Here is a 72,089-nt window from a genome sequence, read left to right on the forward strand (position 1 = left end):
TTCCTTCAGTTTTGGACCGATTCCTTATGATTGAAACGGTCTTTAACATGTGGTTGTTGAACAAATGATGATCCTCTTGGAGCTGCATAATTTTGGTGAGGTGGTTCAGAATATGATGGAAAGTGTGCCCTTGATTTATACTTGTTCCATGATTGATCTAAATAATAGTCAGCATGGGGGGTATCCATGACATCAGCATTGGTCGCCCAAAAGGAGGATATGGAGTTTGTTTGCTCAACTTCTTCCTTCGCCAATCCCGGTCTTCAAATTTATGCCTTGGGGGTGACTTCGATGCTTTTGTTTCACTTGGCCGATAAGAACTATTTGCCTCACTTATATTCTGATATTTTTCTAATAACTGCGCGAAAGTGACTTTCGGCCTTTTACCTTTGTGCTTACCATTGCCTTTGCTTTGTTTAGTTGTGCGTGCATCGTTCTTTGAATTTTCTCGTTGGCCCCCAGTGCTAGATGTCGCTATTGTAGCTATGATGGAATTACCATCTTCAAGATTGTTGTTGATGCACTTTATAACCATATCCTTGCTCGAAGACTTGACCCCGTCATCATCGGTGTGTACTTGTTGACCTTTAGATGAATCGGCTTGAGATAGCCGAGTCAACATTTTATCACCATCAAGACCAATCTGACATGACTAGCCATATGCTTGTGCCTCAAAAAACTCCAATCATCCTATGTTGTCCGATTGTGCGGCTTGATGAATCACGTTGTTGTCTTTCATATTCTCTTCAAACAAACATTGTATTTGTTCTTGTCCTGATGGTTCGACATCATGATCAATTATAATAGGATTTCTCAATGATGCACCAACGATGTGATTACCCATGCCTGGACTGAAGGTACATTGTCCGCCCATTAACTGATACTGTGATACTGGTTCTAAAACAAAATAACCGAGTAGTGCTGGCTTAGCGTTATCTGACTCGGCTATGCATTGATTTTCATCCTGTTTTCCCGATGCTCTTGAATTGGCTATATCGAAGGACTTTGGACCTGGCTTTATGTTTCCATAACCAAAACAATTATAGAATATACGTCTCATTTGAGACGAAATGTTAGCCAGGCATGAAACAAGCAACGCTACCCATATGAACATAATTTTAAGTCGGCATAATGGGAAAAGCTTTGGTTGCAGTGAGTTATCACTACTAGTCTCTATGAATGATACCATGTGTTGACTATCATGATTAGTGACAAGATCATTCCTAACAAATAGATTACTCATTTCGATTGGTGTTTCAAAAGTAATTAGAATCTTACTAATAGGTGCATCAACAATATGATTTTGACCGAATCGAAAGTTGAATAAACTATCTGCTAGGTTTACCTTTGTGAAGATGTTGGAAGGAAGAGATGGTTGCACCACTGGAACAATACCTTGCTCCACTTCTGAATAATTCTCCAATGCCTCGTCCTCTTTTTCTGGATCTCGTGGTTCATCACTTGGATTATCTGAGTAGATTTCACTCCGATTGCGTGAGTATATTTCAGTCGGATTGCCCGAGTGGATTTCACTCGGATGCTCTTTGTCAGTTGAACTTTGCTCGGCTGCATTTTCTAGTTCTTGATGTTCATCATTAACGAACTGTGTTCGGCCATATTACTTTGTTCTTGATGCTCATCAATATTTTTGGCACGAAACTCATAGGGTAGCATGTAAGCTCCCTTACATCTAGAAAAATCAAGGACATCCAATTTGTTGCATTTGTCGTTCCTTTGCTCAGCGAAGCTTGCATCTTCTATTTTGGTACACTTGGTAATAAATGGCTTGATGCACTCGGCACTAGCTATCTCAGTGCTCAATCTGGTTTCAAACGAATCCACTTTATTACCCGAGTGAATCTTTTTTTGCTGATTTGCTTGCAAAGCTAGTGTTGAAGGGCCAACATGGTTGCCACATGGAGAAAAGCACTTGATGTACTCTTGCAAATCTTCCTCTCCACACTTCTTCTTGAGTGCTTCATAAGCCTGTCAATATTCTGCTGGTAATTCCTCAAGGGTAGGTATAGTAAATTCTTTAACGCTATTCCCTGTGAGCTCTGGCTTGTTCTTGTCCACTTGGGCCACATATTTTTCTTTAAACTCAGCCCTTCTTGGATCGGCTTGCCCCCCAATACTTTTACGATCTTTCGCCAATGAAATGATGTTTCCGAAATTTTGCGATTGTATAGGGGGTGTATAACATGCTGCAATGATAGGTGAAGACATGTGCACTGTTGTTGAATATTTTCTCACGCCAATTTGATCAATCGGCAACACTTCGCCTCCTTTCAAAACCCTAACTCTTATTGCCTCATAATCAGGAACCAATCCCTTTTCATGTTGCTCAAGGAAAATAGCACTAATCTTCTTATTTTGGGCTAAACTTTTTAATGCAGCCAGAGCCACGCCATCTCCTGCAATATTAGGCACATATGCTCCTGCTGAGTCTCCATTCACTTGGCCAAGGTTATCCGAGTCATGAATATTTTTAGTTTCATATGCCACTGATAATTAATATCACAAGGTGTAGTATATGATGTTTGAGGATGACCGTCCAAATAGCTAATGGAAGCATGGCCGATTCCCCATCCATCGACATGTTTGGGGATGAACCCGCATATTGCGAGTCCGCTGCCGATGGATAAAACTGTGAGACGCCCTCCTGTACATGAGGTGTCTTATATTTATCACTTGAACAAATCATGTTGTTCACCGGCATATTGAAAGGTGTTGCCGATGCACGAAAGTTCAGGACCATAAGTTGCATGTCGCAATTCTGTAAATCCCAAGTTTCTCCGACGGAATAACCAGTCGGCCTTTGCTCGTTACGGCTAGCCGACATGACATGTCCATTGAAAGATCTAGCAACATCAACATAATGGCTATTTGCATCTACGTAAGGATATTGATGATACATGTTACCGTTGTAGGTTGCATCCGCTTGATGACGCTCTCCTCATAGCAAGAACAGGCTGGAGACTGTTCAAAGCTTGATCCCCAGCGGAGTCGCCAAAAAGTGTGTTGAAACACGAACACGTCACGTGTACCCTCAACATCGAGGGTGATGCACCGCATCTCACGTTGAAGGAGACCCGACCGACAACGCGATACGCAAGAGAGGTGGCAGGTCCTTTTGCAGACCCGAAACCCCACACGCCTGGGAGGGACCCCGTCAGGGAGTGCGGCGGCTATGGGTTGCCCTAGGTCGATTCGCTTGCCCCTAGAACCTCATGGATCGCTTCCCTCCAACGTGAAGAATGAATGAAGAATGAGAAAGAAAGATACAAGGATAGGGAATAAAGATAGATGAACACAAAAGTGTAATAGATTGATTGGTTCGATTGGTGTTGTTCAATTGGCCGTCACCCCTTAGGTATATAAGAGGCGGCTGGACTTCCCGTGCAAGGAAAAGGTTTGGATTCACGTCCAAAACCCTAGTCAAATTCGGATTGGTTTTATCTGAACTTTCCAAAACTGTTCGGTTTAAACTGGCTGCACCTTGCGGGTCTTTTTTATGGTGGTAAACGACCTCGGATTGAAACGAGTCCAAAAGCAATCTTGACCTTTTTGACAAGACGATAAACTCTCATGTTGAACGTTTTTTCATCATAGGTCATCTCGAGGGTCAAATCGCTTGCGCAAGACAGCTAATTATTCACGCAGCTCATCAGACATACCCACGTATGTGTCTGGTTCCGGGCGTCATATTTTGCTCACTGGAGGGTCACGCTGTGCAGGCTCTAACTTTTGCATACGACCTCGGATTGGGACGACCTTTATATCATAATCGATCGGTTCGACGAGATGCACAACTTCCGTGTAGAACACTTTTCCATCCAAGATCATCTGAATAAACTTTTGAGCCCATCTTCAACTTCTCGTCTGATTGACTATCACAGCCTCCACCCCGGCAAGCTTTCCATCCGGGTAAATTTTCCACACCGGCAAGGTTTCTACCCGGCAAGCTTTCACACCGGCAAGGTTTCACCCCGGCAAGGTTTCTACCCCGGCAAGGGTTCCTCCCCGACAAGGTTTCTCCCTCAGCAAGATTTCACACCGACAAGCTTCCACACCAGCGAGCTTTCTGCGCTGGCAAGCTTTCCACGCCGGAAAGCCTTCACACCGGCAAGCTTTCATACCGGCAAGGTTTCACCCCGGCAAGGTTTTCACCCCAGCATGCTACTTTATGATCGTGCCACTTTTGAGCGTCAACACCAGGGCCAATTTCGCATATTTCTGTGGGTTCCAAACTATTTTTAATACCGAAATGTCGAGCCAGATTTAAAGTACTTTGAAGATATATTTAAATTAGGTTAATGCCCAGTGAAATAGGAATCTGAAAATGTGAAAAAATTCTGAAATTATAAAGTAATTGCTAATTTGTCATCTTTTTTTCGAAAAGGAGGGACTTCCCGGCCTCTGCATCAGATCGATGCATACGGCCACAATAAATTAATAAAAAGGTTCAACAAGGTCTTAATGTCTTAAAACAAATAAAAAACGGCCAGCTCACACAGAGCCACAAAGCCAAGAACAAACTGCCCCAAAAGCCACAACCGGCAGGCATAGCCAAAGCTAGGTAAACTAATCGCCTATCCTATTACATGACCGCCAACTAAACCGGTTGAAGATATCCCGCGCTACCATCTCCCACCGGACAGATCCAGTAACCAAACGCTCCCTGGCCTCCTTCCGAGTGAGTAAGGACCACATACGGGTCGGGGCAGTAGCCCAGAATAAAACCTGCAAAAAAATGAATAGTTGATTTCCTGTTAAAAACCAAATCATTCTGCAGCACCAAAGAGGAGTAATGTTAAAGGCAATTTGCACGGTGCGCCTTCCAAAATGACGAGTCAATTGGTCTCACTATGACCTGGGAGAAAGTCTTGGACTGCAGATACTTACTATGGAGAATCTGCGCCCACGTTGCCTCAGTCTCAACTGACAACTTATACAACCACTTACTGAAAAGACATCTGTTCTTGACTTCAAGATTATCAATACCAAGGCCCCCCTAGTCCTTTGGTCGACAGATGATATCCCATTTGGCGAGTCAGTATTTTCTCCTAAGATCATCAATCTGCCAGAAGAATCAGGATCTATAGAAGTCCAGGCTTTTCCTAACCCCAACTGGGACTTCAAAGAAGGATAAGAGAAACATAGGCATACTCGTATGCACCGAATTAATAAGAATTAATCGGCCTCCATATGACATGAGTTTCCGTTTCTAGCAACTCAGTTTCTTCTCAAATTGATCCTCAATGCACTTCCACTCGCTGTTTGTAAGCTTATGATGGTGAATGGGTATACGGAGGTACGTAAAAGGTAAAGCCCCCAACTGACAACCAAACAATTGCCTATAAGCCTCTTGTTCGTCCTTGGCTCTACCAAAGCAGAACAACTCGCTTTTATGAATGTTAATCTTCAATCCGGTCAATTGTTCAAATAAGCATAACACTAACTTCATATTTCTCGCTTTTGCCAAGTCGTGCTCCATAAAGATGATTGTATCATCAGCGTACTGCAGGATGGACACACCACCATCAACTAGATAAGGCACCAAGCCACCCACCTGACAGGCCTCCTTTTCCCTACCTATCAGGATCGCCAAACATATCAACCACAATGTTGAACAAGATAGGAGACATGGGATCACCTTGTCTCAGGCCCTTGTGTGTTTGGAAATAATGACCTATATTGTCATTCACTTTAATTCCAAGACTCCCTTTTTGTGTGATAGATTCTACCTGGCTTCGCCAAGCTTCATCAAAACCCTTCATGCGTACGGCCAATTTGTCACCTATTTTTATATTTACAACCCATTTCATATTACTTTCAAGATTTACAGGCGTCTTGAAAGAGTTGCAGCCCATCAGGGTGTAGAAAAATAAGTACGCCTGGATTGGGTATTCTTCAAAAAAATAAACTAGGCTCACTTTCACAAAGAAAAAATAGCTGGGCTGGTCACATGGTGAACATAAAATATAAGCCTGGGCTAGACGGGCCACATGCCAGTTCAAACCCTGCTCCATCTCAACAATAACAAAAAAATACTGCTCGAGCAGCTACGTCCCAGGTGTCAGCCGATCTTGTGTTGTTCTCTTGTCTATTGACTATATGCGCTCACAATGTCGTGGGTCCCAGATGTCAGGAAAATGATATGAGGAAGCATTTTTTCCATACGCTGACATGGTGGACCCCTACTGTCATCCTCTCCACGTACTTCTGCCGATTCATGTTGTTTGTTGACCATGTTGACAATGCGAGAGGGCGGCGCCGCGACGAGTGCACCAAAGCACTGGGAGGTGTCAACGTTAACGATTTAGAAGACGGTGGGGCGGCGATGCGTGCGCTGAGGCGCAGCCAGCCGTGGGAGGTAGAAGCAGGCGGCCCCGTTGGCGCTGGTTTGGTTTTGGCTGCTGGAGGAAGATAGGACTGAAGAAACACGACAGACTGTAAAAGCAGCAGGAATACTTAACAACCTTAACTGAAACCAGCAGGGGCACTTAACAACCAAAGCTAAAAGCAATATGAGTACTTATATAGGTTCAACCGTAGAAAGCACGCCTCGAACAGTGCTACTTTGCCTACAGTTAATCAAGGGTGAGGCCGCCAAGCCCCAGAACAAGGCCCAGGCGCCACCCCGCGCATCCACAACCTTCTGAAAGCGGGTTCATCTCGCAATGTGGTCAATAAACAGGATATTCGCTTTAGAGCCATGGAAAAGCATGAACATAATCTTCTGTCCTATTCTCCAAGATGGACGGGCCTTCATTATTTCAGACCACCCATGAATAAGTATCTTTTCACCTCCAAGGGGAATGGAGTAGGTCGACATAAGCATCATGTTGTGACCAAGCGCAAGTCTGACCCGACAATTGTCAGGCATATGTATAGGAACAATAGAACTGTGCAGTTTCTGTTTCAAGAAGATCACAACTGTAAAACTGTGTATTTTAACATAAAAGGATGCTAGCCGACCTGCCTCCACGGAGCTCCCTCGATTTGATGCACTTCTGGCCATTCGATCATAGTCAATCTGGTCTTTTGGCTCTTCGCAGACGTCAGATCTTTACCTACAGTCAATCTGATTTTCACCCGTTGTTAGTTCTCCATGGCCTATGACTGGTGGGCTCGTTGCTCACGTCTATTGGCCGGGTGAGACATTTTGACGTGCGAGCCAATCCTCCCCTCACACGCGGCACACGGTGTGTGGCACCGCACAAACCCTACCCCCGATCCATAGGTTTTTCACCCTATCCTCCCCTTTCCTCCCCTTCCCTTCGTCAACACAGCAGCCACACCTCCTCTCCCGTGCTTGCCGCCGCCACAGCCTCGCTGTGCCCGCCACTAGATCTGCGCCCTCGAGGGTGACGGGAGCTGAAGACGATGAGCAACGGCGCGTGGGGTTCGTGTAGGTCCTCGGCTCGTCCGTACCTCACCAGTCCGCCGAGCAAGCAAGGCCGCGGGAGACGAGCGCACGAAGGTCAGCGGCAAGTGCTCCAGAGAGGAGAGAAGGCGGCACTCTAGGTGGCGGCGGTGGGCTAGCAAAATCAAGTGGTGGCTGAGGTACACGAGAGCGAGGTGGTGCTGGAACGCATGGGGGAGGTGGTGCTGGAACGCATGGGGGCCAGCAGCAAGTCGCCGCAAGTGCACAACCACTCCGACGAGGTGGTGGTGGCCTACTTGCCCATGGTGAGCCATTGTTCTTTTCTTTGCTCCTCTCTTCTCATGAAAAGGTTTGATGGACGCCGAAGCCGTCTGCTCCATCCGCCAGGATGCTCATAAAGGTAGTTACAGTGAGATTGATGTTCATATTAGCTTCAATGTTGTGACATTTTTATTAGATCTGAGTTGTAATCCACTATTTTTTTAGATTTTACATTTTACTAGCAATGGGTTTCCTGCTTTACTAGTTGTGACATTTTTCATGCCTTTTCTTTTAATATAGTATAGCGTCCATGCTTATGGGTTCAATTGGACAAGCTTTTGTCACCTTCCATCCTGTTTTAAGCTCTGTTGATGAATGCTTTCTACCATGTTAGTGGGAGGTGGAGGAGGCCAACGACTAGGAGAAGGAGCATGGATCATAATCGATGTTATGGATAAAACTGCTAACAAATTGTTGCATCATCATGGACAAGGTGTCAATACTACTAGGTAGGCATAGTGAGTATTCCACTTATTATGTCCACCTTGACACGTTTCATGGATTGTATGAATTATTTTAAATATGTAAACCTACTTTGGTGTATGTCAGTTTTAGGATGGCAACTCGCCTTTTTTTTCATGCCTTCTTAACAGTTTTGGTTCTCATGGGGTTTGAGATGTGTAGATCGAGTTCAACGGATCAGTTGCAGGTGAGTATGTAGTATCCTTATCTATTTCATATGCTTGACTCCACTTTCATTTTCCTATGATGTATACATTGGGCTCAGGGCTTTGGCCTGTTCCATCCGAGGTGTATCATGCTTTATCTGAAACTCAAGTATACATTTGGTGTTGTTGGGGCTTCTTTGATTGAGATGCGAAAGAGGGCATATGTGATTTTTTTAGGCCATCTGTCCAGGTAGTGACATTCTAATATGCAAGGAATGTGTTTATTTGATTTTTTTATTCTGACATACACTAAAGTAATCATGACCATCGGTAAAAGGAAGACAGTCAAAACATGATTATATTTTGTCTTGGTATACCTCATTTAGTTGTCATTTGTATATTTCAAGGAAATTATTCAATTCTTAGTTATCTTTCCATTGCTATTTTCCCTACTATGCTTATCGGATGGGTAGATAATCTTATAAGGGGATGCAATGGATTTTTGTATTTTGGATTCTCTGGACTGAATAGGTTATATTTTTAACCCATAAAAATTAATTTGACTCCAATATGATCAACTGTGACTCGGAATATTTTTCCCAATAGTATCGGACAATATTGTAGGCACCCACCCTCCAAAGTATACATTTGCATTATCTTATTTGATTATTGGACTAACTATCAACAATCATGTATATAGACTTCCCGGAGAAATAAACCAAGATGGGCATTATCTGGTACAGCACAAGGAACCTGCCCTCCTGCTTAGGTTCTGTAGCCATGGCCCTCGAGTTAGCGGAGAATGGTTATGATGAAGACTCTGATTCCAGTTCTCAGGTTTCTCTTGTTCTCCTTCTTCAAATTACATTATCCTCTTTATGATTTAGCTATTCATGTTATCTCAAGAGAGTGCATGCTTTAGATTTAGCAGCCATACATACTGAAAGGGACAGCTTTGGACTCCCTTGCCTTGATTTTCAAAAGTATAATTACCCCATGTAAAGACTACATCCATTTTGGTATATATGTGATACTGCAGGTGTAAATTCAGAAAATAGACCTTATGGTCTACCTTCAGTGTTTGCATACTGCATAAATCTGGAGTATCCTTGTGGTCATGTGAGCTTGCTATTATACCTTGCATTTGCATTAAAATGGAGAATTCTGTAGCTAAGATCCTGGTATTTGTTCTTTCTTACATGGGATCTCTATCTTAGCTTGCAACCAATGTCAATTATACTTACTGAAAGATGTTAGGTTTACAAATCTATTTAATGACCAATGGCAAAGCTTTGCCGGAATTATGTTAATCTAAAAGGTGTATCTACATTTTTAAAGTTGTGATTTTGGCCAATTAACACTCCTATTAATCTTTGGTTTCTGTCTTTGCTACAGATCCTATGTGCCTGCTTTATAATTCGGCTGCTGTGAGACAGGCCTTGTCGCCACCTCACTTGTCATCGCAATCGTCCCTACCTCACTTCCCTCTGCCCTCGAGGCAAGGGTATGTACCTTACTTAATTCTTCAATGGAAATTCTTTGAATTGATATACAAGCATTTAAAACACTTCATCTATTGGGGAGTTGCTATATTTTCCTATTTTATTGTACCCTGGCAAGGTCATAATCCTGTTGCATAAAGAATGTCTCCATGTTCTAATATTGCATGGTTTGTTTAAACTGTTGTCTGCTCTGCATCAGAAAGAACAAAAAATTCGAGATTGTTTCTTTGTTCTGTATGTTTCCTAAAATCTATTGTTCAGGTTGTTTTTTTTTTGTTTTTCTGCAGTCCCTCGATTGCATGCATTCTGTAAGACAATAAGTTTTGGGAACCAGCACAACCCTCTAGGGGTGGCTTATCTCATTATATATAATGGTTGTGTTACAATACGTACATAGGTACAGAAGTTATACATAGTCTAACACCCTCCCTCAATCTTAGCCACTTTCTAAAGAACTGAGAAGGGTAAGATTGCGCCTACAAGCCTCAAATTGTGGCAGTGGTAAAGGCTTAGTGAAGATATCTGCAAGTTGATCCTTAGACGAGATAAACTTGATCTGAAGTTGCTTCTGTGATACACGTTCCCGTACAAAGTGATAGTCAACTTCAATGTGTTTCGTTCGGGCATGAAATACTGGATTTGCAGAAAGGTATGTAGCACCGATGTTATCACACCAAAGAATAGGAGGCTGTGGTTGAGACAAACCCAACTCCTGAAGCAAAGACTGCACCCAAATAATCTCTGCAGTAGCATTAGCCACAGCCTTGTACTCAGCTTCAGTACTGCTACGTGACACAGTAGCCTGTTTCCAAGCACTCCAGGCGATCAAATTAGAGCCAAAGAATACTGCATAACCCCCCGTGGAACGCCTGTCATCTGGGCTACCAGCCCAATCTGCATCAGAGAAGGCCGAAAGGACCCGAGAGGAAGTCGGCCGAATATGCATACCAAAAGTCAGGGTGAACTGAACATAACGAAGAATGCGTTTAACAGCAGCCCAATGAGTATCTCTGGGAGCCTGAAGATACTGACAAACCCTGTTAACAGCATAAGAGATATCTGGTCTCGTGATCGTCAAGTACTGAAGTCCACCAACAATGCTTCTGTACTCTGTGGCATCCGCAGGAGACAAAAGCTCACCATCAACAGCTGTTATCTTGTCGGTAGACGACATGGGTGTGGTGGTCGGTTTGCACTTCAGCATGCCGGCTTTTTGTAACAACTCCAAGGAGTACTTCTTCTGCGTAAGGACAAGACCAGTAGCACGAGAAGTGACCTCAACTCCAAGAAAGTAGTGAAGCTTCCCAAGATCTTTGACCGCAAAATCAGCACCAAGAGAGCAGACAAGAGCATCAGCAGCATACTGAGAAGAGCTGACAAGGATAATATCATCGACATATACCAAAAGATACATAGTGACTTCTGGCTTCTGTAGAAGAAATAATGAAGTGTCGGCAGTGGACGGCACAAACCCATGAGCACGAAGGGCAGAGGCAAGGCGGGCATGCTAGGCACGAGGAGCTTGCTTCAAACCATATAGTGCTTTGGAAAGACGACAGATATAGTCAGGACGATCAGGATCAGAGAAACCAGGCGGCTGTTTCATATAAACCTCTTCCTCCAAAAATCCATGTAGAAAAGCATTCTGCACATCAAGTTGACGAAGGGACCAACCACGAGAAACAGCAATGGAGAGAAGAAGCCGAATAGTGGTAGGCTTGACGACAGGACTGAAGGTGTCCTCATAGTCAAGACCATGACGCTGCCGAAAACCGCGAGCAACAAGTCGCGCTTTGTAACGCTCAATAGATCCATCCGAATGCTTCTTCACTTTGAATACCCATTTTGAGTCAATAACATTTACCCGTGGTGGTGGAGGAACGAGAGTCCATGTCTTGTTACGAAGGAGAGCATGAAACTCCTGCTCCATAGCCTCTCGCCAATGTGGAATGCGCAGGGCAGCCTGATATGAGCGAGGCTCAGAAGATGGATCCGCAACAGCAGCAGCCAAACAAGCAGCCAACCAAGCAACCGTACCATCCGTACGTTCCTTAGGTTTGAAAATACCACGGCGACTGCGTGTATGTGGTCGAGACACAGGAACCACCGAGGTCGATGGAGCAGCCTGCAACGGGCTGGAGGACGGTGACGTTGACGAGTTAGCCGGTGACGAGGAGCCAGGCACGGTAGCCTCGGACTCAGTCGGCGAAGAAGGCCGGCCCACCGGCGAAACCGGCAGAGCAGACGAAGCAGCTGGCGACTCCGGCATCCCAGACCGGGCCGATGGCGAGCTCGGCATAGTGGGCCGTGGCGCGGCCGGTGTCGCGGGCCGATCCGCTGATGAAGGCGACGTGAGGACCCGAGCCGCGGGCGAAGACGGCGTGACGGGCCGAGCCACGGGCGACTCGGCGGCCGCTGGCGAAAAAGGCCGAGCCGCTGGAGACTCGGCGATCACTGGCGTAGCAGACCGAACAGTGGAGATGCTCGGCGCGACGGGCTCGTCGGGTGACCATGCATGGGCACGCGAATCGATGCCATGCAACAGAGGGCGATCGACATGCCCACCAGAAGACGACGATGATGATGGTGAATCCTCCAACAGCTCCAAACGAGCTCCACGTCCGGTTCCTGCACCATGGTTAGGTAACAGCAAAGGAGAGTATGCAACATCATCAAATTGGTCAGAAGCAACAGAGGATGAATGCAGGGATGGTGGTTCGACAGTGGACACAGGAAGGTTGGCAAAGGGAAAAACATGCTCATCAAACACGACGTCCCGAGATATATAGACACGATTAGTGGGAACATGAAGACATTTGTAACCTTTATGAAGAGAGCTATAGCCAAGGAAAACACACTTCTTAGAACGACACTCAAGCTTGCGCTTGTTATATGGACGAAGATGCGGCCAGCAAGCACACCCAAATACCTTGAGAAAGGTATAATCAGGTTGTTCATTAAGGAGAACCTCAATGGGAGTCTTCATGTTTAAAACACGAGTAGGAGTACGATTGATGAGAAAGCATGCAGTGGTGAAAGCATCACTCCAAAACCGAAACGGAACAGATGCATGGGCCAAAAGAGTAAGACCAGCTTCAACAATATGACGATGCTTACGTTCGACTGAACCATTCTGCTGATGTGTATGTGGACATGCTAAACGATGAGCTATCCCAAGCGACTGAAAGAAGGAGTTGAGGTTGCGATACTCGCCCCCCCAGTCCGACTGGACATGAACAATTTTGTGCTTGAGAAGACGTTCAACATGTTTTTGAAACTGAACAAAAATATCAAACACATCAGATTTACGTTTAATAAGGTAAAGCCAGGTAAAGCGACTATAAGCATCAACGAAACTGATATAGTAATTATGACCACTGACAAAAGTCTGAGCAGGACCCCATACATCTGAAAACACAAGTTCTAACGGATGTTTCACCTCACGACTGGACTCCGAAAAAGGAAGTTGATGACTCTTCCCCTGGTGACAAGCATCACACACTGCTACATCTTTATTACTAGACAAACTAGGAAGCTCATGACGACACAAAATATGACGGACAATAGGTGTGGCCGGGTGACCAAGACGAGCATGCCACTGTGACGGAGAGACCCGAACTCCACTGAAAACGCGAGCGACACCAGGATGCTCCAGACGGTAGAGGCCCTGGCACAACCGCCCACTAAGAAGAATGTCCCTCGTGCCCCGATCCTTAATAAAAAGATCAAAAGGGTGAAATTCACAAAGCACATTATTATCACGTGTGAGTTTAGGAACTGAAAGAAGATTGCGGGTCACAGATGGAACGCGAAGAACATTGCGAAGCTGAAGACTCCTATTGGCATGTCTAGTGAGAAGAGATGCTTGACCAATATGAGAGATGTGCATACCTGCTCCATTGGCGGTGTGGATCTTGTCGGAGCCATGATAGAGTTCACGAGTGTGAAGCTTCCCCAGCTCGCTGGTCAGATGCTCTGTCGCCCCAGAGTCCATGTACCAGTGTGGATCGATGGAGTAGGACTGAGTGTGTCCCTGGTGCTTCTGCGGCGCGGGACGATCAGCCATGGCGACCTGACGGGCATTGTTGCGTGTATCTTTGCCGTCATTGCGAAGACCAAGGAAGCTTCGCTGGAAGCGCTTATGACACTTGGAGGCCCAGTGCCCATCGCGGCCACAAAGCTGACACACACGTGGACCGCCAGCCCCCGATAAGGTCGCAGTAGGTGGGGGGGCCGAGGCGGGCGACGGTGGCAGCCCCAAGGGAGACCGGGGTGATGAAGAAGAGCGGCCACCCTTGGTGGCGACGTTGGCCGAGAGAGAGCCAGTGCCCCTGGTGCGGCGAGTCTCGACCCGTTGCTCAGTGAGAAGAAGCCGAGAGAAAACCTCGTGTGCCAACATGGGTGTCGAGTTACCCCGCTCGTTGATGATCTCGACTAAGGCATCATACTCCTCATCAAGACCATTGACAATAAACGAGTTGAACTCGGAGTCGGTGAGGGGCTGTCCAATGGAGGCCAATGTGTCGGCAAGGCCCTTGACCTTGTTGTAGAACTCAGTGGCCGTGGAGTCAAGCTTCTGACACTCTCCAAGCTGACGACGGAGTGCAGTGACACGAGCCTGGGACTGCGCTGCAAAGGTGCGCTCAAGGATGGTCCAGGCCTCATGAGACGTCTTCGCGAAGACAACAAGGCCGGCAACTGCCGGCGAGAGCGACCCCTGGATGGAGGAGAGGTTCGCCTGGTCCTGCCCCGTCCAGACGCGATGGGCCGGATTGTAGACCGGACCGTGCACGCTGTCTACCAGCGCGGGTGGGCAGGGAAGCGATCTGTCGACGTAGCCTAGCAGGTAGTGACTCCCCAAGAGCGGGAGAACCTGCGCACGCCAGAAGATGTAGTTGTCTGCGGAGAGCTTGATGGTGATGAGATGACCGAAGTGAAACGGCGGCGGCGAAGACGATCCCATCGAGGAGGCTGCCTGGGGTGCAAACACCATGGAGGCAGCCGGAGGCACCGAAGCCGATGCGGGAGGAGGCGGGACCGCAGCCAGGGCGGGCGCCGCAAAGCTCGCGGCCGGTGCGGATGCCGCAAGGCCCGCGGCCGGGGCGGACGCCGCCAACCCCGCCAGCGGGGCGGTGTGATCCGCTCGCGGCAGGAGCGGCGGGACGACGCCTGCGGAATCCGCAGCGGACGGCGGCGCCGCGGTGTGGACCACGAGGTCACGCCCGAGCGAGGGCGCCGGCGGCGTGGAGAAGACGGAGCCGATGCTCCTTGTCCCGATCGGAGCCGGAACGGAGACGGCATCGAGCGAGAGGTTGAGCAGAGCCGCAAGAGAGGCCGGGAGGAAGCCCGCAGCAGTGGAACCGGTGGTGGCGGCGCTCGACATGGCGGCGGCGCGATCGGTGGCGCGGCGGCGGCGGTGAAGGCGGCGGCGGCTGCGGCGGCGGTGCGGGTATTAGGGTTTAGAAGCGGAAGCGATCGTAACCTAGCGTGATACCATGTAAGACAATAAGTTTTGGGAATCAGCACAACCCTCTAGGGGTGGCTTATCTCATTATATATAATGGTTGTGTTACAATACGTACATAGGTACAAAAGTTATACATAGTCTAACACATTCTTGCCTATTGGATGTTGGTCAATTTGGTCTTCTGCTTCGTTTCAGCCGCTGGATCTTTGCTGTTCCTTTTCACTGCACGGTAAGCTCGCATTGACCAATGACTGGTGGGCTCTCGCAGTGTACTGGTTGGCTGGGTCAACCGTTACAAGGTGCGTGTACGCCCTCTCCCTGCATGCCGCGTGCGTGTCGCGTCATTTGCAGGAGAGCCTGCGGCAGCCGCGCATGGTTTCCTTTCTTGCGTGCGCGCCTGTTTCTTTCGCTGAAGGTGGGCTCTGTTTTGGTCTGGTCCCATTTGTTTGTCATTCATGCGTGGTGCGTTGCGTCTCGTCTGCATCTGGAGAGAGAGGCAGGGCTGACCAATGCATGTGCGCGTGAGGCCTGGCAGATGCATCGTGTGCGACTTGTGCGTGCCTCACCTTCGTCTGCAGTTGCAGAGAGGATGGGCTGGCAAAATATCTCGCGAGCCTGGCCGCCTCCAATTTCTCTTCCCGCTCTCTAATCTCTCTTGATCTACTACCGCCGCCACCACCGCCTCCTCTTGGTTTCTGATACTTCCACTCCGACGAAGATCACCGTGCCGCTGGTTCTTAGATCCCGGGAGAAGGGGAACAGTAGCCGCGCCAGGCGGCATGCCTCGTCCGAGCCGCATGGTGGCCAACACATCGGCGGTTTCATGGCCGATTCTGGGCGGCACCTCGTCAGTGTCGTGGATGGCTTCGGCAGCGCCTTGGCATTCCAGAGGGGCGAAGTGGGACGGCCAGCATGCGTGGGGCACAAAGGTCACGAGTAGGAGGGAGATGCGCTGGAGGTGATGGAGGAGGAAGTCGGAGGCGGCATCAGCGTCCATGGCGACGCCACCCCGGGAACCCTCCTACACACCTTGGCATGGCTCGTCCGTGCCACATGGTGGCCGAGATGCTGGTACCTCCTCTCTCTGGCTTCTCTCTTATTTGCCCCTTTGTCTCGGGGATGAGGGCGTCGGTGCATCATCATGAGTGGATCAAGAGCAGACCGTAGCAGCAAGAGCAAGGATCTGGTGGTGGTTCATGGTTTGTCTTTACCTCCTCTCTCTCTATATACTTGATTCTTTTTGTCCATCAAGAACCATGAAATTGTAAGTTAATATTCTTCTTAATATTTTTGCAGATATTGTACTGCATTACTAAATGTTCTAGGGTTGGAGAGAGCTTAGGTAAGTGCTCAGGTTCTATGTGGATAACAATAACAAAAAAATAGAAATCCAAATCTCTAAAAAACTGACGGAATCATGTATATATATATTTTCTAGAATGTACTCTTTCTGATTCCTATTGTAAGATGTTTCGTTTGTATGCTATTTTTTTCCTTTTGTAATTTGTTTTCTTTCTTTGGTGCTGCTTGAAGTGATATTTTGATATTCAGTTTTTTTTTTTGAAATTACAAGTCAGACGCTTTATTTTTTAGTATACATATTAACTGATGCACAACTGAATGCCATTTTATCCTGTTTGGCATAATGATGGTAGTGATTTGAAGCCAACCCAGAACTATTAGTGATTCTGACAAGTGGTGCTCTAATATTCAGTTGTTTTCTGAAATTAAATTTAGTTAGTTTTGAGTTTGAGTAAAAAAATAGTACAAAAAAGTGGTGTTCTAATATATTTTTGTGTTAGGAAATTAGAAGTTATTTCTTTTTAGTTGAAGCCCATCCAAGTAGCATTTTATTGTTTCTGTAGGTCTACCCAGTAATGTGAGTCAGTGTATTGATTTGCCAATTCTTAATCAGTATATAAAAATTCTTGAGCTGATGTGATGCCTGCAATGCTTTTTTGTCTCCGCTATTTTCTTCCTTTAGTGTACAAACTGTTTTATTCCGAGTTTCTGGCTTCTGTGTGCATAGTAGGTTCAGAATCAATTTCTAAAAACACAAACTTTGCCATGTTTTCTCGCCATCATCCACCTCCTGGTCCTTGTTCGTAACCCCACTGTACTTCCAGAGAAATACAACTTATTTATTAGGTTTCTCAGTATCTCAAATATGTAGTATAGCTGCTAATGCTTCTTCGTTTTGTTGTATCATTTCTGCATATGTAATTTTAATTGTCTGAGAGGGGGAAGAGGAGAAACGGCTGCGTCGGACGGTGCTCGTCATGATGTGCCTGTGAGTACCCTCCCCCTACCTTAGTTGTTGTTCTCCTTGTTTACCCCATGATGGCTGCTCCGCGCGGATCTGCGCCTCCGTCCATCGCAGGGATAGGAGGGCTAGAGCAGTCACCGTCGAGCAGGGAGGCAGCTGGAGTTGTCCGTTATTGAGGAAAGAATGGCAGCTCGAGGAGACTTGAGGCAGCGGTGGCGGGGAGTGTGTGTGTGTGTGTGTGTGTGTGTGTGTGTGTGTGTGTGTGTGTGTGTGTGTGTGTTCAGAACAGATGTGTTTTCAGAACTTATTACTTTTGATACACTGCCCCTTTATGTTGAGCAGATGCGGATCATATTTAGAGAGATTAAGATACTCAAGACCAAGGTTTGCTCCACATAAAATTTTATTTCTCTAATGAGATTTCTTGAACTTGTAGAAAGATGAGCACAACAATTCCCTTCACAAGTGTCTTTTTGTGCCAATGTTTTGCAGGAATGCATACTGAAGGCTGCCAATGATACCCTCAACAAAGGGTACTATACTCTAACCCAGATTCATTTTAAAGAAACAACACTATTTGAGATGTTACCTTTTGATTTTAGGATAGCAGAACAGTTTAAGCATTTAGACTTGACCAAAGCATGGTAGAAAGTAAATCATCCATAGGAGTGGTAGAAAATCTTATTGCCAGTCTTCTATATTTTATAGCCATGGACGTGCCAGTAAAAGGTAGTTTTGCATATGATTCAGGGATGCAAGTGGGTCAGGGCATCCACCCACCATAGCAACATTTTTAAAGTAGGCCAGCATTATTATTAATGTCTAAATATGTTTCCAATCATTCTATATATTATTTGAAGGTATGCTCATGATGAGGTTTCTTCATTCTATCTTCTGTAGCAATAGTTTCCCTCTTTTGTTCTTCCAAAAACAAGCAACTATGTTTGGGCATAATCTGTATACAGTCAAATCACACCTTAATTTTGCGTGTCTCAGATTTGAGTCTAACCTGCAACATATCCAGTGAGTCTAATTGTATTGTTTTTTCTAATTTCATCTGTTGACTACTTTGACGCTTCAGAGTTTATCCCATGAGTGCATCTGCAACAATTTGGTATCTGGTTTTTATTTCATTTCCTTACAATTCACAGTAAGCCTTCTTGAATAAATCATGGTGTGACCTAATATTGTGGTCGCTGGTCAATTATAGCGGCACAATTCAAGGATGAGACGCAAACTTGGTTTCAAGCTTGACAAGCTTGTGATGCTCATGCATAGCAGATGTTTGTATTGTAATCAAGTTATGTTATGCGTCCAGTCGGTAGCCACTCCTAAATTATCAAATTATGCTACGTGTTTACAATTGTTGATTATTACGGTCTTTAGTTGTCACTTACTGAACTTGGAGTCTTTCTAAAATTTGCTTATAGCTGCGGCTATTAAATTTTAATGCAATCTTATAATGTTCCGTACTCTTAGTTTTCCGGAATGCTTTTAAAGATGTGAGAGTGCAACTTGATATAATTTGAAGTTAATTGTACATTACTATTTTTTTTGCAGCCCTAACAAATAAATGGAAGAATCTATTGGGTGCTACTCTCACTGCTTAGCAAAGAGAATGAAGGGTCAACATTTACGGTCATGCTGCCCACGCTTCGGAAAAAAAGGCAAAAATGTTTTACGGCTCAAGCATGGGAAGTATAGACCAAAGAATGTGGTTTACAGTTTCCCTATTTTGTTGGATCAACTAATGTGTTGATTTGTTACTTCATGTCAGTGATGTTTGTAATCAAGAATCAGGAAAGCATACCAGTATATTGCAATTCCAAAACTTAGAAATATGAGAAGGATGCCCAAACCTACAGATTTGTAATTAACATTTTGCACTACATGTTGCCACTGGGTCATTTTTCCATCTGATGTTCTTATACAAATATGTTGTTTTCTCAATCTCAGATCTCTCAGCGTAATAACCATATTTTCAACTAAAAAATGCTTTCCTAACTGGTCTATACATGTTATACAAATATGTTTTTTTTCAAGCTCAAATTTCTCAGCTTGATAAACATATTTTCAATATAGCATGTTTTGATACATGGGCTTTCTACTACAATATGTCTTTGCAAAATGAAACTATTTTCATCGACAACATGTCTGGGTCTCTGCGCCATTTGGCACAACGGGTCAACTAGTAAGCAATAGTTTATGAACAACATATATAACAGAAAACAGCTCGTACCATAAGTTTCTCGACACAGTTGGACCTGTTCAACTAGTGCAGCAGTGGCACACATATCCCACGTGGCCTTCCACCATTGAAACGCCCCACAAGGACCTCAAGACGATCAATAAAGTGTAGGAACTTGTGGATGTCGTCCCAGTCAACTTCAGTGCCATCAATAACAGCCGAGTTATTACAGAATAACAAACGAGCAGCCTGCTTAACTCTGAAAAAACCTACACATGCCACCACTTATAAGAAAATATTAGTTAGAAGTAGCATCTTCGTGAGAGATTCATTGCTACTTCTAAAGTTAAATAGTGATTAGTTAGACAGAATAGGTGGATTAAGAAGTAATCGAGGAAACAAGCAAGAACCAGATACAAAACTAACATGGATGAACAATTGGAACGATGTTGGGGTGGAAGATCGCAGTGAAGATGAGACCAGGTTCTGGTATTTCCATCAACATTCATGCGCCAACTTTCAGTCCGTAACACTTGAGAAAGTTTATCCAAGTTCGGCATAAAAAAAGCACCGATCTTCTTGGTTCATGAACCCAACTCAGAACTTATATCCATGGCTTGTCTTCACTGTGACCATTAAAATAGCATATTCAGTTATGGCAAGGCCGAGCATCTTGAGTACATGTGTTCTTGCAGAGCAAATAATGCACTACAGGAAAAATAATATGAGAACACAATGTATTCCCTATCAAAATTAGAAATAACTTCCTCCTTCACGTCAGTGTTGACCATCGTACTAGTAGTACCTTTTATCCAAATATAGCAATCCAAATTTCCAAATTAGTCGACAACATGTTCATAAAAACCCCACCCTCCCGGATAGAAAGGAGGATTCTAGGAACATACTATGCACGTTTTAAAATCATGTGTTAGGATGAGAAGGAACAAGTGTTGCGTCTCGCCGAGGGCGCAGAAACCTGTAGGGTCCTCGCACTTTGGGCACTGCAAATGAAACACACTAGATTCAGTAGGAAGAAAAATGCATCAACGGCGGCGGCTGCCATCCTAGGATTACTAAGAATTCGTACCTGGTTCTCCATGAGAAAACACTATGCAATCACCGAGAGGGGGTTTTCTCTGAACAAGCAGATGAGGGAGAAGGGGATTCTGGCCTAGTGAAATATTGCAGCTTCGTCCGTCCAGCTTACTGCTAAAGCTAAAAAGGGGGGGGGGGTTGTGATTTGATGGCTCATTGGGCATTACTGCGGCGCTATGACCGGGGTGTGTCTACCGTGCAGTTGTGCACTCTAATTTGTGCATATGGCACATGGACCCCGTTGCCGGTTGCCCCACATATCAGCGAAAGGAAGTAGAAAGACAGGAGTAACTAGTTACACATAAATATATTTTTGACAGAGAGATACTCCCTCTGTAAAGAAATATACAAATCTTTTATATCACAACTTTATACATAAGAAAAATCAAGGGGAATATATATAACATATACAATTATAAAAAACAGAGTTGTTTTTAACACAGTATAGACGAGTTGGTGATGATGGTGTGCCTGCCATCCTGCAATATAGGCCGTCCGATTTATATCTGATGGATAGGAAGGAAACTATGGAAATTTTGCAAAAAAAGGTACCCATACACCTCTCCACATTTGCAAATAAGGCCTTCCCTTGTCAATCCTTTTCTCTCACGAGATAAAATACTCATAAAAATGCATCTTGATGTTACGTGCAACGCACGAGCATTATGGGGGTTCAACCTTTTTTATGGGGGTTCAATTGAGAATATAATACTCAGACAGGCTCACGGTTCTGGACTTTGGGCCGTAGGCCCACCCTGCATGTTTGGGGGCCCATGTGTTCTACCTTAGCGCTTTTTATATTGCAAGCCATCGATGCAATGCTGGTTTTAGATGTTGTCGCAAGGCGAATACACAAAATTGAATAAAGCACGACAACTGTTGGAATGACATTGAACGACGGTTCCTAACCACCAATGAGAGTTGCAATTCTATCAACGATATACCATGTGATAAATAATACATTTGTACTACTTATACACACATGACACTTGTTTCTCCATGCCAGATTATTACATCAAAATCTCTCGGAGGATAGATCAGTTCGGCAGTTGCGTGCTGCTACTGAAGAATTTCAAAGTTGATTTGGACCAGCTCTCCTTGCCGAGAAAGTTCGATTTTGACATCACCCCCTACCGCAAGATATGATTTAGATTTGAACCTTGACCATCCTTCAGCATCAATCATCATGCGACCATCCTTTGTACTTACGGTATATTGAGCAGGTTCATTCACACCAAGGCTGCACATGGTAAGAGAAACTTGGCCGCAGTCGCCCGAATTGTTGAACGACTCCCTCGTTGCTCTAGGAATTCTCTGTTTGCAAACAAGAAGACATACCCAAACAGTTAGATCAACAAAGTGAATCATGTGAAACAACATGGAAAGAAAAAAGAACGAAGTACTTGGGTGGCCAGTGCTTACCAAGAAGGTGGACATGTCGATTTTTGTAAGGACTTTGGTATATGAAGTGCGAACTGCAGCCCAGTCTGTTGCTGGTGCAACTGCTCGTTCGGTTGTCTCTACACGGGCCGGAGCAGATGCAAGTGCAAGTGTTGGTGCAGGTGCTGAAGCCACTGCTGCTGCCGGAGATGGTGCTCCTTGTAGAGCTGGTGCCGGTGTCGGAACAGGTGCCGGTGTCGATGCCCGATCCTCCGGTAGATCAGACTGATCCACTAACGCGGTCTGTGCCCAATCCTCAGCTGGATCAGACTGAGCTGATGCCGCTGTCAGTGCTAGAGCAACTGCCGGTGCTCGATCCGTTGCTGAAGGTGGTACGGATGTGCGAGACAGCGGCGATCGTGTCTGGTCTGCTATGATTAGCTTTCTAACTTGACTAGGATCCGTGACCGTGATCCAGTTTTTTTCTTCATTTCTTTTAAACGAGAGAAGGACTAATTGTGGCGTTTTTGTTAAACCAAACTGCAGTTCATCATAGAGATTCAGCTTGTACTCAGACAATAGACTGATCCATTTTTTTCCAGTAATGTAAGTGATGGATAGTGCCTTCGTTACTGACACAACATAAGAAGTGGAACCTGCAAAAATAGCTATCATAGAGCAAACCAAACGGTTTATTCTATGATGAATGTCACATGGCAAAACCTGCATCGTAAAATTACAAGAAAAGAAAGAAAACATGACATTAAATCAATAAGATTTAGACAGTAAATTAATAAGATTTACTTGATGTGACACGAGTGAATCCTTACCAGGAAATCACTATGTTGAAGTACTAAACAGAAGATTGATCATCCAACTATGGGTGGCATGCAGGGGCCCCGCCTACTCCCACAAGGAGGACAGTCCAAAGGCCGTGACAAATCATATGGACCGAACATCCATGGGACTGGAAATCCTGGTGAGTGTGATAAACCCTGCAATGCATACAGATATTGGAGTGTAACCATAATTGATAAACCGTCCTCACAAAAAGGATGATCTGGATACTTCAAAATATACAGACTGAATTGAGTGGACAGACATTAACATAGACCGTTCTCAGGATTGACCACACACCAAAAGCTGCAGTACTAATAAACAATACAGGGTTCACAAACACAAATCAACTACTGAACAATAGTACTTACTACAGACAAGCAAAGTTGCACTAATTAAACTCTGCAGACTATTTCTTTCCACCGACCTACGAGATAAACCCCGCATAACTTACTAGGCCATGGACTTCGTGAGAGATGTCTACATGCACCATCACCATCTCGTCAACCTTGGAGAACCTAACAGAGTGGTCTTTCCACTCATAAACATGACGATGAAGATAGGCTGCATCAGATTTGTTGGGAAGCTTTATAAGAACCACACCCTTCGTAATCGAAGGCACAACCAGGAAATTGTTGTTGTCAAGTACAGCCTCGAGAACACGCCTGACAACAGTGCTACAGGAAAACACTAGTTCAGGACACATGGCGACAAGGACAGAGCAGCTGAATAGTTTAGCAGTAGAACTCATCCTCAGGTCTTCCAGTTCATACGACATGACTTTGAGAACTTCATCTCCACCGCGGACCTAGTTCTAATTCAAACAAAAACCATATTTTATCACTACCTCCGTTCAGAAATGTAAGATGATTTTCGATATTATACTCCATATATGACTACATATACGCACAGAAATTAGTGAACAAAGACACTAGAACATGTCTTCAAAGGCATGAGGGCAGAGGGATTACTTGCAATATCCATAACACAAGTTACTGAGGCAAATATACCCACTTCAAAGGTAGCATTGATGTTCATAAAGTACTCCCTCCATCCCAAAATTCTTGTCTTAAATTTGTCTAGATAAGGATGTATCAAGTCACATTTTAGTATTAGATACATCTGTATCTAGACAAGAAATTTGGGACAGAGGGAGTAGTTGAAAGTAATCTATAAGAAATCAGTGTCAACCTCTCGCATGTTTTGGTCAAAAGAGGAATTTAGAACCGTCATTTGGCACACTAAAATGACATTCAAGATCACCCAGAAAGTTGTACTACCAGTACTAGTAGTGCGTGTTAGATGAAAAAACACGATCAAGATCGAGAAAAAGATCGTCAACAAGAGACATTACCTGGACTTGCTTAATGAGGGATCACGGAGAGGGGGCCTTGGATAGGGCGATGGCTTTGAGCTTGTCTGTGGTAGTCTCGGCGGGGTGCTTGCGCTTCTTTGTACCATGAGCCCTCGAGAGTTTTGGCCAGAGCCATAGACATCACGTCGGCCGGTGCTCCAGCGTCCATCTAAGAGAGGAAGCTGAGAGAGAAGAGTGAAAGGAGGAACGAGATGAGGGAGAAGCGAAGCGAGTGGGGGTTTTCTTCAAGAGAGGAAGCTGAGAGAGAAGAGTGAAATGATGGTTGCTTCGTCCGTCCAGCTTACTGCTGGAAAGGAGGGGGGTTTTGTGATTTGATAGCTCATTGGGCATTACTACGGCACTTCGATCGAGGTAGTCTACCGTGACTCTACTACAGAGTAATTTAGTGCATGGCTGGTGGACCCAGGTGCTGGCAGTCCCACACGTCGGTGAAAGTGAGTAATTTAGTGCATGGCTGGAGGAGGATCCACACGGTAGAGCGTGTCCACTGTTTTTCTGAAGAAAAAAATGATTACAGCAAGTGTTTCCACTCTTACAACGGAGGAGTGCGAAACACGGCAGCCAATTGAACATACACAGTGCTCCTACTACTAGGCATGTGTAGTGGTTCATATGTCAGTACTACATAATCTTGTTGCTAGTGTAGTAAGATATGACGATAACAAATGATGATGTGTGCATGTCAACTATATGAACAATAATGTAGTAACATAGTACCGATTTTTCGACTGTCCGGTCGAGAATGAACAGTGAGATCAATGTTAACAGAACTAGGTCTACAACGCACGGAGAGTACGGTGCTACAGTACTCCAGGAAACATGAACCATATGAAGCACGAATAGTGCTAGGCAGGGTGTATGAAGGGTGCACGGGATGGGAGCAAAAGTTCCCCTCTCGACCCACTTTTGGGTGTGTGGCAGAGTGCATGAAGGGTGCATGAGTCCACACTAGTAGGTTAACAAAAATACACAAAGAGGAAACAACTATATTGACATGAGAATGCAACCAAACACACCCACACGCTTTGTGCTACAGTGACTAATCTGCGTCGTCTGAGTTTGATCCAACAGTCATGTTGCGCCGAGACATGGACATGCCCATGTAGAGGGCGCCTAAACACCTTTGAAGTTCCTCTGCTTCTTGAGGCGCACGACGTTGGTAATGCAGGGTGAAACCGCCCGTAGAGCCCGCTCCCGGTCGACGGGATCCAGCTCATCAAAGACGGCGTCCAATGGCATGAATGGATTCCGGTGACAGAGCCCTAAAAGGATTTGCCCGGCAACGGCGATGGCAGCCCGCAACCCCTCCTTGTCCAGCTCAGCCCCCACCATCGCATGGAGACGATGCATGTCCTTAGAGATATAGGTGAAGAAGGAGACCAGGTCAGGAAGCCGCAGCTCGTTGAAGTCAACCGGGTGGTTGAACGGGTTTAGCCCGACGGCCGCCATCGTCGTGCTGGCACGATGGTAGGCATCGCGCAGCCGCAACACGTGCGTGGCAACTTGGTTCACCAAGTGGCTGAGGCGATCCTGGAACTCATCACGATCGGCCCGCTCGCCCTCCAGCTGGCTCCCCTGATGGACTATCGTATCTCCTGCTTTTTGCAGCGACGCAGCCGATGCCTCGAGCATTTTTGTGGTGGACGCCTACCGCTTTTGAAGCTCCGTGAACTCCCGCACATAAAGGAGGAGCATGGAAATCCTCTCCTCCTTGAGCTCACGGAGCTCCACGTCCTCGGCCCTGAGCTCCGCATCCTTGGCCTGGAGCCCCTGTGTCAGGCGCCTCACCCCGGACTCTGTGATCTGCTGCGCCACCATGGCACTAGGTAGAAGCAACGGGGAGAGGAAGCAAAGGGGGCGAATCGGCTTAAAGGAAATGCAATCTACGGGAAGGAGGAGGGAGCCAGCCGAGGAGCGGGGAATCTTTTGGTTTTCACCATGCTAAAACACCGGTCGACGACTTCTCACATTATGGAGCAGTGGATTTTACAGGTGGAGTCATCGTGACTAATTGCTGTCGTGCCTGCTCCCGTCAATCAAAAAAATTAAAAATCCTGCCGCGCCTGCTCCCGTCAATCAATAAATTAAAAATCCTGTCACACCCAAACACCAGAGCAACTCCGCAGTGGATATTTAAATTTACCTGCCGACAAGTAGGTCAAAAAAGGGGTGAAAAAACAAATGTGGCGGCGGCCTAGCTAATCGGTCAAACTAGCCCAACTAGCTAGCCACCGTGCTTCACTGATGTACTCGGCAGGAAAGGTGGTCTTTCCTGATTTGCCGACTCATTTACTTGCTTCGGCGCTACGACCAAGGAGGACCCAGAAAACGCGTGGTAGGGCATCCCACGTCAGGAAAAATATATGCGTGCACCACCCGGGAGGACCCCAAAACCGTGCGGTAGGGTGTGCCACGTCTCGGCACGGAGGAAAAATGTGCATGTAAAAATATACTGTATCAGATGTAGTACCTATGGTTTGACCTCGGGACCCAGCCAGTCGGTCGAAAACACCCCACTAGCCACACAGCTTCATCATGAAAATGTGGCATGGAGGATAGGTGTGGTTAGCTCCGTCTCGACCAGCCACAATGTCTCTCGTTCTAGGCGATTCTTCTATTTTCCAAGCTTTTTTTAGTTGTAATAACACCACGGAAAGCTAGCACCGCTCTTCGTGTGTGCCCGTGCAAAGGTTAGACGATGGAGAGAAGAGAGATTGAGATCGCAGACCTGGGACCCACCAGTAAGTGAGTCAACGGTCATGCACGTGTTGACGAGGCACTCCCTCTACTCTACTCAATGTAATACTGTATAAAATCAAGTTATCGGACAAAGCCAACAACCGTTGTTGTTTCAGGCAATCGACTTATGCTTTGTAGTCCAGGTTGCCAGTTCGAATCTCGTCTTTCAGATTTGTTAGTTTTAGGTCCAAATTTTATTAATGACAAGTGGGACCCCCGTGTGTTGTTCTGATATTTCAGTGTAGGATGGTTTTTTTAACAAACACTTTGCGCGGTTAGACAAGTAAAAGCACGAGTTACACGTATTTTGCAAGTTTACGAACAAAACTGACAGTGGCATAGAATATCACATCCACCCTGCAGCTTAGATGCTATGGTGATACGACCTTTAACACCATTGGAAGTGAGATCCAATGGCTTGGGAGTAGGCTTTGTAATTATGCGCAATTTCCAAACTCTCCAAAGGTTTTTTGCAAATAAAACAGTCAGGCCTCGTGTGTGCCGCTGCATCTTCGATCCAACGGATCCTCGTTGCCCATATTAGGTGCTCCCCGTAGCTTAATTACCCGCTACGGTGATATGAGCTTCTAGGTCATATGATCAGTGATCAGATGGCACATGCGTAGTACTTGTACTTTCTGCACATTTCCCAATCTCTCAGCCGTATATTGCAAAAACATTCAAACCTTCTACTGTGGGCCGTTAGATCTCAGTGAACTCGTATCACCATAGAATCTACGGTGCGGGAGCGCCTCATATTCTCCCATGCGAGAAAACATAAGGTGCTATCGCAGCTTGGATGCTACGGTGATACAAGCTTCGAGGTCGTTTGATCTGAGATCCAATGGCATCTGAGCAGTCTTTGTGCTTGTAAGCAGTGGCCGAACTCTTTTGGGGCTTTTCTGCAAAAAACCATTCGAACCACTGAGGAGGTGTTGGGTCACAAATCCAATGGCTCCGAAGAGCTTGTATCACCAAAGCATCTAAGGTGTGGTGGCACATGATATTCTTACATATAGGAGAATATGATGTCCTCCTTCATCTTAGATGCTACGGTGATACAAGCTTCGAGGTTGTTGGATATGGGATCCAAGGGCATCTGAGTAGTTTTTGTACAAATTGTGTGCAATTCTCAAACTCATCAAGTTTTCCTGTCAAAATATTAAGACACCTCATGTGAGCTGCTATATCTCAGATCTACAAGTTACAAGCAACTCGTATCGGCATATAGCATCTAAGGTATGGGGGCACATGATATTGTCCCGGGGAGGAGGGGTGGGGTGCACAACCAATCGGTGGTTGGGAGGGTGGGGACAAATATAATCTAAGCAACCCTAAACAGAGCTCCACAATTTTATCTAAGGTCGAGGGGTTGACCCCCGTCAATCATAGCTCTGCCTAAAAACAACATTTGCATGTACTGTAGTACTAGACTTAATATTCATGTTTCAGTTTCATGTTAATTTCAAATATTGAACCGAGGACCATGCATGTCTTACATTTTACTCCCTTCGTTCCTAAATATTAGTCTTTTTAGAGATTTCAAATGGACTGGCACATACGGATGTCTATAGACATATTTTAGAGTCTACATTCACTCATTTTGCTTCGTATGTAGTCACTTGTTGAACTCTCTAAAAGTCTAATATTTAGGAATAGAAGGAGTATTTTTGAATTCGTGTCATACATGCATGGTTTGGAAAAATAGATGCACTATACTTATTGGATTGTTGTTGTGTTCGTGCGTGTGTGTCTCTCTCTGTGTGTGTGGTCATATGCTTGATACATACAAAGTTTTCTCACCTCCATATTTTTCATCTTTTAAATTTGAATTTGCATTGGAAAACTTACTAGGGATACCATGAAATGTGAAATCCATGTTGAGATCACTATATCACAAACTCACTCTAATTCAACAACTCGTCATAAATCAATTACCACGTTGAGATTAGTATTTGCAAGGAAAATACGGGCATTGTAATACACATAGATTCATTTGGCAATTTAAAAGGTTCCTTCCGTATTCTCGAATGGTACGACCCAATGGCGTACCAGTCAGACCTTGGCTCGTGTTGATCCTAAAAAAATAAAAAAAAAATAAAAAAACGGGCTCGTGTCCTTCGGTGGCATTCGTGGTACGCACATTAGGCAACCCTAACCAGTCGAGCCTCAGCATTTCGAGTCGAAATATCTAGCGGCCAGAATTCCAGCCCTAGGAAATTCCCCTCATGTCCCCGGTCCATAATGACTACCGATGAACAACAGAGGGATGGTTTAGTAACTAGACAACGTTACCTACCATGCCGATCACGGTTCAATTCCCTCGGTCGCCGCTCGTCAAGGTCACCCGTCAACTGCATTGCCTAGTACTACTACTACTACTACACCAGGATGAGCACAGAATTGAGCCCGTTTGTTCGTGCCTAGTACTTGAGTTAATATATCAGGCAATGCACTGGTACGAAGGGATTATCTTTTTACTCTACATATTAAACTTGTCTGAAGTCTAACTAAGCAGAATGTTTGACCAAATCCTTTCTTAAGAAATAAAACAGGACAGATGTACGGCTTGAAAATTTATTGCATGATGCAGGTTATGATATTGTTTCGAATCCTGGATCTTAAATTTCAGAAAATCCAAAACTGAGCATAAATTCTTGAAACTGAGCATGGTCACATGATATGGCACAAATATTACTTTGTAAGTTTTTTCTTCAAGTTGAGACGAGCTGCTTATGACAAGTTGCACAAATGACGAGCCAAGGTATTTTGGACCAAAGACCTGTCACGTTAAGGCGAACACTTTCACTATTGAAACCTTGGGCGTTTACGTGCCGCCACGAGTCCCCGATTCTCATCGGCAGGTGCCGTCCGAGCAAGCGTGTGAGTCGATGGGAGGCGTGCGAGCAGACCGCTGCGCCGGCTAACATGGAGGCGTGCGAGCAGACCGCTGGGCAGGCTCACCGGGAGGCGAGCCCGTTGACCAGGCTCTTCCGCCCACCTTTGTCCCAACTGCTTCCACTTTTAATGTCACCGGCACCGCAATTTAAAATCAACCCCGCACTACCCGGTATCACTACAATCTTCTCTCTTCCTCTCCGATTCTCTTGTCGTCTACGTCCAACTAGCCTGACCTAAACGTACGCCATGCCCCATCATGATGGTCTGCCCTTAGTCTTCCAGTTTCCTGAGGAAGACACCCAGCCGGAGTCTTAAGAACATAAGGCGCTTTGGGACGAGCTTGAACTGGCCTTGCGGGAAGACGCCGCGCCTGTCCTCACTCCTGTTCCGGCTCCCGTCGCCCCGACTGCGCCAGCGCCCATACCCGTGGCATTGATGGGCTGGGAGCCGCACATTGTCACCGGGCATGATCTCACGGGGTTCCATGAGGTCCCCGCAACTTTCACGCGCCCGTGGACCTGCCAGCGCATGCGCCTGCGCGTGCATTGACGCGCATGCCTGTGCCGGTGCCCATGCACCTGCCAGTGCATGCGCCTGCGCCTGCACTGACGTGTGTGCCCGTGCTGGTGCCCATGCACACGAATGTCTCCACCGCGCCGTTGATAGCGCCTGTCCCCGCGCAGGTGCCAGCGCCCCCCTCAGCTGCATGGATGGCCGCCGTTAACCGCTTCCTTGCACCAACGCCAGTCGCCTCCTCCCGCCAGTTAACTCACTCCGAAGTCCAGAACATTTTGGCCTTCCTTGAAGCTAGGCCAACGTCCAGGAGTACGCCAACAATGGCGCAAGACGCCGCCGTCGCCGTCGGTTAATGGCCCGATGACACACAGAGCACAACAGAGGAGCCGCTTCCCACCGCAAGACGCCCCCGCCGCCGCCGCATAATCTAAATTTGCCATGAAAAACATTCAGATTGCCATGCTTAAAATCCGAACATTTATCATTTCCGTTGATTTTATATCGATCATCGTATAATTTAAAGTCGAAGTCAGACTGAACGAAATCTACGGTTTGATCGATTGAATGTTCTGCTAGAGCCGTATCAAATTAAATATAAAACTTCATCAAGACACATGTATACCTTGTCATGCAACGACCTAGACTGCTTCAATGTCGAGCTCTCAACACGTTTAGCGTGCAGTTAATTTCATGCCAAAAATAGTGCTAATCACATAATAACTTGCAAATAATATCCTACTTAATATCCGCATGCACTTAATATACTTCCAAATTAAGGTGCATTGCACGTACACACTGACTAGTGCTGCTAGTACGTCAAACTGGTGCCTTAACTTGTGAACGCGTCCAGATATGGTCAATGGCAACATCGCCCGCGAATTCTTCGTGTTTGCATGTGCGTCTAAACGCTAAAGGGGAGGAAAGAGAGAGAGAGCACACATGGAACCCACCAGTAAGTGAAGGCGAATAGTACTAAAAATAATATTACATGTTATCCATTAAATAGGTTGTGGTAATATAAAAACATTATGTGAACAAAGGGGGGTACAACAAACACAGCTGTTCTACGTATGTTGCCTATTGACGTGCGGCTTGAAGGCCCTGGTCGCATGTTCGATCCTCGTCCTTTATTTTTTAATTTGTATATGGGTCCAAATTTGTTTCATGACATGTGGGCCCCTCGGTCTGTAGTTTATAGCACTTTAATTTGTGGGTCGAAATTTGTTCCATTCCAAGTGGACTATCGATGTGTAGTTTTGTAGCTAATTTATAATAATTAAAGAGAACAATAGAGTATTTTGCAATAATACCATGGTGTGACATTGAAGGCGAGAAAGGACGTGCGATAGAGCGATGACCGAGCCATAGGGAAATCAACTAGGGGAGTTGCGGGGGTTGCAACGGTGTTTGGAGTAGTTGTAGGCCGAATGCTACAAAAATATAATCTAAACCGACCAGAATAAATGCCTACACAAATTAATCCAAGGTTGGAGTGCCCCTCGCAATGTAAATAGCTCAGGCTTTGCGAGGGATGGAGAGGTAGATTCAATGCATGGAAGATACGGTGTGAGAAAGCGAGGTCAATCGAGAGACATATAGATAGAGAGACAAAGTGAGTGTGGTCCGACATTCGTTGAACAGATATATATGCTCTGGAGAGATATTGTCTGATTGAGCTTTTGGCAAGGCTGAGGGCTATAAGATAGAGCTTGAGAGATGATCCAGTCACAGACGTGTAGACATATTTTGTGCGTGGGAGGAAGCAAGGTCAATCGATCACATAGGGTCACCGTGCAATAGAAAGAGTGAGACGGGTTGGATAGAGTGACCTAGATAGACAATGCGTGTGAGAGAGTATACAATGTGAATAGGTCGAATTGGGCTCAAACATGGTGATATATCGTTTTTGTCTAAGAAAGAGCGAGGTCAATCGAGACATACAAATAGAGAGAGAGAGAGAGAGAAAGAGAGAGAGAGAGAGAGATTGAGTGAGCGTGGCCCGCCATGAGGTCGAAACAATGGGGGAGGCTTGGATGGATTGACCCAGATAGACAATCTGTGTGAGAGAGTATAGAGTGTGTCGATTGAGGCCCAAACAGGGAGATATATCATTTGTGTGTGAAAGAAAACAAGGTTAAATGAGACTCAGATAAAGAGAGCGAGATTGAGTGAGTGTGTCCCGCCGTGCAGAAGAAAGAGTGAGACAGTCTCGAGGGAGTGACCTAGATAGAGAACGTGCGTGCCTGGCCACAAGAGGTTGGGGGAGCTAGATAGTCAATGCATGTATTTAGCGCGAGAGGGTGAGAGGGAGAGGGAGGGAGAGAGAGAGAGCTTGGCATGGGGTGCAATGGCAGGTGTGTGAGGTAAATACATTTGGTAACAGAGTGGAAAAGGGGGTTGTGTAGTTGAGAGACTTAGAGATCGAAACATGGAGAGAAAGAATGAACGTGTCTTGGAAACCGATAGCTTCCTAAGGTGGTTAGGAGAGGAAGATTGACCGATACAGGAAGTATGTAGCGTGTGTGCGGGGGGGGGGGGGGGGTGGGGGGCTAAAAACAACATTGGAATGTACATAGTACAAGTCTTAATATCGATCTTTCAATTCGGTGTACATTGTAAGATTTGGACTGAGGACCATGCATACGGGTAATTATTTCGAATTCGTGCCATAGTAAGTTTCGAAAAGTTGACATTGACTCAATTTGTTGTGCTATTTTCTAGGTCATATGTTTGAATCCATCCAAAAGTTTTCTCACTACCACGGTGTTCATCATATACATATGAATTTGTATTAAAAAAGTAGTGTGGATACAGTGAAATGTGAAATCCACGTTAGAATTGGAGATCGCAACTTGATACACACTCTAATTCAAATAACTAATTATGTGACACACACACTCTAATCCACGTGAGAGTGGATACCATGGATACTGTTTCGATTTTTATTTTCAAATAAATCCTCATTAATTAATTTATAGTACTCCCTCTATTCACTTTTATAAGACCTTGAAGACATTTCAGACAATGTGCAAAATAGTTAATTTTAAGTTGTCTGAAACGACTTACAAAATTGAACGGAGGGAGTATCTCGTTTCGAGTGACTAATTATTGCAAGGAAAACACGGGCATGGTAATACATACAGATTCGTTTGCAAATAAAAAAAGATTCGTTTGCATTCTCAAATGTAGGCGCACCAGGCAGACCGGGGTCGTGTCGGGGCGGTCGCGTGTGTCGAACAGACACGTCGCACCCAACCACCCACCCCCTCCCTCCCTCTCCCACTCCCCCCACCCCCGCCCCCCCAAAAAAGGACGACGACAAAATAAGTTTGCGCTTCCATGTTTCAGATTGAAATATCTGGCGGCCCAAATTCCAGCCCTGCAAAATCTCCCTTCTCCACCGTCCCCTTCCGCGCCAAGATTGCTCAAATCCATAATTCACCGCCAACCCAAGCAAAGTTAGAATCGCCCCTCGTCTCGTCTCTTTCCCCACCTCTATGCCGGACGACGACAACGAAGACGACGGTCGCGCTTCACCACCGCACCGGAGCTACCTCATCTATGCCCTCGTCCACCGCACTGGGTGGTCCACCGACAATGCCGGCCGCCGCAACCGACGTGCCTCACAGACACCGACTTCCACCACATCAGGTGCGCTTCACTGACGCCGTCTCCCAGCTCTCCGGGGCTACTTCACTGAGCACATCGTCGCACCTTGATACGTCTCCAACGTATCTATTTTTCCAAACACTTTTGCCCTTGTTTTGCACTCTAACTTGCATGATTTGAATGAAACTAACCCGGACTGACGCTGTTTTCAGCAGAACTGCCATGGTGTTTTTTTTGTGCAGAAACAAAAGTTCTCGGAATGACCTGAAAATCCTCAAAGATAAGTTTCAGAAAATATAAAAATACTGACAAAAGATGAAGGCCAGGGGGCTCACACCCTGTCCACGAGGGTGGGGGGCGCCCCCCCTATAGGGCGCGCCCCCTGTCTCGTGGGCCCACTAATGCTCCACCGACCTCAACTCCAACTCCATATATTCCGTTTCGCGGAGAAAAAAATCAGATAAGAAGTTTCATCGCGTTTTACGATACGGAGCCGCTGCAAAGCCCTAAAACCTCTCGGGAAGGCTGATCTTGAGTCCGTTCGGGGCACCGGAGAGGAGGATTTATCGCCATCGTCATCATCAACCATCCTCCATCACCAATTTCATGATGCTCACCGCCATGTGTGAGTAATTCCATCGTAGGCTTGCTGGACGGTGATGGGTTGGATGAGATTTACCATGTAATCAAGTTAGTCTTGTGAGGGTTTGATCCCTAGTATCCACTATGTTCTGAGATTGATGTTGCTATGACTTCGCTGTGCTTAATGCTTGTCACTAGGGCCCGGGTGCCATGATTTCAGATCTGAACCTATTATGTTTTCATGAATATATGTGAGTTCTTGATCCTATCTTGCAAGTCTACAGTCACCTATTATGTGTTATGATCCGACAACCCCAAGGTGACAATAATCGGGATACTTCTCGGTGATGACCGTAGTTTGAGGAGTTCATGTATTCACTATGTGTTAATGCTTTGGTCCGGTACTGTATGAAAAGGAGGCCTTAATATCCCTTAGTTTTCACTAGGACCCCGGTGCCACGGGAGGGTAGGACAAAAGATGTCATGCAAGTTCTTTTCCATAAGCACGTATGACTATATTCGGAATACATGCCTACATTACATTGATAAATTGGAGCTAGTTCTGTGTCACCATATGTTATATCTATTACATGAGGAATCGCATCCGACATAATTATCCAGCACTGATCCATTTCATACGAGCTTTTCAGATATTGTGCTTCACTTATTTACTTTTCCGTTGCTACTGCTACAATCACCACAATACTGCTATCTTTACCTTTACCACTGTTACCATTACTATCATATTACTTTGCTACTAAATACCTTGCTGCAGATACTAAGTTATCCAGGTGTGGTTGAATTGACAACTCAACTGCTAATACTTAACAATATTCTTTGGCTCCCCTTGTGTCGAATCAATAAATTTGGGATGAATACTCTACCCTTGAAAGCTGTTGCGATCCCCTACACTTGTGGGTTATCAAGACTAATTTCTGGCGCCGTTGCTGGGGAGCATAGCTATATTCTTTTAGTCACTTGGGATTTATATCTGCTGATCACTATGAAGAACTTGAAAGATCAAAGAACTAAAATCTATCCCTCAACTACGAGGGGAGGTAAGTAACTTCCATCTAGCTCTGCACTAGATTCTCCTTCTGTTATGAGTAAGCTTGCAACACCTAAACCTGCTGCTGCTAAGAATTCTGATATGTCGCATGTTAATGATGATGCCACTTCTGCTATGCATGATACTTATGATGAAACTACTTCTATGCTTGATACTACTGTGCCATTAGGTGAATTTCTTGGTGAACAACTTACTAGGGCTAGGGAGAATGAAATAATTGAAAATGAAATTATTGATGAAAGTGATGATGAAGGTTCTCCCCCTAATTATGAATTTCCTGTTGTTCCTGAGGGTTATGTTATGAATGAAGAAGTCGCTAGACCTATTCCTGCTTGCAATGATAGATATGATCTTAAGAAGTTATTAGCTAAATATGAGAAACAATCCCTTAATGCTAGAATGATACCTGACCCTGCTTTTGCTACTTCACCTATCTGTGTTACTGATAAGGATTATGAATTCTCTGTTGATCCTGAAATAATTACTTTAGTTGAATCTGATCCTTTTTATGGCAATGAATCTGAAACTGTTGTGGCACATCTCACCAAGTTGAATGATATAGCCACCCTGTTTACTAATGATGAGAAGTCTCGCTATTATTATATACTTAAGATATTTTCGTTCTCATTAAAGGGTGATGCTAAAACTTGGTTTAATTCTCTTGATCCTAGTTGTGTACGTAGTCCCCAGGATATGATCTATTACTTCTCTGCTAAATATTTCCCTGCTCATAAGAAACAAGCTGCCTTGCGGGAAATATATAATTTTGTGCAAATCGAAGAAGAGAGTCTCCTATAAGCTTGGTGGAGGCTTCTCCGATTACTTAATGCTTTGCCTGATCACCCTCTTAAGAAAAATGAAATACTTGTTATCTTTTATAATGGACTAACCGATGCTTCCAAGGACTACTTGGATAGTTGTGCTAGTTGTGTTTTCAGGGAAAGAACAAACGACCAAGCTGAATTCTTATTGAACAATATGTTGACAAATGAAAATAATTGGACTCTTCCTGAGCCAATTCCTGAAGCAATTCCTGAACCAATTGAGCCAACTCCTGAGCCTATTCCTAAACCTACTCTGAAGAAGCGAGGTGTTCATTTCTCAGTCCTGAAGATATGCAAGAGGCAAAGTAATCAATGAAAGAAAAATGTATTAAAGCTGAAGACGTTAAGAACTTACCTCCTATTGAATAAATACATGGTCTTAATATACCTCCTGTTGAAGAAACACATCGTCTTGATAAACCGACACAGGTAGTGAAGGTAAATTCTCTCTATAGATATGATAAAGATGAAATTCCTTCTACTAAGTTTCATAGCCCATGCTTAGATGAATTTGATGACTTTATGGATAGACAAGCAAGTTTCAATGATTATGGTAGTAACAGTTGAAAAATAATGCTTATATGATTGGACGCTTGAGTGATTATATGTCTAGAGTTAAGGGTGAACTTAAACTCACTAGTAAACATGCTTCTATGGTTACCACTCAAGCTGAACAAGTACTTAAGGCTCAGAATGAATTGCTAGATGAAATAAATAATAAACATGATTTTGCTGTTAGAGTGGCTACTAGAACTAGTAAAATGACTCAGGAACCTTTGTATCCTGAAGGCCACCCTAAGAGAACTGAACAAGATTCTCAAAATAATAATCTAGATTCTCCTAGTTCTTCTAAGAAGAAGAAAAATAAAAATGATAGGACTTTGCATGCTTCTAGTGAACCTAATGTAGAAACACCTGAAAATCCTAATGATACTTCTATATATGATGCTGAAACACAATCCGGAGATGAACATGAACCTAATGATAATGCTAATAATAATGTTCATGTAGATGCTCAACCTAGTAATAACAATGATATAGAAATTGAACCTGTTGTTGATCTTGATAACCCACAATCAAGAAATCAACATTATGATAAGAGAGATTTTGTTGCTAGGAAGCATGGTAGGGAAAGAGAACCATGGGTTCAGAAACCCATGCCTTTTCCTCCTAAACCATCCAAGACAAAGGATGATGAGGACTTTGAGTGCTTTGCTGGAATGATTACACATATTTTCTTACGCATGCGCTTAACTAATATGCTTAAAACAAACCCTTATGCTAAATATATGAAAGATATCGTCACTAATAGGAGGAAAATACCTGAAGCTGAGATTTCCACCATGCTTGCCAACTATACCTTTGAGGGTGGAATACCTAAGAAACTCGGTGATCCCGGAGTACCCACTATACCTTGCTCCATAAAAAGAAATTATGTTAAAACTGCCTTATGTGATTTAGGAGCCAGTGTTAGTGTTATGCCTCTTTCCTTGTACCGTACACTTGAATTAAGTAAGTTGACACCTACTGAGATATCTTTGCAAATGGTTGACAAATCAACTGCCATACCTGTCGACATTTGTGAGGACGTGCCTATTGTTGTTGTGAATGTTACTATCTTAACAAACTTTGTCATTCTTGATATCACTAAGGATGATGGTATGTCGATCATCCTTGGTAGACCCTTTTTAAACACTGCAGGTGCTGTTATTGATTGCTACAAAGGCAATGTCACCTTTCATGTTAATGGAAATGAGCACACGGTACATTTTCTGAGGAAACAACCTCAAGTTCATAGCACAAATTCTATTGGGAAAATTCCATCAATAATTATTGGAGGTTTTGAATTTCCTCTTCCTACTGCAAAGAAAAAGTATGATATTCTTATTATTGGGGATGTTCATATCCCCGTTGAGGTAACCTAGTGTCACTACGAAATTTCTCCGGTTTTATGTGATTCGGAATGAGTTTGTTATCAAGACTTGATCGACCTTGTTAGTGGATTCCTTTTGATGATCATGAGATGGATGAAACTAGAAGGCACAACCTGTTGTACCCTCTCTTTATTTTCTGTTTCTTAGAATAAATAAAGTAGAAATAGAATATTCTGTCTGTTTTATGAATTATCCATGCAATAAAAAATATCCCAAAAATAAAAGTGCCCCAAATGCCCTGCAAATTTAGTATGATTCTTTATGAATTATTTAAGGATTTTAGGCACTGAAAACACTACAGGGGGTCTACCAACTGACCACGAGGGTGGAGGGCGCCCCCCCTATTGGGTGCGCCCCCTGTCTCGTGGGCCCATGGTGGAGCCCCTCCACTTATTCCTGCATCCACACACTCCATCTTCCTACCAAAAAAATCCCCATCCAGCTCAAGCACGAGTTCTAGGTCATTTTGTTGTGATTTTCAATCTCTTTGCTCAAAGCTCCATTCACAAAACTGCTTGGGGAGATTGTTGCTTGCTATGTGAGTTCTCCATTGATCCATTGTTCTAGTGCTTTATTCATTGCAAATCCTTGCTGCCTTGGTGACCCTGTTCTTGAGCTTGCATGTTAAATTTATGAGGTCCCAAGTAATTCTAATGCATGATATAGGCCCTAGGTACTTGTAGGAGTAGTTGCTATCAATCTTGTTCAGTTTTATTTACTTTTATTTTGAAGTTACTAAAATTTTTAGAATTTTCAGAAAGTGAAGAGGTGGCTTTTGAGGGGCTCTTCCAGCCAAGGCTCCCAGGATAAGCAAGCCAAGGAGAAAGAGAAGGCAAAGTATAATCTTCCTCGCATAGTGGAAGTAAGGCCTTGTGAGTGGCCATGTGATAATTTCTTGAGAGCTGCTCGGATTTATGAAGACTTTTATTCTTTGGCTGAAAATGCGGGCCTTATCGACTTCCTCCACGACCGGATTGAACAGTATCTCTTGCCTACCAATACTTTCATGCAAAACTTTTATTATCATCCTAAGAAATCACCTCCTTCAGTATCTTTTCATTTATATGACAAGGTTAGGGAAATGTCATTACGTAATTTTTGCACGGTTTGTAGAATACCCTTTGAGGGTAGGTTAGATGAACCACATCGTAAAGATGTGGATGGTTTCATGTCAGGACCCCGACTCGATGCCACATCGATCTAGCATGTAACACCTCATATCACTTTGCGGCCTCACGCACGGTATTCCCATGGGTGTCGTCTTACCTTTGCCCGGGACCGTTTGCACCTTTTGGCACACGTATATGATAGTTTCGCTAGCATCCATATGGTAAGGAGCCCGGGCTGACATGGCTAGTCGTAAACCCAAAGTGGCACAGACTTACAGGGACAGGCATCCATGACCCAACATCGAACGTGTCGGTCATCATCAAGTGAATCCGGGCTGTAGCACTGGGCTACCAGGACTCCGGTAAACCGGGCTGTAGCGGGCTAACAAGACTCCCGTATCCATCGCGTGACATTTCCCCAAAGGGACAGACACAGGAACGAAGAAGGACACATGCCGGCCAGCCTAAGTGTTCCGGAGCAGTAGAAAGCTACCAAGGCTCAGTGGAGACACTAGGAGACAGTTCCCGGTAAGAGAGGCTACTAAGAATAAACAACTAGATAGTCAGATCCCACACATACCAAGCATTTCAATCATACACACAATATGCCGATATGTGCAAATACAACAAGGCATCACAACATGACTCTACAACACAAGTACTTTATTTAAAGGGTCAGGGAGCCATACATATCATACACACAAGTACGGGTCACACAACCCAGCACTCAAGTCATACAGACATATAAGCCAACAGCGGAAGTAACTTGTCTGAGTACAGACAACTAGTAAAATAAAAGAGGCTTGGGAAAGCCTGACTATACTACGTGGTCCTTCACAAGCTCAGGATCACCACCTGGGCCTCAGTCTACTCATCGATGTCAATGTCTACGAAGAACCCATCAGAAGGGGTTGTACCATCTTCTGTAAAATGTAAATTAAAGCAACATGAGTACAAAGGTACTCAGCAAGATTTACATCAGATCCTACACACATGCACATTATCAAGAAGGGTTGTTGGGGTTATTGCAGCAAGCCAGCTTTGACTCTTGGCTAAGCTATCCTACGAGACACCAACTTGAAATGGTTTTGCGCACACGAGTCCACTACACACCAACTCAATACACCACCGAGGATCCACCTCCGTCATCCTACGAAAGAGCCATCCTCGGCACTCACGCTTATCTTGAGGATTTTAGTAGTATCCATTTACTTGTCTATGAACTGTATAGGCAACCAAGTAGTCCTTTACCGCGGACGCGGCAATTCGAATAGATCATGTTAACCCTACAGGGGTGTACTTCTTCATACATGTTTCCACCACTTAGCGTCTGCACACGACATGTGCTCGGCAGACTTCAAGCGAAAGCCGACGTGGGTGTAGACCACGACCTACCTAAACACCTAAGTCTCTAGTCCAGGTTTATCGCCTATTCAGGTTCCATCCGCAGGGAGTCCGGCCGGGGTTTCCACATACGGCCCCGAACGATGTGTATAGGGTTCCGAGACACCTAACGGGTGCCCGGTATACCCGGCCACGTACCTACCGCATCACAGCCCACCCCGCGGGTCAGCGCTGCCCACGGCCTCCAGTAAACTACAAACACCAGAAACTACTTGCAACTCCTGGACAGAGGACTAGGGTGAATAAGAAGTCGAGCGGGGTCATATTTCAGGGCCAACGCATGGTAGTAGCTGAATCTTAAATCACACATACAGATCTCAGTGCTTAAGGTCGGCTTCAATGAAACAACCCACCATGTACTCCTACATGGCCTTTCATCGATACCTTTACCAAATCGTGTTCACCACATCAATCTCATTACCGGCATGATCATTTCACTCTAGCCCATCACCCAGATGGACCAGACCTGACACGACTCTAAGCATAGCATGCATAGCAAGGTAGGAACAACACATACATACGGCTCAATTAACTCCTACACATGCTAGTGGGTTTCATCTAGTTACTATGGCAATGACAGGTCATGCAGAGGAAATGGGTTCAACTATCATAGCACACAGCAGTTTGAAACGCGTTGTCTTAATGCAGTAAAAGAGAGCAGAAGCGAGAACATGGGATTGTATCGATATGATCAAATGGTTGGTTGCTTGCCTGATGGGTCGATGCACTGATATTGTTCTTCGTTAGGGTAATCGTGGTACTCCTCGGAGGCAGAACCTGCCGCAAAGAGCACCGATACACAAACATCACCAAACAATATGCAACAATATGATGCATGCATGAGACATGGCAAAATGAGTGTATTGGGCTAATGCAACTAAGACCAGATGGGTTTGAACCATTTTGAATCAAAGATTCAAGTTTCAAACTCATAAATGGCCCTTTTAAGTGCTTTATCTTGTTCTGCACTAAACATCAGGTTAGCTTTCTTAAACATGCATGAAACCAGTACAGATGGATAGATTGGATTTTTCTGATCATTTTTCATATATAAAACTTTGCATTTGGAGTTACAGATTAATTTCTATGATTTTTTAAAGTTTGTGGTATTTACTGGAATTTCCTGTGTAATAATAATTCCAGTAAATAAATTACTGCGTCAGCATTACGTCAGGATGACGTCAGCGGTCAACGGAACAGTCCAGCTCAACCCTGACTAGTGGGTCCCGTGTGTCAGTGTAATTAGTTTAACAAAATATTAATTAAAACTAATCCTGATTAGTTAACAGGGCTGGGCCCCACCTGTCATTGACCCAGGGGGTCAAACTGGGCCCACCCATGGTCAAACGAGGGGTCAGCAGGGTCAACTCACCGGCGTTTAGCCGCCGGCGAGGCCGAACGCGGCGGCGAGAGTGGTTTTGTGCATTCCGGCGACCAAAAGAGTCGCGGAGGGCATCTACGTGTAGCTGGGAGCAAGCCGCAGCTCTTGGTGGCGTTGGTTGAGCTCGGGGTGGCCGGAAACGGCGCCGGCGACGACTTTGGCGGTCGCCGGAGTTTGGGTGATGATGAACCCGAAGCTACGGGGCACGGCGAGGCTCGTGGTGAGGTGCTACGGGTTCCTGCGAGTGCGCCGTGTGGGTTCGACATGGTGGTGTGGCCAGTGGGTGGCCGGAGTCACGTCGGCGACGAGCTCCGCGGTGGCGCGTGCGGGTGAGCTTCGTGCAGTCTCTACGGGGCTCGAGAGCGAAAAAGGAAATGGGGGAGAGGTAGCTGGGCTCACGGCGATCTCGAGGAAGCAGACGGTGCGGTCGGGGACGAGCTGTTGCGGCGGCGACGGCGAAGGGGATCTCCGGCGATGGCGAAGTCGGTCGAGGTCGGTGCAGAGGCCTCAGGGCAAGCGAGTGCTCGGGGCTCGGCTAGCTCGAAGAAGAGGAGGGCGGCAGAGCTCCTGGACATGACGACACGGTGCAAGGACGACGGAGAGCGCTACTACGGCGACGGTGCGGCTGCGGTGGCGTCGGCCATGGCATGGGAGAGCGAGGGAGAGAGGCAGGGGGAGAATGGATGTGTCCACGGGGTTTGAGGCATGACGTGGAGCTCATCCAGGCCAGCAGAGAGGCGAGGGGAGGAAGCAGGGCGGCGGGCAGCTGCGTGGCGCACGCTGGTGCCGCCATAGAGCACCTGCCTGCCTGCCTGGCGAAGGCAAGCAGCTCGCTGGAGCGGCTGCTGGGCTGGGCCGGCTAGGTGGGCTGGCTGGTGGGCTCCCAGGTTAGTTCCCTCTCTCTCTTTTTATTTATCTTTTTTTATTTATTCTGTAACTTTGTGGACTTACTAAAAATACCTAAACAACTCCAAAAATCACCAAACTGCTCATGGCCACCAACTGGAATATATCCAGCATGGAACATTTTAGTTTGGGATTATTTGAGCACTTAAAATAATTTATATAATTTAAATGCCCAAACTCAAATACTTATGATTTAATTCAAAGACCTTAAGATGACCTAGAAAATTGTGCACCACTTTTGGCAGAGGTTCTGAACCGAGGCAAAAATGATGGACATTTTAGAAGGGCATTTCAGGTTCATTGAAAATATTTCTAGTAAACCCTAGTTGGTTTCAGAGGGGGCTGGGGGTTCTGTCATCCCCATTTCAAGTTTCTGTTGAGAAAAATAGACATGATGCAACACTCTAATGCATGAACTAGCTATGGTGTGACAACTCACCCCCACTCAAAAGAGTCTCGTCCCGAGATTTAGGTTCCTCCGGAAAGAAGGCGGGGTACTCAAGTCGAAGACGATCCTCCCTTTCCCAAGTTGCTTCCTTCTCAGAATGGTGTGACCATTGAACCTTGAGAAACTTGATATTATGACGTCGAGTGGTACACTCGGCTTGATCGAGGATACGAACGGGGTACTCTCGATACGTGAGGTTATCTTGAAGATCAAGCGTTTCGTGGTCCACTCCACGGATAGGATCCGAGAAGCAACACCTGAGTTGAGAAACATGGAAGACGTCGTGGACTCTGGAGAGATGCGGAGGTAGTTCCAATTGGTAGGCAACTTCTCCTCGTTTAGCGAGAATATGAAAGGGTCCAATGTAGCGAGGAGCCAATTTGCCTTTGATACCGAAACGATGGGTTCCCTTCAGAGGAGTAACCCGAAGGTAAGCCTTCTCGTCAACCTCAAAAGTCATAGCCTTATGTTTTCGGTCGTATTGACTCATTTGACGAGATTGGGCTGTTTTCAACTTTTCGCGAACAATGCAAACTTGCTCTTTCCCCGGTTTCTGACCAGTTAAGACGCGTTCGACACCTTCGTCCATAGAGAACTTCAAAAGGGGCTTTACCCAAGCTAGATTGATAGCTGTTGTTATAAGCAAATTCGGCAAATGGAAGGTATTTCTCCCAATCCATTCCGAATGAGATAACAGAAGCTCGAAGCATGTCTTCTAGAATCTGGTTGACACGTTCTCCTTGACCACTTGATTGAGGGTGAAAAGCAGTGCTAAAGGAAAGGCGAGTTCCCATAGCATTTTGGAAACTTTCCCAAAATCGAGAGGTGAAGAGACTTCCTCGATCTGAGTTAATTTCCAGTGGAACACCATGGAGGGATACTATTCGGGAGATGTACAAGTCTGCTAGTTGACTAGCGGTTATACTCTCGCGAACAGGCAAGAAATGGGCTACTTTGGAAAGACGATCGACAACGACGAAGATAGCGTTATTTCCTCTCTTGGTCCTGGGAAAACCGGTGATGAAATCCATACGAATTTTATCCCATTTCCATTCAGGAATAGCTAAAGGTTGAAGGGTGCCAGCAGGCCGTTGATGCTCTGCTTTTACACGACGACAGACGTCGTAGCTAGCAACAAACTGAGCATTGTCTCTCTTCATCCTAGTCCACCAGAACCTCTGGCGTAGGTCCTGATACATCTTGGTACTACCAGGATGAATGGTGAGAGGAGATTCATGAGCCTCCTTAAGGATCAACTGCCGTAGATGCTGGTTCTTGGGAACCACTAAACGGTTCTCAAAGTACACAACACCATGATCATTTCTGGAGAAACATCTAGCACCTCCGCTAGCAATGTTCTCCTTGATTCTAGATATTCCTTTGTCTCGCTTTTGGGCAGCGATAATTTGATCGGTAAGAGTAGGTTTCGCCGCCAAGGTGGAAAGAAATCCTTGAGGAATGATGTGAAGGTTAAGATTCCGAAATTCCTCATGGAGGAGCGGTTGACTTTATTGTAACATCAGATTGTTACAATAAGATTTACGACTTAGTGCATCAGCCATGACATTGGCTTTTCCTGGGGTGTAAGTTATCCCTAAGTCGAAATCTGTGATCAACTCAACCCAACGTCTTTGCCTGAGATTCAAATCCGGTTGGGTGAATATGTACTTCAGACTTTGGTGATCAGTGAAGATTTCGCAACGATTACCGAGGAGGTAATGTCGCCAGGTTTTGAGTGCATGGACTACAGCTGCAAGCTCTAGATCATGAGTAGGATGGTTCTCCTCATGTGGGTGCAATTGCCGTGAAGCATAAGCAATTACGTGATGATCTTGCATAAGAATGCAACCTAGTCCTTATCGCAATGCGTCGCAATAGATAACAAAGTCCTTAGAGAAATCTGGTGGTACCAGTACGGGAGCAGACGTCAGGCGTCTTTTCAGTTCCTGAAAGTTGTGCTCACATTGTGCAGTCCACTCGAACTTTTTATCTTTCTAGAGGAGTTCAGTTAGAGGTTTGGCAACTTTGGAGAAGTTCTCGACAAAGCGGCGACAATAGCTCGCTAAGCCAAGGAAACTCCGAACTTGCTTGACCGATTCAGGTGGAGTCCAATTAAGGACGGCTTGAACTCGCTCGGGATTGACAGCAATACCCTTACCAGAAATTACATGTCCTAGATAGGTCACTTCTGGCAACCAAAATTCGCATTTAGAAAATTTGGCATAAAGGCGATGCTCTCGAAGTTTCATCAACACTAGCCTTAGATGCTCGACATGTTCTTCTTCGTTCTTGGAGTAGATGAGTATATAATCGAGGTAAACCACAACGAATTTATCCAGATACTCCATGAAGATAGAGTTCATTAAGCGAGAGAAAGTGGCTGGAGCGTTGGTTAAACCGAAGGACATGACGGTGTACTCGTATTGGCCATAACGAGTAACAAAGGCCGTTTTAGGAATTTCCCCGTTCCTGATTTTGATGGTAGCCCAACCTCAAATCCATTTTGGAGAAGACTGAGGATCCAGCGAGCTGATCATACAGGTCATTGATCCTGGGGAGCGGATACTTGTTCTTGATCGTGACCAGGTAACTGGTCGATAATCTACAACCATCCGATCCGTACCATCCTTCTTCTTGACGAAGAGGACAGGACAAGCCCACGGAGACGAACTAGGACGGATGAAACCCTTTTTCAAGGACTCATCGAGTTGTTTCTTAAGCTCGGCTAGTTATAGTGGTGCCATTTTATAGGGTCTTCTAGAAATTGGGACAGTCCCTGGAATAAGCTCTATTACGAACTCGACATCTCTGTCAGGTGGAACACCTGGCAATTCTTCTGGAAAGACATCCGGAAAGTCACGGACTACCGGAACGTCTTCGAGGTCTGGCAAAGGACTGGCATTAAGAGAAAATAGCTGTCGCTTGGCTACTCGGGTCAAGACATTGACTATCTTTCCCGAAGGATGGGTGAGTTGAACAGTCCTAGAGAAGCAATCAATCTTGGCATGATGGGCTGACATCCAGTCCATACCCAAGATGATATTAATATCCGAAGATTTAAGAGCTATCAAAGATGCGAGAAAAACAAGTCTGTCGACTTGAATTTCATTTCCATGGCTTACTCTAGAGGTTTTCCATCTAGAACCAGGAGTAGAAATTTCCATAGTGGAAGGCATGTCATAGAATGCGGTGTTATGCAAACGAGCATAATTTTCGGATATGAATGAATGAGATGCTCCAGTATCGAAAAGAACAGATGCCGGGTGGCAATTAACAACGAGCGTACCGAGAACTACGTTGGGATCCTCTTGAGCTTCTTCAGCAGAGATACAGTTGACATGGCCACGTGCAGTGGTGGCCGGCTTGGCGTAGAACGCTTTCCCTGTCGGCTTGCCACGGCCAACAGCTTTTCCAGATTGGTTGGGGTTGGTCTGGGGACACTCGCGCAGGTAGTGGCCCGATTCCCCACACTTGAAGCATGTCATGGAGCTGGTGCGTGGAGGAGCATTATTGGTTGGACCACCATAGGGCTTAGCTGGTGCAAACTGTTGAGCGGGGTGAGGCGCCTGATAGGACGGCCTCGATGTGAACCTGGGTGGCAGGGCAGTGTTAGGCACCCACACCCGACGCTTCTGAGGACCAGCACCGGATGAGGAACCCATGTCATGGCCATGCTTGCATGTTGCTTCATAATCAGTCTGACCAGACTCAGCACTGATGGCTTTGTTTACAAGCTTCTGAAAAGATGTGCACTCATGCAGACGGAGGTCACGGCGAAGCTCAGGGCTAAGTCCCTTGCGGAACCTTGCTTGCTTCTTGGCATCAGTGGAAACTTCCTCAGTTGCATACCGTGCTAGGTTACCGAACTCCATGCTGTATGCATCCACAGAGAGTCGGCCTTGAGTGAAACTGCAGAACTCCTCACGTTTACGGACCATAAGACCCTCCGGAATGTGATGTTCACGGAAAGCCTCACTGAATTCAGCCCAAGTTGTGACCTGGCCCACTGGCCCATGGCTCCATAGTTCTCCCACCAGAGACTGGCGGGGCCTTCAAGATGATATGCAGCAAATGTGACCTTGTCAGCCTCAGCTACGAGTGCCGAGCATAGCTTGTGAGTAATACTGCGAAGCCAGTCATCAGCGTCGAGGGGCTCGACGGAGTGGTGGAAACTGGGTGGATGTAACTTGATGAAGTCACTGAGTGACACCAAGTTATTCCTCTGATGGTGTGCCGTGTTTTGCTCGATGCACTCCAACAACCGGTTGGTCTCCCGCTTGTTTCTCTCAGCCTCCAGCATAACCTCGACCAGAGAAGGAGGGTGAGGCAGGTTTGTTTCCCCAACTCTGCTTCCTTCGGCCTGGTCTGGGGGAGCAGGGTTGGTGCGGGTGTTAACCATCCTAGGAAAACAAGACAATGGTTTATACCAGGATGATAAGATTCCGATATAGAAATGTAGAATGTAATGGATAACTTGGAATGTAAGATGATCATCCGTATGACATGGTAGATACAGAAACTGCTTCTTTTATTTCATCGTCATACACACCATACAAGGTTTAGTACAAAACCAAACAAAGTACTACTACGGTGAAAGGAAGATTACATCTCATCGGAGGCATTCCAAGCTCCTATACATTATTTTTCTACACCTCCGGAAGGTGGTACAAGCTAAGTCATATCCCACAAGTCACGCAGGACGGTGGATGATACAACTAGTACGATACTAGTGATACTACTACTAACTCAGACAGCTCTGTAGTAGTCTTCATAGAAGTCACCTCCATAGCCTGGAAGCTCAACATGGTCATCCGGAAACAGACAGTCCCGTGGAACTTGTGGACCATAGGGGCTAGGATGAGGTCTTGGACCAACAAACGGTGGCCTGTGGGGACCACGAGGTGGGGTGATGCCTCCTCCATCACGCCAATCCATCATGTTTGGCAGAGCAGATCTCACAGGATAATGATCTCGCATATCCATATATCCAGCTTGCACAGCCGGTGCAAACCGAGTCAAAGTGGCCCAATGATCAGCACGGGTATTGAAAAGCTCCAGTCTCAAGGTCCGATTTTCACGGTCCTTGTCTTCAAGCAACTGTGCAGTGGTGCGGGTTAGTGATTCCTCCTGAGTGGAGTCAGCATAGATAGCCTGGAGATACCCTTGTGCTCCCGGGAGTGAGGCTGGCATATATCGGAAGTCGGAGTCCCGAAATAGGCCAGTCCTGACTCGCATGATGGTCATCATAGAGTAGGCAGCATCCTGCACAGCCATCTCAATAGTAACCCCGACTCCATAGGAGCAGTGGAGGGGCTCGGTAGATCCAGGATAAGATGGAAATATCCTGACAGTGCAAAAATATTGACTTTGATTATAGTCTCGGAATTGCTCTTCAACCGTGTACTCAGGATAACAACGGTATCCTGCCTCAGTCATTACCCTGACCAACATGGCAGTATGGCCGGGTACATCTAGACATCAAGTCAAACGAACCACTTGATTCTGAGGACGGGAAGCCATCTGGAACATGATAAACACAAGACATTAAGATTTCTAGCAGAAATTGGACAGCATAACGACTGTAAATGCTCGAAAGGATTTTGAGGCATTTTGCAAAGAATTGAATAGACACTCAACAACATCATATCAAGGTTCTGGGTCCATCTTAGCAACATAATGGGGTAGTAGAACTGAACTAGGCTTGTATCCATCAACCTATAAGGTACTACTGATTAGTAACACGTGAACCTGATAGAGAGGGGAGATCCTAATTCCTTAACCCCCGGTGGAAGAATAGACTGACTCAGATCAGAATGTCATGAGATAGAGAAGTAAAAAGAGCCTTACGTTCCATCGCACAATCAATTCCCCTACATATAACTAAAGCATTTCTAGACTCAACATTGACCAGTTTGGCTTGGAGAACCTACAGGCAGTCCGGCTCTGATGCTAACGCGGTCAGGACCCCGACTCGATGCCACATCGATCTAGCATGTAACACCTCATATCACTTTGCGTCCTCACGCACGGTATTCCCACGGGTGTCATCTTACCTTTACCCGAGACCGTTTGCGCCTTTTGGCACATGTATATGATAGTGTCGCTAGCATCCATATGGTAAGGAGCCCGAGCTGACATGGCTAATCGAAAACCCAAAGTGGCACAGACTTACAGGGACATGCATCCATGACCCAGAATCGAACGTGTCGGTCATCAGCAAGTGAATCCGGGCTGTAGCACTGGGCTAGCAGGACTCCGGTAAACCAGGCTGTAGCGGGCTAACAGGATTTCGGTATCCATCGCATGACATTTCCCCGAAGGGACAGACACAGGAACGAAGAAGGACACATGCCGGCCAGCCTAAGTGTTCCGGAGCAGTAGCAAGATACCAAGGCTCAGTGGAGACACTAGGAGACATTTCCCGGTAAGAGAGGCTACTAAGACTAAACAACTAGATAGTCAGATCCCACACATACCAAGCATTTCAATCATACACACAATATGCTCGATATGTGCAAATACAACAAGGCATCAGAACATGACTCTACAACACAAGTACTTTATTTAAAGGCTCAGGGAGCCATACCTATCATACACACAAGTACGGGTCACACGACCCAGCACTCAAGTCATACAAACATACAAGCCAACAGCGGAAGTAACTTGTCTGAGTACAGACAACTAGTAAAATAAAAGAGGCTTGGGAAAGCCTGACTATACTACGTGGTCCTTCACAAGCTCAGGATCACCACCTGGGCCTCAGTCTACTCATCGATGTCAAGGTCTACGAAGAACCCATCAGAAGGGGTTGTAGCATCTTCTGTAAAATGTAAATTAAAGCAACATGAGTACAAAGGTACGCAGCAAGACTTACATCAGATCCTACATACATGCACATTATCAAGAAGGGTTGGTGGGGTTATTGCAGCAAGCCAGCTTTAACTCTTGGCTAAGCTATCCTACGAGACACCAACTTGAAATGGTTTTGCGCACACGAGTCCACTACACACCAACTCAATACACCACCGAGGATCCACCTCCGTCATCCTACGGAAGAGCCATCCTGGGCACTCACGCTTATCTTGAGGATTTTAGTAGTATCCATTTACTTGTCTATGAACTGTATAGGCAACCAAGTAGTCCTTTACCGCAGACGCGGCTATTCGAATAGATCATGTTAACCTTGCAGGGGTGTACTTCTTCATACATGTTTCCACCACTTAGCATCTGCACACGACATGTGCTCGGCAGACTTCAAGCGAAAGCCGACGTGGGTGTAGACCACGACCTACCTAAACACCTAAGTCTCTAGTCCAGGTTTATCGCCTATTCAGGTTCCATCCGCAGGGAGTCCGGCCGGGGTTTCCACATATGGCCCCGAACGATGTGTACAGGGTTCCGAGACACCTAACGGGTGCCCGGTATACCCGGCCACATACCTACCGCATCACAGCCCACCCCGCGGGTCAGCGCTGCCCACGGCCTCCAGTAAACTACAAACACCAGAAACTACTTGCAACTCCTGGACAGAGGACTAGGGTGAATAAGAAGTCGAGCGGGGTCATATTTCAGGGCCCAATGCATGGTAGTAGCTGAATCTTAAATCACACATACAGATCTCAGTGCTTAAGGTCGGCTTCAATGAAGCAACCCACCATGTACTCCTACATGGCCTTTCATCGATACCTTTACCAAATCGTGTTCACCACATCACTCTCATTACCGGCATGATCATTTCACTCTAGCCCATCACCCAGATGAACCAGACCTGACATGACTATAAGCATAGCAGGCATAGCAAGGTAGGAACAACACATACATATGGCTCAATCAACTCCTACACATGCTAGTGGGTTTCATCAAGTTACTGTGGCAATGACAGGTCATGCAGAGGAAATGGGTTCAACTACCGTAGCACACAGTAGTTTGAAACGCGTTGTCTTAATGCAGCAAAAGATAGCAGAAGCGAGAACATGGGATTGTATCGATATGATCAAATGGTTGGTTGCTTGCCTAATGGGTCGATGCACTGATATTGTTCTTCGTTAAGGTAATCGTGGTACTCCTCGGAGGCAGAACCTGCCGCAAAGAGCACCGATACACAAACATCACCAAACAATATGCAACAATATGATGCATGCATGAGACATGGCAAAATGAGTGTATTGGGCTAATGCAACTAAGACCAGATGGGTTTGAACCATTTTGAATCAAAGATTCAAGTTTCAAACTCATAAATGGCCCTTTTAAGTGCTTTATCTTGTTCTGCACTAAACATCAGGTTAGCTTTCTTAAACATGCATGAAACCAGTACAGATGGATAGATTGGATTTTCTGATCATTTTTCATATATAAAACTTAGCATTTGGAGTTACAGATTAATTTCTATGATTTTTTAAAGTTTGTGGTATTTACTAGAATTTCCTGTGTAATAATAATTCCAGTAAATAGATTACTGCGTCAGCATTATGTCAGGATGACATCAGCGGTCAACGGAACAGTCCAGGTCAACCATGACTAGTGGGTCCCGTGTGTCAGTGTAATTAGTTTAACTAAATATTAATTAAAACTAATCCTGATTAGTTAACAGGGCTGGGCCCCACCTGTTATTGACCCAGGGGGTCAAACTGGGCCCACCCATGGTCAAACGAGGGGTCAGCGGGGTCAACTCACCGGCGTTTAGCCGCCGGCGAGGCCGAACGCGGCGGCGAGAGTGGTTTTGTGCATTCCGGCGACCAAAAGAGCCGTGGAGGGCATCTACGTGTAGCTGGGAGCAAGCCGCAGCTCTTGGTGGCGTTGGTTGAGCTCGGGTGGCCGGAAACGGCGCCGGCGACGACTTTGGCGGTCGCCGGAGTTCGGGTGATGATGAACCCGAAGCTACGGGGCACGGCGAGGCTCGTGGTGAGGTGCTACGGGTTCCTGCGAGTGCGGCGAGTGCGTTGGACATGGTGGTGTGGCCAGTGGGTGGCCGGAGTCATGTCGGCGACGAGCTCCGTGGCAGTGCGTGCGGGTGAGCTTCGTGCAGTCGCTACGGGGCTCGATAGCGAAAAAGGAAAGGGGGGAGAGGTAGCTGGGCTCACGGCGATCTCGAGGAAGCAGACGTCGCGGCCGGGGATGAGCTGGTGCGGCAGCAACGGCGAAGGGGATCTCCGGCGATGGCGGAGTCGGGCGAGGTCGATGCAGAGGCCTCGGGGCAAGCGAGCACTCGGGGCTCGGCTAGCTCGGAGAAGAGGAGGGCGGCAGAGCTCCTGGACACGACGGCACGGCGCAAGGACGACGGAGAGCGCGACTACGGCGACGGTGCGGCTGTGGTGGCGTGGGCCATGGCGTGGGAGAGCGAGGGAGAGAGGCAGGGGAGAATGGATGTGTCCACGGGGTTCAGGGCACGACGTGGAGCTCATCCAGGCCAGCAGAGAGGCGAGGGGAGGAAGCAGGGCGGCGGGCAGCTGCGTGGCGCACGCTGGTGCCGCCGTCGAGCACCTGCCTGCCTGTCTGGCAAAGGCAAGCAGCTCGCTGGAGCGGCTGGTGGGCTGGGCCGGCTAGGTGGGCTGGCTGGTGGGCTGCCAGGTTAGTTCCCTCTCTCTCTTTTTATTTATCTTTTTTATTTATTCTGTAACTTTGTGGAATTACTAAAAATACCTAAACAACTCCAAAAATCACCAAACTGCTCATGGCCACCAACTGGAATATATCCAGCATGGAACATTTTAGTTTGGGATTATCTGAGCACTTAAAATAATTTATATAATTTAAATGCCCAAACTCAAATACTTATGATTTAATTCAAAGACCTTAAGATGACCTAGAAAATGGTGCACCACTTTTGGCAGAGGTTCTGAACCGAGGCAAAAATGATGGACATTTTAGAAGGGCATTTCAGGTTCATTGAAAATATTTCTAGTAAACCCTAGTTGGTTTCAGAGGGGGCTGGGGGTTCTGTCATCCCCATTTCAAGTTTATGTTGAGAAAAATAGACATGATGCAACACTCTAATGCATGAACTAGCTAGGGTGTGACATTTCAATGATACTATTACTGTAGGGGAACCGAAGAAGGGTTCCGATGCCAGAATCACTAGCATACACTTTCCTGTTTTATGCTATTTGCTTTATTTGCTAGTCGATGCCTAATTGGTCGTGGAAATAGCGGAAACTTCAATGTTCCTGATATTATTATTTTGCTCCATGCCTTATTCGGTGATAAAACTTTTAGTATGGGTGCCGTTATTGCTAAATGGTTAAGTCTAAACCGTACAAAGGGCTCCGTATTTGGAGGTATCTATGCTGCATGTCTTGCTAAATATTTCGAGAAACCTATTAGACATGAGGAGCAAGAGGAGACATCTATGCCTCTTACCCTTTTCGATTATAGGAGCATGGTAGCTCATGTGTTTATTGTTGACAACGATGATAAGATGCTTCTGTATAATCTGAGATTTAATAAGAAACACAATGAGATTATTACCCTGCATGCACCTTCTTTGTTTGATTTAACTGCAGGTCCTTACCTTGTCTTGCTGGAAGCAGTGTATGCGTACCGAGGCTAGACATCAGCTCCCGAGCCTGAGCCGGAACCACCACTGGACCCATATAGTCCATCATCTTATCAGTGGGATCCGGAGGAGATCGCCGACCGGTGGCAGTACGATGGCACTCCTCAGTACACCGGGGAGAGTAGCCGCTATCCATGGCCATAGACCAACTTAGGCCAAAAGCCTAAGCTTGGGGGAGTACGTATTTCCCACCGACTTTACATTCATGTTCACACACTATTCTAGTCGTCGGTGCTCATACTCTTTCATTGTACTATCCATGCTAGTTTAAATTATTTTTCTAGTTTTCTTCTTGTGTGTTTGATAAACTTTATGAAAAACCAAAAAATTAGTTAGTTTAATTTCAATGCCTGTAGTAGTAATAATTAAAAATAAAACTCAAAAAGATTTCTCGTTCTTCTTTTACTTGTTGGGAGCTTTCCCGTGTAAATAGTTTTATTTCTTTCTTTCGTTTGGGGGTCGAGAGTAGAAGACCATATTGAAAATGTTTAGTGCCTCTCATATGCATGATTGTTGATTTAATTTAGAGCCCATATTACTTTGTCTTCTCTCTTGAAATGAATCCTCGCAGATTCCAGCTTAGTCCAATGCACGTGCACTCCTATTATTATACACATCATTCGGTCGTGCAAGTGAAAGGCAATAATGACGATATATGATGGACTGATTGAGATGAGAGAAGCTGGTAAGAACTCGACCTCTTTTGTTTTTTTAAATATGATGAGTTCATCGTTCCTGATTCAGCCTATTATGAATAAACATGTTTGCAATGACATTTAGAGATTTTAGTTGCGTATGCCATGCTTAATTAGCTATGAGTTATAATGGTTTATCTTGTGTGCCAACATGCTATTAAAATGATTGTGATGTGGTATGATGAGATGGTATCCTCCTTTGAATGAATTGAGTGACTCGACTTGGCACATGTTCACGCATGTAGTTGAAACAAAATCAACATAGCCTTCACGATATTTATGTTCATGGTGGATTATATCCTACTCATGCTTGCACTTAGTGTAAATTGATTTTAATGCATGTTCATGACTGTTGCCGCTCTCTTAATTGGTCGCTTCCCAGTCTTTTGCTAGCCTTCACCTGTACTAAGCGGGAATACTGCTTGTGCATCCCAACTCCATGAACCCCAAAGTTATTCTATATGAGTCCACCATACCTTCCTATATGCGGTATTTACCTGTCGTTCCAAGTAAATTTGTATGTGCCAAACTCCAAACCTTCAAATGAAATTCTGTTTTGTATGCTCGAGCAGCTCATGTTCCAACTAGGGCTGTCTGTATCTTCCATGCTAGGTGGATTATTCTCAAGAGGAGTGGACTCCGCTCCTCATTCACGAGAAAATGGCTGGTAACCGGGATGCCCAGTCCCATGATCAAAAATATCAAAGCAAATCACAATAATTAAACAAAACTCCTCCAGGATTGTTGTTAGTTGGAGGAACTCGTTGTTTCGAGCAAGCCATGGATTGCTGCTTGTTGGTGGTGGGGGAGTATAAACTTTACCATTCTGTTTGTGAACCGCCTATAATGCATGTAGTATGGAAGATATTGTCATCTCATAGTTGTTGCGTTGAAAGTGAAAGTATGCCGCTCGAATTGTTATTTATCTCTCTATTTTAAAATCGAGCTCGGGCACCTCTACAAATCCCTACTTCCCTCTGCGAAGGGCCTATCTATTTACTTTTATGTTGAGTCATCACCTTCTTATTAAAAAGCACCCGCTTTAGAGCATACTGTCATTTGTATGCATTACTGTTAGTTTATATTGGGTATGACTTGACTGGATCTCTTTTACCATGAATTACAATGTTTAGTCAGTCCTTGATCTTTAAAGGTGCTCTATATTTATGTTTTGCGGTCTCAAAAAGGGCTAGCGAGATATCACCTTGTTATGTCATATTATGATTATTTTGAGAAAGTGTTGTCATCTGAGTTTTATTATTATCGCTCGCTAGTTGATTATGTCATTGATATGAGTAAACATGAGACCTGAGTGTTATTGAGAATATGGTTAGTTCATAATCTTTGTTGAAACCTTGAATGCTGGGTTTACATATTTACAACAACAAGAGCAAACCGAGTTTGTAAAAGTTTTTGTTTATCACTTTCAGTTTGTCAACTGAATTGCTTGAGGACAAGCAAAGGTTTAAGCTTGGGGGAATTGATACGTCTCCAACGTATCTACTTTTCCAAACACTTTTGCCCTTGTTTTGGACTCTAACTTGCATGATTTGAATGAAACTAACCCGGACTGATGTTGTTTTCAGCAGAACTGCCATGGTGTTATTTTTGTGTAGAAACAAAAGTTCTCGGAATGACCTGAAAATCCTCGGAGATAAGTTTCAGAAAATATAAAAAATACTGGCAAAAGATGAAGGCCAGGGGGCCCACACCCAGTCCATGAGGGTGGGGGGCGCCCCCCTATAGGGCGCCCCCCCTGTCTCATGGGCCCCCTGATGCTCCACCGACCTCAACTCCAACTCCATATATTCCGTTTGCGGAGAGAAAATCAGAGAGGAAGTTCCATTGCATTTTACGATACGGAGCCTCCACCAAGCCCTAAAACCTCTCGGGAGGGTTGATCTGGAGTCCGTTCGGAGCTCCGGAGAGGGGGATTCTTCGCCATTGTCATCATCAACGATCCTCCATCACCAATTTCATGATGCTCACCGCCGTGTGTGAGTAATTCCATCGTAGGCTTGCTGGACGGTGATGGGTTGGATGAGATTTACCATGTAATCAAGTTAGTTTTGTTAGGGTTTGATCCCTAGTATCCACTATGTTCTGAGATTGATCTTGCTATGACTTTGCTATGCTTAATGCTTGTCACTAGGGCCCGAGTGCCATGATTTCAGATCTGAACCTGTTATGTTTCCATGAATATATGTGAGTTCTTGATCCTATCTTGCAAGTTTATAGTCACCTATTATGTGTTTTGATCTGACAACCCCGAAGTGACAATAATCGGGATACTTCTCAGTGATGACCGTAGTTTGAGGAGTTAATGTATTCACTATGTGTTAATGCTTTGGTCCGGTACTCTATTAAAAGGAGGCCTTAATATGCCTTAGTTTCCACTTGGACTGTCGGATTTCGGGTTCCGGCAGACCCTCTAGGTTCGAACACTAGGGTGCGCGCGGAGATCTCGCCCTCTACCTACCTGCACCTTGTCGCCTCGCTAGGATCTAAGCTATGAAAGTAACAACACAAGAGACACAGGGTTTATACTAGTTCTGGTCACCATTGTGGTGTAATACCCTACTCTAGTTTGTGGTGTGGTGGATTGCCTCTTCGGCTCATGATGAACAATACGAGGAAGAACAGCCTCACGAGGGTCTGTTCTTGGCTGGTGCGATGAACTGCTAGGGGGAGTTCAGTCGCTCTTTCTGCTGGTTTCAAGATGCTTCTACCTTGTGGGTGGCTAGTCTTATTTATAGGCAAAGGCCCTGGGCCTCTTCCCAAATATTGAGCGGGAAGGGCGCCAACAATTGGCAATTTTGAAGGGGAACATCCAGTACACTTATCCTGACTAAAGTTGGTCCTCGCCTGTCAAAGGCTGTGGTGGTGACGCCGGCGCCGGCTCCACAATGACTTCCTTCCTGCCATTGCAACGGTCTTGGTCTTCTTGCACCAAAACGGATGCCTTTAATTGATGCTCTCGCCTGCGCTTGCTCCCTTTGCACCAAAGAGGAAAGAAGGACACTGCGCAGGCTGGCGCCCGCCTAGCGCCCTTGGTCGTCATGGCTTGCGTCATGGGCACCTCTTGAGGTACCCCTCCTTGATCTCTCCGCCTCCTCGCGAGCCAGTCTGATGAGGTCGTGCCTGAGGAAGCTCCCCGTCGTCCACCCCGCGAGGCTTGGCCCCTTGCGAGGGTCTTGAGCTTGTGCTGATGAAGATGGGTCGTGCTGGGCCGCCCCTTGGGCCACGCCGCAGGCCGCAGGCAGGCAAGTCTGGGGACTCCCGTTCCCAGAACACCGACAGTAGCCCCCGAGCCCAAGGCGCGCCCAGACTTGGCTGAGCAGAGGAGCGAAGGGGCAAGAGCGAAGCGCCGCGGGCCCTAACAGCCTGCGGCCTCGGGCGTCGTGTGGCGGTCGATAGGATGTGGGCGGCCTTGTTCCCCCACGCCTCCTTATTTTGCGCCCAGCTAGGCGAACCCGTGGTTGCGCACAGTCATTCCTCTTTTCGCTGCTCGACCGTCCCCTGCTCTTCCTCCTCTCGAGCTCCAGTCTCTGCTTCCAAGCCAATCTTGAATCCTCCCTCTTCCTATTGCCATGGCTTCGACGAAGAAGGGGAAAGGGAAGAAACCGGTGCCTCCGCCTCGCTCGCCGCCAGCGGCGGCTCCCGCCGTCGATCGGTCGATCATACTCAACCGAGAAGGTTTGGGCAAGGTCAGCTCTGCTCTGGCCACTATCGTCAACGAGTGTGGGAGGACGATGGCCTGGCCCGTGTCCCACTTCTCCATCGACAGAATAATCACCGAGGTCTGGTACTTTGCCGATGCCCTATGGGCGGGATTGGTTCCCCCGTTTTCCAATTTCTTCAATGTTGTGCTTTCCCATTACCAGATCCATATGATGCATTTGGGTCCTGAATCCATTACTCTTCTTGCTGTCTTCGCCTTTGTTTGTGAGGAAATGATGGGCATCCCTCCTTCAGTTGCCTTGCTGCATCACTTCTTCTCTCTGCGCCTCGTCGACCCCACCCAATGCTCGGGGTGCGTGAGCTTCATTGCCGCACCAGAAACAGCGGCCTCAGGGATTGATTTCAGCCTTCCTTCGCCCGCGCCTGGGTTCCACGAGCGGTGGCTGTACGTGGATGTAGGGGTGCCCAGCCCCCTGCTTTCGGAGCCAACGTCGCCCGTTGTCCCCAATTCAGGTTGGGGCCAGGAGATGTTCACGAGCCCCCAGCTCATCTTTGTCTGGCGTCGCTTCGCGTTCTTGAGGGCGCTCGGCGTGACGGCACCCAGGGTCGTGAAGGAGTTCCTACTATGCCGCATCGCTCCTCTCCAGCGCCACTCCCGCCGGATGTGGGCCTTCAGCGAGCGTGAAGATCGCATGAGGCTCCAGGAGGAGGACCTGACGCCCGAAGCACTGAGGAAGGTGCTCTTGGTCTTGACTGGGGACCCTTCCCCCGGCAGCGTCCGGCAAGGGGGGGCTTTGCTGTACCTTTGCTCGAACAGGGGCGACTTTGTGAATCAGATGCCCGGCTTCGACGAATGGGGGCTGCGCCCCGCTGGCCTCATGGGGCCTCGTGAGAATCCAATGGTGGTGACTTCCCTTCCCGTCGCCAATGGCGGTCCTTCCTCGAGTGGCGGAGCAGGGAGGCATGGGCCGCTGGAGGCTGAGGGGGCCCCCGCCGGGGTGACGACGCCAGACAGCACTCCTGAGGGGGCAGCTCCTAAGGCCTGTACTTCTACGGCTGAAGGCGTTGCGCCGCTGCCTGCGGCGCCCGTGGTTGAGGCCCCTGGGGCCACAGCTACCCTTCTTGGTGAGGCGACCGGCGGCGTGCATCAGGACGACGCCCCTGATGCTGGGCATCTGGACGCTTCCCCCTCGTCGCATGCTGACCCCTACGCTCAACTCCTGGGCCGCTTCTGCGTGGACTTCGGGGCTCTCCGGAAGAGAAGGGAGGCCTTGGGTGACGATTACCCTTGCCGCCTGCTGAAGCGCAGGAAGTATTTCGCCATTTATGAGTAAGCCTTCCCCTTTCCTAGCTCCTGATACTCCTGTTGTTTTGGCTAATCCTTGCTCCGTAGGGCCCTTCCTGCTGAGCTCACAGAGATGGCTGAGGAGCCATTCCCCCAGGCTCCGCCCTATCCACCGTCTTCGAGCGCTTCGAGCTCAAGCAGAGCCCTTGCGGTGAAGCCGGTCGGAGAGGTGAGCCATCCTGTGGCGCCTCGCGGCTCTGCGCGCCTCGCGACCCTCCTTCGCGAGCCTTGTCGGGGCATAGCCAGCCTGCCTTGGGCTTCGCGTCTGGTCGTGGATGGCGATTGGCTGAGGTCGGCCCTGCGCTCTTCACTTGGGGATGGGCTGGCTCCAGGCCGCGCTTCTGGCGAGGCGCACCCGGCCATAGCGGGGGCGCCAGCCCCCAGCCCCCTGCCCAGAGGGGGAGTGCTGATTCGTGGCCCCACGCGCTTACTTGGGGCGGATGACGATGCATAAGACGTGCTCGAGCGCGCCCGAGGGCGTAGCGTTCTTCGCCAAGGGTTTCTCCGGAGGGCGGCTGACGTGGTGAGCCGGCTTGGTGAGGAGCTTGCTGATGAAGACGCGCACCTTGAGGCTGAGGGCCTGCGCCTGGCTGAAGAGAGGCGCAAGTTGAAGGCGGCTATTGCCCTTGCCTGCCACCAGCGTGACCTCGACAATGAGGAGGCCGAGGCGTCGCTGGCAGCCTCTCGGGAGGCCCGTTCCCGGGCCGTCGAGGAGGCCCGAGAGGCTGACCGGCGGTGTGAGGCGGCGGAGGAGCGGGCACGGGAACTCCAAGCCCGGTGCCATTCCCTGGGGCAGCAGGTGGAGCTGCGTGAGATGGCCCTTGCGTCGATGAAGGTGGCTTCGGTCGACCAGGCAGAGCTCCAGAGGCATGAGGAGGCACTGACGCTGGAAGCTGCTGAGCACGCATGCAATCTTGAACATCTGGAGACGAGAGGGCGCTTGGTGACGTAGGCGGAGGATGACGTCGCTGCGCGCGAGGCCCGAGTCCTCGAAGAGGTTGAACGCAGGGTGGCGACGGCCCGCTTGAACCTTGAGCGTGAGTTCGAGGAGAGGTTGGGGTTGATCCGGATCGAGGCTGAAGGCAGGACGGCCGCCCTGAGGGCCAAGCTGGAGGAAGTGACACGGCGGGCCGACGCTTCCCGGGTCGCCCTCGGCGTAGCGCAGGAGCTGACGACCTCCCGCACCGAGGCACTTCTTGTCTGCCAGCAGGTGGACGAGGCTAACGCCGTTGTGCGGCAGAACGAGGACGAGATATGCCAGCGGCCGATCCTGGAGCACGAGCACGGCCCCATGCTCACCATGATCCGAGAGTGAGCCAACACAGCCTTGGGTAACATCTGCGAGGCGGCCGTTGGCGAGCCCCACGCAGTCAACCATGCTGGCAATCTTTAGTTCTTCACCGACGTGGTGACGCATCTAGAGGCGCGGTCGGTCGGAGCCAACAGGCTAGTGGAGGAGAGGAGTCGCGCCCTTCTCGGGCGCGCCTTTTCTCGTGTCTTCAGCCACCTTCGGAACATGGACCCCAACTTCGACTTTGACACCGCCATCGCCCCAGTACCCCAGGCCGTCTGGGGCGACCTGGCGCACTGGGTGGAAGACAACATGGATGCCCTTGTGAGGGCCTTCGCTTCTGATAACGATGGTGTGGTCGTGGCTGCTGATGAAGGCGACGTGGTGAACGGCCCTGACGCTGCTGATGGCGACGCGGAGAGCGATGGCGAGGCCAAAGACGCCAGCGACGATTTAGGAGGTGCCCCTGAGGGTGCATTGGGGGATTTATCCGACTGACCGTGTGTTGTCCCTGCTTCCTTACCCTACGCAGATAGAGTTCGGGCCTTGCCCTGAAGGTTGTAGAGCATTTTGGGAGGGGGAGCCCCTCATGTAAAAACTCGCATTCAGCGTGTTAGTAGATGCGATATCACCCGTACGCCTGCGCCAAGCGGCTGACTTTGCGACGAGTTGGCTGGCTTGTTTACCTTCGACCCGCGTGGGCCTCGAGTTAGTCTGCGGAGGGCTGTGGTGTCTCGAGCGTCTCCTGAGTGAGCCTATCGAACCTGTAATGAAGACCTCTTGAGAGGGCGCGGCGACGGCATTCTGGGCTGCACGCAAGCTAGGCGTGGCCCGGCTCACGAGGGGCTCACGAGGGGAGGCAGCTGAGGCAAAGTGGTAACCAGAATGCGAGAGATTGCTCGAACGAGACTAAACACCCCTTCCCCGAACACACGCAAATCTTCGAGCTCAAATCCAACTTAAATCCAACGGGGGAAAACGACAACCAAGGGGAAAAGCAATGAAAGCATAAAAAGGCCGCGTCCGGCACCTAGTCTACTCTTGGACGTATTCTCACCAGCGCGGAGCTAAGTGCTGCCACCGGGCGTGGGAGGGAGCCCCAGGGCCTAAGGCCAGCACCCCTGAGACTCCGGGGCGTGTACATCCCCACTCATTATTACGTGAGAGTGTCACGGGGCTGCGAGCTTCATAGGCACTTGGCCTTCTTCACAGGTACCGGCCTTGCTTCATATCGCCAGACGAGGGCCCCACCTTGCGCCACACTCTAGTGCCACCGACGACGACCGAAAACCAGGACGCCGCCGATGGGGTAGAGTGGTCGCCAGTGGTTCCCCCGACGACCACGGGTCCTCTGCCAGGAGCAGGCCCTGAGGCACCTCCCCAGCAGAGGGCCTACCTCCTAAGGACGCCTTGCTCCGAACGCCGTGGTGGTGATGCCGGATCTCGGCCCCTCTCCTGCAGCCCCCGGCGCCCTCCTCCTGAGGGGTAGGAAGATGCGGGAGTGGGGCAGCCGCCCGTTGTGGCGACATGTACCTCCTGTGATCCATGGTTACGTATGACTGCTCCTGAGGAATTAGTGGTACCCGATAATAGTTGCTTCCAGCGTGGCCGACGGGGCCTTCTCGGGGCTCCTGGAAGAGATCAGCTTCTGGTGCCTCGTCCCCCAGCTTGGGCCGAGGCGCGAGCCTTGTTCGTCCTCATGCGCGTGCCCTTGGTCCATCATGTGGGGCACGTACTCTCCTGGGGCCGCCATCCCGAAGGCCTTCTTCGCTGGCCAGGGGCGGAGGCAGCGCCGCTGCTCGCCCGGTGCTGACGGCCTGGCCGGCGTTGGGGTGGCCTTGGAGTCCGCTTGGGGCTGCGCGGGCATGCGTGGAGCCTCCGCGCGGGCCGCCCTGGACCTGAGGTGCGAGTTGGGTGCAGAAGGGGTGAGCCCCCGAGGTGGCGAAGCCCAGGAGCTTTGCCACCCGCTCTAGCAGCACGTCGCGACGGCCTTCCAGCAGCCTGCATTGCAGTAGTTCTAGGGCGACTGTGAGAGCGGCCCTCAAGTTCGCCTGCTCCCGTCAGGTGTACGGCATCGTGGCCGAAGCGCGGTTGGAGGCCCTCGCCACCGACCGTGCCTGCTGCAGCGTGAGAGCTGTCATTGCCTGTCCGGGCCGCCCGCGGCCCACAGCGCCCTGCGGACCACGAGCTGCCTGGGGCATGGGGTTGCCCGGGGCGAGCGGCTCTGCGTGGGCAGGCCAGGCCGCCCAAGGATCAGGGTTGCCTGCCTGGTCGCTGGACATGATGATGACGATGCGACGGGACGTAAAGCGACAGAAGGTGGATTTCGGCGCACCCCTACCTGGCGCGTCAAATGTCGGATTTCGGGTTCCGGCAGACCCTCTAGGTTCGAACACTGGGAGCGCATAGAGATCCCGTCCTCTACCTACTTGCACCTTGCCGCCACGCTAGGCTCTAAGCTATGAAAGGAACAACACAAGAGACACATGGTTTATACCAGTTCGGGCCACCATTGTGGTGTAATACCCTACTCTAGTTTGTGGTGTGGTGGATTGCCTCTTGGGCTGATAATGAACAATACAAGGAAGAACAGCCTCGCGAGGGTCTGTTCTTGGCTGGTGCGATGAACTACCAGGAGGAGTTCAGTGGTTCTTTCTGCTGGTTTCCGGATGCCTCTACCTTGTGGGTTGCTAGTCTTATTTATAGGCAAAGGCCTTGGGCCTCTTCCCAAATATTGAGCGGGAAGGGCGCCAACAATTGGCCATTTTGAAGGGGAACATCCAGTACACTTATCCTGACTAAAGTTGGTCCTCGCCTGTCAAAGGCTCTGGTGGTGACGCCGGCGCCGGCTCCACAATGACTTCCTTCCTGCCATTGCGACGGTCTTGGTCTTGTTGCACCAAAACGGATGCCTTTTCTTGATGCTCTCGCCTGCACTTGCTCCCTTTGCATCAAAGAGGAAAGAATGACACTGCGCGGGCTGGCGACCGCCTAGCGCCCTTGGTCGTCATGGCTTGTATCATGGGCACCTCGTGAGGTAACCCGCCTTGATCTCTCCGCCTCCTCGCGAGCCAGCCTGACGAGGCCATGCCTGAGGAAGCTCCCCGTCATCCACCCCGCGAGGCTTGGCCCCTCGCGAGGGTCTTGAGCTCGTGCTAATGAAGATGGGCCGTGCTGGGCCGCCCCTTGAGCCACGCCGCAGGCCACAGGCAGGCAAGCCTGGGGACCCCCGTTCCCAGAATGCCGATAAGGACCCCGCTACCACGGGAGGGTAGGACAAAAGATGTCATGCAAGTTCTTTTCCATAAGCACGTATGACTATATTCAGAATACATGCCTACATTACATTGATGAATTGGAGCTAGTTCTGTGTCACCCTATGTTATAGCTATTACATGAGGAATCGCATCCCATATAATTATCCATCACTGATCCATTGCCTACGAGCTTTTCATATGTTGTGCTTCGCTTATTTACTTCTCCGTTGCTACTTTTACAATCACCACAATACTGCTATCTTTACCTTTACCACTGTTACCATTACTATCATATAACTTTGCTACTAAATACCTTGTTGTAGATACTAAGTTATCCAGGTGTGGTTGAATTGACAACTCAACTGCTAATATTTAAGAGTATTCTTTGGCTCCCCTTGTGTCGAATCAATAAATTTGGGTTGAATATTCTACCCTCAAAAGCTGTTGCGATCCCCTACACTTGTGGGTTATCACACCTCCGCCCCCCGAGGCCGTCGGGGCTTCACCAATGGTCTCATCCACCGCATCGTAGCGCTCCGCTTCCACTCAAGATCTGCATCTGTGCGCGTCCAGCCAACGCCAGCGCATCACCCTCAACGGCTCTGAAGTGACCCTCACTCTAGCTAGGCGAGCATGCCCAAACACCGGCCCGAACTAGGTATCCACACATCACTCCCTTGTGCAATGTTCCGATGATGTTTGGATATCCTTTCACTGCTCTATTAGCTTACACACCTATGCAACTTCGACTTTAACTCTTATTTCTTCTGGAGATATCATTTGAAACAAGCAAATCCATTTTTAGCAAAGCATGACGGCACTACGGGATCTGGTACACATCCTGCACACCCGTATAACCTTGTAAGTATCTGTCCTCCGGTACAACATCAAGGTTGATTCCTCTTATTTGATCAACCATTCGCCGTGTCAAAAATGCAGAGGGGGATGCAAGGAGCACAAGGCATGCACATCCAAGCAAGTGGTAACATGGACTTGTACATGGAACATCCCAAGCGCAAGCAAAGCTGCAGTGAGCCTGTACAATGAGCTACTGTAAGTCCGTGCATTTCATTTAATTCATACTGGCATTCGTGTATGATTTGTGTGCCGTGGCGGATCCACGAATTCAAGTTACCAGGGGTGAACAATTAAATTAAAAAATACAAAGGCACTTGCACTCCAGAAATCAACATAACTTGAGAAATGTGAAGATACATGCACTTTGAAAACCAGCTAATGATCCAAAGTAGTTCAGATTATAAACACTAAATGATGCAAGCACCAAAAAACACAAAATGCAACATGGTGTAAAAGGACTACAAACATGGTCTGTACCTTCTTGAATTATTCATTCTCTGGCTGTAAATATCGAAGTGTAATTGCACCTATAACCAGTGCGCAAACTGCTTATCAATATATCTATCCTGCACAAGTATGCCATTAGTTTCAAACAACAGATTAGAAAAGTATTTATGCTATGTTGTCATGATACGGGGACTTTCTGGTAGATGGCCTCGACATTTCCTCAAGTTATGAAAATGCACTATAATTTGCTTGTCATCAATGCCTGCAAATCTCTGTCTCTCTCAACATAGTAGATCATCATTAGACACTAAATCCTTCAATGAGCTTGCAAAATGCTTGCATTAGATCCCTCATTAGACACTATATGTTCATCACCAGGAGCTTGTAAAATGTTTGCATCAAATCCTTCATTACCAGTCTGTTCATTTGACACTTCAGGCTCAAGAATAACATGAGCTTGTATGTTTGCACCGGAAACTTGATTAGATACATCAGATTCAGTCAGTTCAGTATTGATTGGAGGAGTTACAAAATAAGTAGAAATTGGTTTCATTTTATCATGGATTACCTACATACAAGCAGTTTTACAACACCGTCAGATTTAACTATTGGCCAGAAATTGAAGATATGAATTAGATATAATCAGGGATGTGACGTACCTGCTAGTTGCGCATGCTACTCTTGCAAGCTGCGACTGTCCATTTGCGCAAGCTCGATGCCATGCCCGTGCTGCCGCTGCCGCCTCACACGGAGGCTACACCCAGGGTTGGATATTCATCTTCTTCTCCTTCCGTTCGCTTGAAGCCCGGCGACCACCCTCCAACGAGGGCGCGAGGAAGTGCTCTGTCGGTCTAACCAGCGGCGGCTAGGTTAGGAGCAAACCAGACTAGAGGCTGGAGCGAATGAATTGGGATTTTTCCTGCTGTCGATCGATATGGGAGGCGCTTGTTTGGGCCGCGAGCCTGCTATAGGGCCTACCTTGCACTTATGTTATTGGCCCATCCAAATTGAAACATTTTTCTTCCTTTTTTACATTGCCTGCTCGTGCGTTGGGACGAACAAAACTAGCCTGGGCCAACCTGGACGACTCAAACTAGGTGCACACTTTAAAGGAACCTGAGGCGGCCGCCCATACCAGCCCCTATGGTGGCGTCACCCCTTTTTGCGTGTATGATTGGGTAGTGAAAAATATTCCAGTGGCGCTTTTGATTTACCCACAGAATGGTTGAATTGCTTGTTTCTATGAACTGAGTTTGCCAATAATGTGAAGGACGCCATTCTTTTCATCCTATTGTAGATTGCTTAGATCTCGATATGCCAAAAGTAATCGCATGAAATATACAGTAAAAGCCAGTGTGATGTGTGTGGCTACAACTAGTCTGACTACATGTCCTCATAGAACATATCAAGGATGCACCATCTTACCAGATTAACCATTCGACTTACCAATGCAGTGTGGGAAGAACAAAGTATTGGGACTGCGTATCCAAGAAATTGATGCCATGAACTCCTTCATACAACCTTGTAAGCGAAAAAGAAGTTGCAGTGTGCCTGTACAAAGAACTAGCGTAAGTTCAGTTACCCGCTTCTTGGAATTTTAGTTAGCCACTTATTGCAAAATTGTTCAACTATGTTGCTTGGCTTAATTTAGTTTGCTACTGATTACATAATGCCATAGCCTGTTAATCCTATTGTAGACTATGCCTATCTATGTGTTTGATACTTACTATTAAGAATTACCTGTTTGCCTTAACTTAAGTAGCTACTTGTTTGTTTAACTGCTTTGCTGCTGCAACAGCGGGTTAAAATGATGTTAATAACTACTTTTCAGCATCCAATTGAAACTCCTTAATTCCTTGTTTGTTTAACTAGTTTGCTGTTATAACTCCCAGTTGAGATGTTTTGCTAACTTAAACTTTTCTCAATCCAATCGGAACTTTAATGGCAAAACAGGTTAGCCCAAGATGAAAGAGCGAGGTCCCCATGGACGTTGCATCATCCCACAGCAGTGGCACCAGCCCAATCGTGCATTATGAATTGCCAACTGCTGATGCTCTAGAGGCTAAACTAGTGGTAGAAAGAGATTCTTCTTCTGCACTTAGAGATGAAGTTGACATGTTGAGGAAGCAGACAACACAATCACAAGCAGTACTCAAGACAAATATCAAATATTTGGTGGATTTCAAAATGAAGCAAGCTGAGACTGAGCACGTTGTTAAGGTCCTAAAGGAAAAAAGGAAATTAAATTCCCACTTGGTAAATCATAGGTGAAATGTTCTTTCCGTCGTTGAATAACCTTTGAGTTGTTTGTTCATGTAATCAATCAAACCATTTGTTTTAGAGATCATGTAATAATTGTTTTTTTTTGGTTTGTAATTTTATTTGAGCACATGTCTGTATTAATTGATAAGACTCGGAGATATTTCATTTGGATTTGTGTGCCAGACCTACAAATATGCCAATCGGACTGAACGTGCATTCAGCAATAATAGTAGTATAGATGGACCATAAGTGGCATGCATCAGAAAGGGCCAAGATGTTGGCTAAAAAAAGGATGATGTTGTAGCAAAAAAAAGTACAGCGGCCTGGCTTATGTATGTTAGTTGATATTATTGATCCATATACTCTATAAGTGTTTATATGTCTGTTAGTTCTGTACATTCTTGGTTGATTGACTCGGTATTTGAATCTTGATACATCGCTTGTGTACATATCGAAATGGGAGTACACATTATGCTGCGTGTGACATTTTAGTTGGACATGAAGTGTTCCAAATATTCAAATTCACCTTAAACTGGATTCTAGCTTCTGAATTTGAGTATCGACATTTGTAAACCATATTCATATATGACAGTGGAATACATCTTTGTCATCCTTTTGAAGATATATAAAAACGCATAGAATGATTTATAAAGATTCATATAGGAATACAAAATGGATTCGAATTTAGTTGCCAGGGTAAACCTGGATGCTTATTGCCCCAAAATTCGAAAGAAGCGGCAAAATGTCCACTCCCACATCGGCTGCCCGAAGCCAAGTGTTTGGGAGATGTAAATTACTGTCTACCCATTACACGGAGAATCCATCGGCTCGATTTCCACTGCTCTAAATAAGGGTAGGTTAGTAACTTCAATTAGACGTGACACAACCGCCTCTGAGCCCATTCCGACACGGTGGGCGTCAAACATGGGTGGCAAAACACATTTCATTAAAGCTCATCCGAAAGACCTCTGTTTCTCACTCCATTCCCCATTCATACACGCTAGGCGGCAAAACAAACTCGACTCGGCCGAAATCGATGTAGGCAAATATTTTCAATAGGGGCAGGTTTGTAACTTCACTCAGACGTGACACAACTGCTCTACCTGTCAGCCCCGTTCATAAACTGTGGGTGCAAACCATGGGCGCCAACCACCCTCTCCTCGCCCGAAATCGCTCTGGCAAATATTGGCGAGATGTGAGATTACCGTCCTGTCCCCAACCGACGAGACGTCCAAATTTTAAACGGGGGCTAAGATCGTAATTTTCCCATATTTAAAACAGGCGCGTCCCAAGAACATGGTTCCCCATACATCTCCCTCCATTTTCCCATTCATACACCATCCGTGCTAGAACACCATCCCCACACCAACCTCCGTCCGCCACCCCATTCATCGCCGCCGTCCTCCAACACATCCATCGCCACCGTCCTCCACCATGCCGGAGCGCCTACCAAGACCGCATCGTCCACTGCTAGAGATTGACGTTTCTCATCCACGGCGATGGACCAATAGCCTTGCATCACGTCCTCTCGCTTCATCGGCGTCGTCGTCCTCTTTGCCCGGGCCGTCCACCGCAACGGGACTTATCCCCCAATGCACCCGTCTACCGTCGTAGATCTGCTTCAATGCCACTGACAACCATCGCACCCCCGATGCCTACACGACGCCGCAAGAGAGGTGGTACTTCATATCTCCTCAACTTTTTGATCTCAACCAGAAAATAGATCTCAACTTGGTTACTCTACTTTCTTTTCAGCTCTTAAAATTTAGTTCTTAGTTCGAAGCAAACAATGGATGTTATAAATATCATTTCTGTTGGGGAACATTGCAGAAAATATAATAATTTTTCCTACGGTTTCACCAAGATCCATCTATGAGTTCATCTAAGCAAAGAGTGAAAGGGGAGATGCATCTACATACCACTTTGTAGATCGCGAGCGGAAGTGTTCAAATGAACGGGGTTGAAGTAGTCGTTCTCGGCGTGATCCTATCATCGGAGATCCTAGCGGCGAACGGACGACACCCTCCGCGTTCAACACATGTACGGTCAGCATGACATCTCCTCCGTCTTGATCCAGCAAGGGGGGAGGAGAGATTGATGATGATCCAGCAGCACGACAACGTGGTGGTGGATGCAGCAGAACTCCGGCAGGGCTTCGCCAAGCTGCTGCGGGAGGAGGACGAGGTGTAGCAGGGGGAGGGAGGCGCCAAGACTTAGGGTGCGGCTGCCCTCCCCCCTGCCCTCCTTTATATAGGCCCCCAGGGGGGCGCCGTCCCTGGGAGATCAATCTCCCAAGGGGGGCGATAGCCAAGGGGGGTGGACTGCCCCCCAAGGCAAGTGGTGTGCCCCCCCCACCTAGGGTTTCCAACCCTAGGCGCAGGGGGGCCCAAGGGGGGCACACCAGCCCACTAGGGGCTGGTTCCCCTCCCACTTCAGCCCACGGGGCCCTCTGGGATAGGTGGCCCCACCCGGTGCACCCCCGGGACCCTTCCGGTGGTCCCGGTACAATACCGGGTGACCCCGAAACTTTCCCGATGGCCGAAACAGCACTTCCTATATAGTTTTCTTTACCTCTGGACCATTCCGGAACTCCTCGTGATGTCCGGGATCTAATCCGGGACTCCGAACAACATTCGGTTTGCTGCATACTCATATTCATACAACCCTAGCGTCACCGAACCTTAAGTGTGTAGACCCTACGGGTTCGGGAGACATGTAGACATGACCGAGACGGCTCTCCGGTCAATAATCAACAGCGGGATCTGGATACCCATGTTGGCTCCCACATACTCCTCGATGATCTCATCGGATGAAGCACGATGTCAATGGTTCAAGCAACCCCGTATACTATTCCCTTTGTCAGACGGTATGTTACTTGCCCGAGACTCGATCGTCGGTATCCCAATACCTCGTTTAGTCTCGTTACCAGCAAGTCACTTTACTCGTACTGTAATGCATGATCCCGTGACCAGACACTTGGTCACTTTGAGCTCATTATGATGATGCACTACCGAGTGGGCCCAGTGATACCTCTCGGTAACACGGAGTGACAAATCCCTGTCTCGATCCGTGTCAACCCAACAGACACTTTCGGAGATACCTGTAGTGCACCTTTATAGTCACCCAATTACGTTGTGACGTTTGGTACACCCAAAGCACTCCTACGGTATCCGGGAGTTACACGATCTCATGGTCTAAGGAAGAGATACTTGACATTGGAAAAGCTCTAGCAAAACGAACTACACGATCTTGTGCTATGCTTAGGATTGGGTCTTGTCCATCACATCATTCTCCTAATGATGTGATACCGTTGTCAACGACATCCAATGTCCATAGTCAGGAAACCATGACTATCTGTTGACCAACGAGCTAGTCAACTAGAGGCTTACTAGGGACGTATTGTAGTCTATGTATTCACACGTGTATTATGATTTCCAAATAATACAATTATAGCATGAATAAAATACAATTATCATGAACAAGGAAATATAATAATAATCCTTTTACTATTGCCTCTAGGGCATATTTCCAATAGTCTCCCACTTGCACTAGAGTCAATAATCTAGTTACATTGTGATGAATCGAACACCCATAGAGTTCTGGTGTTGATCATGTTTTGCTCGCGAGAGAGGTTTAGTCAACGGATCTACGACATTCAGATCCGTATGTACTTTGCAAATATCTATGTCTCCATCTTGAACATTTTCACGGATGGAGTTGAAGCGACACTTGATGTGCCTGGTCTTCTTATGAAACCTGGGCTCCTTGGCAAGGGCAATAGCTCCAGTGTTGTCACAGAAGAGTTTAATCGGCCCCGACGCATTGGGTATGACTCCTAGGTCGGTGATGA

The 72,089-nt window shown here is 47.1% G+C and overlaps 2 long non-coding RNA genes across 7 annotated transcripts; both read left to right on the top strand.

The window, feature by feature from the left end:
• Positions 1-7,241: 7,241 nt before the first annotated feature.
• On the top strand, positions 7,242-10,129 carry LOC119322751. 6 transcript variants are annotated; one of them, XR_005155842.1, is made up of 6 exons: positions 7,244-7,695; positions 8,046-8,160; positions 8,305-8,360; positions 9,020-9,156; positions 9,715-9,823; positions 10,109-10,129. It is a non-coding gene; the product is annotated as an uncharacterized LOC119322751 (long non-coding RNA). The 6 variants fall into 6 exon arrangements; XR_005155836.1 differs by having other exon boundaries at positions 7,243-7,695; positions 8,046-8,569; XR_005155839.1 differs by having other exon boundaries at positions 7,243-7,695; positions 8,046-8,169; positions 8,305-9,156.
• Positions 10,130-15,439: 5,310 nt separating this feature from the next.
• On the top strand, positions 15,440-19,469 carry LOC119322742. The gene is made up of 4 exons (XR_005155833.1): positions 15,440-16,487; positions 16,585-17,938; positions 18,047-18,087; positions 19,115-19,469. It is a non-coding gene; the product is annotated as an uncharacterized LOC119322742 (long non-coding RNA).
• The last annotated feature ends 52,620 nt before the right edge of the window (positions 19,470-72,089 follow it).

This window comes from Triticum dicoccoides, chromosome 1B (assembly GCF_002162155.2).
Source record: "Triticum dicoccoides isolate Atlit2015 ecotype Zavitan chromosome 1B, WEW_v2.0, whole genome shotgun sequence".
Taxonomy (NCBI): Eukaryota; Viridiplantae; Streptophyta; class Magnoliopsida; order Poales; family Poaceae; genus Triticum; species Triticum dicoccoides.